Raw genomic sequence first — 71362 nt, 5'->3', positions numbered from 1 at the left:
TGGTACGTGATGCGAGCTGCTGGCAGCGTGAGCATGAATGGCGGCAGGATATTGCAGTTGTTACAAAGTGGCTCTCAGGGGTGTCTCCGGTATGCATTTGGCTATGTCTTCTGCTCATTTGATGCTTGGAAACTTAATATATCTTGCTCATGTTTTATCCTAAGCACTTTTGCTTTGTTTTACCTGTTTTCATGATCAGTATAGGTGGCTTTCCTCAAAATCCGCTGTTGCTTCTAACTCAAAATCAATTTTTGAAGAAAAATTTCTTTCACAACAGTCTCAAACTTCAGGTTTGGTTCTTTCCGCTTCATTATTGTTTACACTAATCATGCACACGATGTTTTAGGTCTGGTTTGCAATCTTCCATTAAACTGTGGGTTCTTGTTATCCCTTGTTGACTAGCATGTTACATCTGGATATATCAATTCACTTCTACTGTTACTTTGTGAACGACTTGGATCAGATTGTACTGAAGTTATTACCAGAATAGTTTTGTCAACAGTCCTGTCATAATAGTTTTAGTAAATGATATCACTTGAGTTTGTGGATAAAAACTTCCTTTTGGTTTTTAGTCAATGAATCTTCACGTTGGTAACCTTTTATCTTTTCCTTTTGATGATGATGCTATGGATGGCAGATATATTTTTTAGGGTTTTTTACTTATAAAACATATCATACAAAGTTATAGAAAAATAACCATTATGTTTTTTCTAACAGAATAATATGGTTTTCTTTCTCTGTTTTTACTTTCTAAACAAAAATAACCACTATGTTGATTACTTAGGATTGATTTCTGAGGTTAATAATCATGTGACCAGACTTGTGTTGCTAGTCCAGTTGTTAAACAGCTTATTATGACAATAATGTAGCCTTTGTTCAAATGTTTTTTTTTTTTTTTTTTTTTTTTATAAAATAAAATTTGAATTTCAGTCAATGGATTTGCTGATGCAATACCTGGTTTTCACTTCAGATAGGTGGCCCAATTTTCTCTGCGTTTGCTCCGTTTTTTCATCAGGCTCTGTACAGCTTCACTGGTCCCACTGGCCTCCTAGTCAAAATAGTACATCATCAAAGTGGTTTTCCACAAGCAAAGGGCTTTTGGGTGCTGGGCCTAGTGGGATCATGGCTGCTGATGCTATAATAACGGACAGCGGTGCCATGCATGTGGCAGGTGTTCCAATTGTTAATCCTTCTACTGTTGTTGTTTGGGAGGTCACTCCTGGCCTAGGGAATGAGTTTCATGCAACTCCGAAGACAAGTACTGGCAGCGAGGTTCCGCCTTCTGTTAAACCACCCAAATGGGCAGGTTTTGCTCCTTTGGCTGCATATTTATTTAGCTGGCAAGAGTATATATTATCTGAAGCTAAGCAAAAAGGAAAGTTGACAGATCAAGATTTTAGTGATGCTGTATCCCTTCATTGCTCTCCAGTTTCAAATTTTTCGGCATATGTGAGTCCTGAGGCTGCAGCTCAATCTGCAGCAACTACTACATGGGGCTCTGGAGTGACTGCAGTTGCCTTTGATCCAACCCGTGGTGGTTCTGTGATTGCTGTTGTTATAGTTGAGGGTACTCATCTATTTTCTTGGCTTAAAACTTAATTTCTGATTTCAATTTGTAAGCGTTTCTAACCGAGGCATGCATTTTTGTTGATAATTTCTATTTTCGGTTACATTGTGCAGTCTTGATATGTATAATCTTGTTTGCTCCTCTACATATTTTTTGCCCTCAACATGCATCGCCTGTGCTTTCATATGAAACTACAATTTTATTTGACTATTCTAATTTGATTTCTTTACTATGTCCTTTTTTAAATTTTCATATATGCTTTTCCTTGTATTGCAATGGTACTTAGATCAAATATTCATTTCATATAATATTGCACTGTTCCTGGGTCGGAATATACGTTGCCTCTGTAATTGGAATGCCATTTGGACCTAGATCTCTCTCTTTTTCCTTCCTGTTAGCTGGTTTTAAGGGAATAAATTATTATTGTTCGTCTTCCAGTGACATTTTCTGTAGTCTGATATCGATATATAAAATCTCTCTTTTATTGTCATCAATACTATCCAAATGCTTGACTACTAGCCTCAAGAGTACACTATGGACTTTTCTTTCTTGCTTATACATCTAAAATTAGATAAATTTCTCTATTTTAACTCTCTTTTCTGGTGTTCTGTTGACATCTATGTAGTTCTCACTGCATAACCAAGTTGATAATCTGCTTGTTCACTACTGCAGTCCAATAAATAACCTATAAAATGGAAATCCACACTGCCACAACAAAATCCTAAAGTGATCACTCGTTGAACAAATTTTTGACAGGAACTCAAGTAACATTCTCTTGTCAGTCTTAAACCAAAGCAAGGAAGGTACATGACAAACACAAATAGAATATGCTGGAGAGTTGAAAGATCACATACGTTGTTCCTGCTATCCTTGTGGTATGTGAGTGATGTTATCTGGGAAAAGTTTAGCCATCCAAAGTCTCCTATCTTCGGGTTTAACTCTTCGTCAGAAGTATATTACTAGCTTTGATGTCTCTATGCACGATAGGTGGCACAAGTTCTTCATGAAGGAGAGCAACCTTTAGCAATACCCACCAAATAGCAGATCTTTTTTTCCAGTCCACTTTAAATTTCTTTTTGTTGAACCTGAAAAGAAAAAAAATTATCCCTTCACCTTCCTCAGTATAAAATTCTAAATTCCAGTTTTCTGCTTGATTTACCTAATAATACACGATCAAGACTGCTATTTTCTACATATTCAGGACCAATATCCTCTTGGTTCCTTGAATACAGCACCCAAGCAACTCAACAGTTCGATGCTTGACATCTGATAGAGTATTGACCTCAGTTCTAAATTCCTGCACGCCCTGCTTTGACTCAGCAGAAATTGTCTTTACTGCAATTTGCTTTCCATTTTTTAGGACTCCCTGGCAACATGGCAACCAAGTTAATACATTAAAAGGTTTTGCAAACATGAGATGGACTAAAACAATACCCTTATCCTGTGTTATACTACCATTATGTTATAGTAGGAAAGCATGAAGCCAAGGATACCAGGTTTCATACAAATTATTTTAGGAAAAGAAAAAGGACGAAATGTCTGATCCCCAGTCTATATGGGTGACTTTATCCTTCCACAAAAGTAAATGGCATAAATTTAGCCCATCAAGAAGTGAATGCATAATAGAAAGATACTGAATAGTGTTCCATATTTCATCCTAATAGTTAAACCATCTGCAGATTTTGGTGTACCTTGTAAACAGTTCCAAAACCTCCTCTCCCTATCTTATTACTTAAATGAAAATCTTCTGTTGCCTTTCTCAATTCCTTGTAGGAAATAGTTGACATTTCCTCGTACTTTGCCCTAGACAACATCAAAAGAGAAGCAACAAAAGAATTTTTAAGAGAACAAAGCTAAAATCATACAAATGCATGAGCAAGAAAAAGGAACTGTGAAGTGAAAATACCAACAGGAGTCAGAACAAAAGCTCATCTGAAATGGCATCTAAAACAAACTAAAGCATTAATTAAGATGATCCATGAAAGTACTTTAACCAGTTTCCTTGAATATCGTCTGACATTAATTGGGCATTAGATAGCTTAAAACTTCAAGAAGTTGGCAAAGGCACCTTAATAACCGTTTCATATTAGAATAACATTTTTGGCTTCCCATTTTGAACAAATAATAAAAGAGACACAGGAAACATTTCATAATTGTTAAGGTTAGGTTGGCAGGTCAAATCTACCCCACTGTTCATGCGGTTGGACTAATGGTATATTTCCCTGAAATTTTTATTACAAATACGGTTGAAGGCAATTTCTTGCAGCAGATCTGTACATATCTTCTGAGATAAATCCTTATAGTTGTCAAAATAGAACAGATGTAACTGTAAGGAGGAGTGATTTTGAGAAGAAAAAAGAACTAGATCTATTGTTAAAAAGAAGAGTACTCCTACAAAGGTCTTTAGTCCACAGGTAAATTGTTTCTGTGTTACAACAAAGGGTTATGCATCAAGTTACATCACAATAATCTTTTGCACACGTTTCATATAGAAAATAGCACATGTGAGTGCTCATGCCTTCAATTCCAGCCAAAATGTATTACATAATGCTTATAACAGTCAAATAGAGTTAATAGAAACTGATACACCCCCTAACTTACACCAACAACAACAATTGCCTCATATAATCATATCAAAATACAATGATTCATTCCCATAAGAAATGTCCCATAAGTTCAAGAAGCACCCATGAAATGTTGATGCTATTGAAATTTTACTGCATACAAAAACATCCACACAACCAAATAGATTTAACTTAGAGTTTACTATATAAAAAGCTGATTGAACGTTCAACATAAGAAATCATTGCTTAACAAAGTCCTCCCCATCTACGCCCATGAGCGCTGCGGCACATCATCCCTTTCCCGTGCTTAGATGAGCCAGTAAGCATCCACATCACTATCTGTATATGATATTTAGTTGGTATCCTCCTTTTCACATAGATATGCCTATAAACACAAATTACAGTTCAACATCAGAAATTCTGGTTCATGCCCGGATCACCAAATCCATTTAAGCAAAGGTAAACAAAAACATCAATCATCAAATAAGGCTCATAACAAAAAATCATAGTACTACCACAACAACTGAATTATAATATGTATCAAATCCCCACCAAATTCAAACCCTAAAATTCACAAAAAAAAATCCCAATTCCCATTCAAAAGATAAATTCAGCGCATCAAAACAAAGCAAAAGGGAACCGTTTCCAGCTCTTCTCAATACCTTAAAAAACGAAGCTTACTTAAATAGAGAAACGAAAAACAAATGCCCAAGAGCTAAAAATACTTACAAAGTGAATTTGACAATGAAGGCGTCAACCTTTCTACAAGTAGATGAAGTATCCAATACGTGTTGTTTAACATGAAGCGTGAAATTTTTTTCTTTTCTTCTAGTTTTGTTCTCGTTATTGAGGTATACTTGTATTTGTTTGTTTAATAAACCAAAAAAAAAAAAAAAAAATCAATAATTGACCGCTTCATTATAATACTAGAAAAATTTAATAATCAAAGCAGTATTTTTTGACGTTTCCTTTCTTCTGTGGTTGATAACTTGATATGACATTACAAAGAAACCCTATAAAAGTGTGATTGGTCTCCAGCTTTCACCGCTCTACTCTCGTTCACACTTCCTCTGTTATTTACTCCTGAAATTAACTGTTCTTTTTGCTACCATCCCTTGTTTCCCCATTTCTATCTATACATTATTTATCACGTAAAGCAGTACAAATTATTAATATGGAGCAATTTTACTTGTCAAATCTACTAGAAAAGTAACGATATACTTTCAAACAAATCTTACCAAAATTTAGGTACAAAGCCAGAAACCCAACGAAATATTATTATGAACAATACTCATATTCACTCTTTTACTCATTTTAGTCATATTATTTTGTATAAAAAATTTTATAAAATTTATTTGTACATCTAATATATTGTCGCTATAAATTATTTGGTCCATCAAACAAAAAATACTCTACTAGAAATTGTCTGGTCCATCAAGTAAAAATAATCCACTTTGGGATCAGGTTGTGTGGATTTTGATTTGTGAAACATCATTAATGATTTAATGGTAAAAAAAAAAAAAGGTTCTATGAGCTCCTGAATTCGAGTCTCCTTAAACTAATAGATAATACTGCAACTATTATCCGATCAGTAGTTTTAAAGTCTCAAGGATTATTTGAGGTGCGTGCAAGGTATGTCCACTTAAGGACTACATCTGTGTTTGCATAAAGACGTGGCCAGGATTTTAGTAAATAAGTTAAAAACATTTAATTGATAAATTTACAATAAATTTAGTGGGTCATATAAATTTATAAAGTTAAAATTGTAAATTATAAAATAAAAACCTTCTTCTCTTTTTTAAAGTTGAAGTGGTCTTAATATGAATTTAAGTGGAGTCCAAAATTGTAAATCCTATAAAGTATATAACATTTTTTTGAATGGGTTCAATTAAACTCTTATGTTAACAGTGTGGTAATTATGCGACATTGGATGTGATAACCCCCAACATTAGCGCTTTGAGACCAAACAATAACATACACGGGATTGTTTTTGGTTTCACGTGTATTTCGCTCAACATTTGTCTACTTAGTTTGACAAACTAAAACCTTAAACTGAATCCCAAACTAGATAAGTATGACAAAATCACAATTTCGCTGTGTTTAGTCTTACGTGACTTCTACGTATCAGATGCAACAAAACCAGGTAACCAAGACATGGGATCTCATTTTTGTCATCATTTATAACCATCTATCTAATGCAATAAATATATTTACATTTATTCTTTTCATCTCTTAGATTATTTTAAATGACTTAAAAAATTTACAATTTAAGTTATAAATATCTGATCCAATATATATTTCATTAACAATTCAAATACTTTATGATTAAGTTAAGTTATAAATTTTAGTTTTTTCAACTCACTTAATTTTAGTAAAAAATTAATTATAAGTTGCTTCTTCTATAATCACTTTCGACCGACTTTATGAATAATATAAAATTTACTCGTGTGAAAATTTTAAATTGCTTTTACTTTTGAAAAATGGTAGGTGCAAATGTAAAATGACTATAATAGTTGTTTTTTTAATTATTAAAATATATTAAACAAAGGTTTCAAATATAAAAATGAAAAGCATTGTTGAATTTTTAGAGTTCATCAGACAACAACCAGTGATGATGGCCAGAATTTGTCATTGGAGGCACGTTCGACGACACCTCTAGATCCATTGGGTAGATCATTAGTCGATCTACCCAATGAGCAATCAAAGAGGTCGCCGACTACAGCTTTTCACTGCAGTAATTTGGAAAATGTCGGTCGAACCTTTTTGGATATCTATGGTCAAATGCCACAGTTGACGACAACTCTAATTGCTCATTGATTGACCGTCGGTGATCTATCCGATGGAGTTGGAGATGTCGCCAGACACGCCTCCAATGACTAAGTTCGACCAATATCATCGGTTGTTGTCCGTGCCACTCCAAAACATTCAACAATGTTTTTAATTTTTAATTTTTTAATTACATTATTAATTTAATTAAAAAATAATTATATAAAAAACAATTAGAATTTAAGTTATGTTTTGGGTGTTCTTTTGTAATTAACGATGCAAAAGTACTTTTAAAATTCTAAAAAGTTATTTTTTGATTCCTTTTATAAAACATATTATTTCAAATTAGTTATTAAACACTTGAAATTTTATTTTTAAACTACCATTAGTATTATTGTAATCAAAAAAATTTAAAAAATATATATTTTTAGGTAGTTTAAATATATTTAAGTAGAATATAAACACCTTGAAACCAATATTATTTTACAAATCTCAAATTTATGTGTACAGGCCCGTTATCTCTATTTAATTTCGCATCCAACCATAGTAAACCTTTGACAAACCTAAAATATGAAACAGTCACCGCCATTTGAACACACGTGGAAGGAAATATCATTTTGTTCACACATCAAGACTAGAATAGAAGTTCAATATTTCGGCCATTTTTATCGTTCATAAAATGATTTTTATTTTCACGAAACAAAGAATTTGGAAACCTCAAGGGTTGGTGTGATAGTAAAAGAAATTTGCTCTTTTTTTTGAGTTTCTGGATTCAAATCTTGAGATTCCCTACCACAATAACATTGTGGTTTATTAGATTTTTAAGGTCACCTATCACAATAATATTTGTTGTTTTACCTGATATGTTATAAAACTAAAACTTCAATTTCAAATCAATAATTTTATCACAAGATTATATAAAAAATTTATTATTGATTTGAAACAAATTTGAACAATATATAGTAATTTGAAAGGATTTTTCGTTACGTAGTGATAATTTTTTTTTTATTATTTTCACACGTTTATTATTATATTATACAATGATAACCAAATAACCAAAAATCTAGAAATGTGGTTTTTTTTCTTGTTCAAAATTTTCGATAAAACTCATATGAACCAGAAAGTATTGCTCCTCATGAAAATTTGGGGTCAAAGTTAAAGACCAATTTATAAATTCCAAAAACCAAATTTGATTTCAGCAAACGGTTTCTCATTAATAAATGGATCAAAATTTCTCACACGATTTCAAAAACTTTTTTATCTTCTATCTCTGTGTGGGTCCCTAATTTTGAATAAACGGTGGGATGGCACATGCAAGGTATCTTTAAAAAATCAATAATATTTAATTTTTACAATATAATATATACACTAGGAGGATGTTTGGTTTAGTATAAAAAGATAATACCTTAAAGATTACAAAGAGAGGGCATTTGGTTTCAGGAATATTAGATTACTAGAAATATTGGATTACTGGAGAGATAGATTACTTTGAGATTACGGGAATATTTAAGAAATATGTTTGGTTAGTTTGTGGGTATGTTATATTAATAGTTTGGTTATGGATAATAAATTGGTGGTTATGTTATTTAAATTACTAACTTGTCCCATTTACAAATATTAATATAATATTATTTTTATTATAATTTTTGAATAATTTCTTTTAACCCCAATATTTCAGATTTAGTTAACACACTCCTATTTATATAAAACTTTATTTATTACAAATCACCCACCTCTGCCGCCACCAGCGCAACCACCGCCAGAAGTCTCTGAAGTCTCCATCAGCAACTCATCGTGACCAAGAGCTTCGATATGGCCATTAATGGCCAGATCCTTGGCCATTATCGGCCAAATCTGGACGAGATCTGTGGCTAATGGCCATAGACCTGGCCATTTCCGGCTAGATCTGGCCTGATATGACCGTTTTCGCCATCAATATGGCCAGAAATGACCATATCGAAGCCTCCACCGAAACTCGTTCTTTTTTAGGATTCCGATGAGTTTTCGGCGGCGGTCCGTGTGGTTGGCTGCTGTGCGGCGGTGGTGGCTGGGTGGCAGTGGTGGTGGTGGTGGCTGAGTGACAGTGGTGGTTTGTAATTGTTTTAAATATAAGGACTTATTTCCAAAATTTTGTTAAACAAGGTAAAATTGAACAGGATATTAATGTAAATTTATTTTGAAATGGGGCATTATTGCCAAAATTTTCATTAATAAGGGATAAATTGTAACAAAAAAGATAACCCTAGTAATCTCATAATACTTAAGAAGTGGAGGTAATTGATTACCTCCAATATTATCATAGTAACTACTATTGGTATTGAAGATTACGTAATCTTATATTACTTGACAACCAAACGTGGTAATCAAATATAAAAATGACATTGCCCTAATAATCTAACATTCCCGCCAACCAAACGCCTCAGAATATTATATTAATATATTTGGTTGTATTAGAATAAATTAATGAGTATGTTATATGGTAAAAGATTGGTTCATAATCTATCTTACAAATTTTCTCTCACAACCTCGACTTAACTTTTGTATATATCAACTCGCAAATAGTAGGCGAAACTCAATTACGAGCTGACCAATTGTGAGCTGCCACGTCGACGTGTGAGAGAAAATTTGTGAGATTGGTTATAGTATAGTATTATTCATGCTATATGTGTTATGTTTGATTGGCTAAATAAAGAATTGTGGAAAACTTTTTTACTAATTACTCTTTTTTTTAATATTTTAAAAATGAGTAAAAACACCCCAGCAAGCCAAGAAATCTGCCAGTCGGCGCCACCACTGCCGGCCGGATCGCAGACAATTCCAAGTTCCAACAACTTTAAAAGGTTTAACTGTTTCAGTTTTGGGAATACTAAAAGAAAAGTTAAACAGTAAAATACCCAAAAACTCAGATTTTTTGAATACTACTCCCAATATATTTAACTTATTTTAACCCCTTAAATTTGATAATTTAATTAAATACCCCTAAATTTTTTTTAAAATTACAAAAACACACCCTAATATCCACATTTACCAGATTCCGGCCACCACCACCGGAAAATGGCCGGAATCTGGTAGGATAGCACACTACCAGCTGAATCTGGCTGGTAGTGCGCCGGAAAAGGCCAGATCTAAGGCCAAAGATCTGGCCATTGACGGCCAGATCTTTGGCCGTAACAGTCGGTCATGACGGCCAGCAAACGGTCGTCGTTGACCATCAACGACGACCGTTTGTTGGCCGTCTTTGAGAGCAAATATGCCAGATCTGGCGGTTGACGGCCAGATCGGCCGTAGATCTGGCCTTTACTGGCCAGATCCACCGTGGATCTAGCCAAAAGGCCATATCGGCGCATGACCGACAGATCCAGCCGGTCATGCGCCCATAAGGTGACTTCGGCCACCTCCGGTGGTGGTGCCGCTGGGGGTGTTTGAAGTGGGGTTGGGGTATTTTTGTTAACTTTTAATGTTTTATTATAGGGGGTATTTTGTAAAAAAATAAACAATATGGTATTTTATTAATTATAAATCTTACCTCGTAATACCCGCACATTCAACTTTTTTAAACTTTTTTATAAAAACTTTTCCAAAAACTCCCAAATTTTGAACCAACGGAGCCTTGAATTTTTTGAAAAGTTTTGTATGTATGTGGGTCCTTGATTTTGATAAATGGCCACTTCTATAATATAATAACACTAGTAGTTAAACATGCTTATCATTAATCAACACAAACCTTCTAAACATAATAAATTCTAAAACCCTAAAACCTTAATTAAATGTACCCAAATATTACGTATTAAATCACTTGGTCGGCATCAAAGTGTAAAAAATGTCAAACAATTGGAAATTCTACAGTTTTCAATTTATCAATGGCGGAGCTATGTCAATTTGCCATTTGCCAAACCCTTTTATTGAACCAAGCAATATAAAAAAAATTGTGGCTTAGATTTGAGTACAGTTATTAATAGTCAGTCAAAGTAACCCCCACACGTTTTGCGAAAATTCTTTAATCAAAATTCATGTAACATATTCATTCATCAGCACTGACACTGTTACTCTCACATTTATTATTAACTCTCAGGAGATTTTGGTTTATTATAAGGATATTATATTACGAAAAGAAAGATCATCTTGAATATTATACAAAATTTTAGAAAATATGTTTGGTTGGGAGATAAATGATGGGTATATATTAGATTACTAAATTCCCTCCTTTTTAAATATTAATATATAGTATTTTATTATTATTTTTTGAATTATTTCTTTAACCCTCTCATTTGAAATTTTGTTAAAACACCTAGCCTATAAACTTTAATTTATAGCAAAATCACCCCCACCCACCCCAAGCCACTGCCGACGGCCGCTGCAGTGGACGGAATGGCATGACTGGTAGTAATGGCCGTCGTGCGCGCAAAGCCTAAACTGACTGGATCCAAATCCACATTTTCACTGCCAACTATGCCATTTCATGGCCAAAGATGTGGCTACAGATATGGCAGTGAAAGCCAGATCTTAGTCTTAAAAGTCACAGCAAGATCTGGCCTTACGGCAAATCTTTGGCTTAAAAACGACCATAGAAATGCCAGATCTATCGTTTTCGACCATGGATATGTATCCATATCCATGGCCAAAGGCCTTACCGATCACGACTGGCCAGATCCTGCCGGTCGTGCACCATTACGGCTACTACGTCGGTGGCCAACGTGGTGAATCACGACCGACATGTTCTTGGTGGCTGGGGGTATTTTGTTAATTTTAAACTTTTTGTGTCTTGGTGTTTTAGCTAATTTCTCAAATGTAGGGGGTTGGGTAATTGTTATTTGAAGACTTTGAGGACAATTGTGTCCGAAATGGTTTTAATTAAGGGAAAATGGAAGAAAAATCCTATTACCTTATAATGTTTTAATAACAACCTCTAGCAAGGAATAAATATCCACTTACAACAGTAACACTATTTGCAATAAAATATACGTATATTTTATTACTTGTAAACCAAACATGAATCTTGCAAAATAAACGAATACTACCCCCGTTATATTATTTATCCCTGATCCAACGGCCTCTTAAGGGGCGTTTGTTCAAAATATTGTAATATGTTTGGTTGAAAGGAATAAAGAATTTTGGGTGAAGCCTTACTTAATTGTCCTTCTTTTTTAATACTAGGTGCCAATTTTTCTAATATTATATATTATTATAATTATTATTAATTAAGATAAAATTTAACAACATTAAGATTACAAGAAATTTTATAATATCTAAGAAAGGGGTCGTATTCAAATTACTCTTATATATCTACATTGATTACTATTTACTATTGGTATTGAAGGTTTGAATCCAAACATGATATGACAACAATATAAGATGAATTGTTGGTAATTACTAATTACCCAACCAAACACACCCTATTATTATTATTTTTTATTTTCTAGAATACAATTTTATCTTTTATAAAATTATTAAAACTTAAATTAAATATTTTTTCCTGAGATAAATGAGTTTAGCTGGAATGTTGGATATATCTATTCATCAAATCCTTTGATTCAACTGCACTTTTCATTTTATGAGATTCTTATTGTTTATACTCTTCAACCCACCATGGGAATCCATATGTGCTCATTATCATTAATATAATTTATTTACTTCATTATAGCAAAATTGTTTTTATATTTAATGGCTACTATGTACTTAAACAAATGTCACATGTTCTCCATTACATAAGGATTAACACTTCCCCCTCTTTTGATTCATTAAGAAATTTAAAGGGTTTCCTTAATTAATTCGTATAACTTATTACCTTAAGCTTCTATCATTACCGGCAAAACTATGATAAATGTACGACCAAGATCTAGTTAGAAAAAGAAGATGTGAGTAGAAGTATTTCAAAATAGAAATTGGAAAGTTCCTATTTTACCATATATTATGAAATGAGAAGTCAATAGAGGTGGAGATTAACACCCTTGGTATAAGCATATGTGTTTCTCTTATTATTATTATTTTTTGGTAAGTAGGTTTTATATTAAAAAAACAATGAGGTTACAAAGTAACGTGAACGACCCATACCCAAACAAATTAAAACGCAAGGCACACACGCTGTGTCCCAATAGCACACAAAATCAAAGAAAAAAAGACGACAAATGCCTACAAAGGAGCACCAAACTTGTAAACAGAAACACAAAGGAGGCACCTACAGATCTGAAGGACGAGAGGATTGGACTGGAGCGTGGCCACTCCATGTCAAGTATAGGTCCACCCGGTCTTTAGTGGGGATAGTAGGAACCATAGCTAACCACCCTTCATGCTACACAGAAGACTCGTCACTTGATTGGTCCCTATGACCTTTTAAGGGCTTTGTGGACCGAAAGATCACGACCTCCATAAACGTCACCACTGAGGACATCCGCAAAGAAAGATTATAAATATTAAAAATTTATAATAGAATGATTAAAAAAACTATCTGTGGAATGACATATGGCACGTCTAGTTGTAGCCCTTTGAATTTGGGCCCAACAGGTGAACTGGGTCTGACAGGATTCATTTGAGAAATTGGTTTGGAGTCAATTTCAAGCCCAGTTCTACTTAGATTTTAGACTCACCAAAAATAGTTTTGGAAAACGTTCAATTGATCACATGTATATTAACTTGCTTATAATTATAGTGGGATGTAAGGGCATCTTTTTAAAATATAGTTCAACATTTGGTACATACTAGGTGTTTGTGCAATATTCAATTTTCAAAGCTATACATTATTAGGCCTTTGCCCACTTAATAGTCTTTGACTCATTGTTTTGTTGGTGCTTTAGTCAGATGACGACTTTTTTGTTGTCTTTACTTTAATGTGTCTACACATCACAAGACCATCAAAAGATGAAATTTGTGTCACAATATTTGACTACTTCCTTTTGTTTTGATATAAACTCTCAATGCAATTGCTTATTCCCCATACACTGTATATGTGAATTCTAATGTCCTCAATATTTTTCACTTGATATGATGTTTGTGTATTGCTTACACCATACAAAGAATTGGTAAAGACAATCGTGCCTACAGTAAACATTGTGCGAAGCTAATAGCTATAAAACACTCTAAGTAGTAGCTACCCTTAAGTGGGTGTTCTTCTATTCCGACTTCCCTAAAACTTTTGCTAGCACGGTCAGAAAGCATGGATCTTCTTCCCATACGAGGATAAAGTCATAAAACGTAAGTTTAGAGGATCAAGACAGATCACAACGAAAAAGTTTTCATTATAAAGTGTGTAAATGTGTATGAATGTGACATTTTAACTAATTAAATTTGATAACATTAATAGATAATTACTCTCATAGTAACTAATATAATGTATTAACATCAAACTCTAGGGTTATATTATTAATTTTGGGTTCAAACTTTTGGATCACATATTTGTGGCTTACCATCTACATTTGAGAAAGATGAATTTGCAAAGTTGGGATACTTAGAATACAGAATATTGGGAGAGAGATCCGAAGAAAGAGAGACCTTCCCCAATACCAAAACACAAGGCAGCAGCCAGAGACAAGAACACCGGAATCTCTTAAACCTTCCTTTGTCTCTCCTACCTAAAGCCAAAAATATTCAAATCACACCCACACGAACCCCACTCACTCTCTCTACAGTGTTATCTGTCGCCTCAATTGTGACTTTTGCTCCACCACTCACACTACACACACTTCACATTCCCTCTCTCTCTCTCTCTCATCTCTTTTTTTTTTTTTTTTATTATAAATTAGGGTTTCTGTCACAATGACTTCTACTACTCTACTACGACTTCTCCCAATAATAATATACTTCTATAATAATAATAACAATACTCCTACTAAGGAGCAGACGAGGAGCTTGTGTGGGTCAGTCTGTCGAGGCCGTTCAAGGTCTGTTCCGGAAAAGGCGGAGACCATTAGTGCTGGCCGTGCTGAGGAAGAAGAGGTGGGTGTGAAACCGGAGGATCCGATGGAGGAAATTGGTGAATCCGGCTACTGTGTTTTGTATTCGGCTAAACAGCCTAGGTCTAATTTGCACATAAAATGAGCGTGCCTGAATTGTGTCGAAATTTTAGGTAGGTACTTGTCAAGTTGTTGAATTGGTTTATTATTTATGTGGGTTTGATCAATTTTGTTCTTTCAGTGCTGTTGCTGTGTGGTAAATTGAATGCTATAGCTTGTGCATCTGAAACTTGTGCCAGAATTCCGAGGTACTTGTGTTTTGCCCTTTTTCCATTTTCAATGCTTTGGAGTTAAATTTTGTGTTTCAGATAAATGTGAGTTCCTGTGTTGACCTTCCTGAACATAGGTGAATTGGTCTTATATGATGTTTTGTTTTGTAGTTCTAATGCAAACCACCATTTTGGATTCCTATACATATTGTGATACCTGAGGACGACTACCGAGTGCGCAGTGTTCATGTCATAGCAGGTAACTTGATGTTTCTTGATTTTTTAATTGTATTATCTTTTTGTATTCTAGTTTTAAGCATATTATCTATGTTGTTGGATGAACTGAGTGTTCTTGTTGTTTATCTTAGTAAGGTTGGGAAACTGTTTGCTCCTATGATGTGATAGTATTATTGTTCTATACATATATTATTATTAAGATATTGTTGTTATTAGGAAGTGGAATACTATATGTATTGAACAATGTCTAGCATGGTTTATTTTTAGGCTTTTGTTATACCATCACAAAAAATAATTAGGAAGAAGAATTATAACTATCTTTAGGTAATCGAGTAGTTAAGATTTTTAGGTATACTATTTAAGAGGTTTTAAGTTTGAATCATTCTTTAAAGGTAGTCAGGGGATGATCATTATAAAAAATAAAAACCATTTCATTTATTAGCACAATGTAAATCATTCTTTGCTATTTCATTGTCATCAAGATGAAGAGAAAATAATAGAAGCATTCATAAAATAGAACCGCCATTGCATTATGATAAGAATCCATTCTAATAACTCAATAATTTGGGCTGAGTTATGAGTCTTTCATAGGCTTAGGTAAAACTCTCCTTGGAAAACCGGTTTGCCAAGGAAGGGTGCCTAAGCCTTTATAACCTATATGCCCACCATTTTCTCTTTCAATGTGAGATCCTAACATTCTCCCACGCTTCGAGACCCAACGCCCTTGTTGGTCTTCTTTCCAAAGAGCACCCGGCCTCATCGGCCTTTACTACCCTCCCTTTAAGTCTTTTACTTCGCCTAGGAGCCTGTCAGCAACTCTCCTTCTCGACCTCTCGGGGAGCCCACTAGGTCCTACTGCGTGGGCTACACATCGGTCTCTTTACCTCTTGGGTAACTTTGCAGATCCCCTTTCCTTGGGGTAGGGGCCTGGACCCAAGGTCAGCCTGCCACACGTGCGCAGGATCATACTCTGATACCAATTAATAGGAACCTACTCCAATAATTTAACAATTTGGGTTGGATCATGGGTCTTTCATGAATTTGGATAGAACTCTCCTTGGAAAATTAACTTGCCATGGGAAGGTGTCAAAGCCTTTATAACCCACATGCCCACTCTTTCCCTTTCAATGTGAGATCCTAACACATTGCATATAATCCACATTGACAAAATAAATCACTCAATTAACAATTAACCCATGAAGGCATGAACCAACTATTATTAGAGAAATGAATAACTTACAACTTACATCAACATGGTCCGGAAATAATCTTCCATTCTACTGTACCTAAAATCTTGTTTTTTTTTTCCCTATAATTCTTTTGCTCATCAACCAAAGCTCTTCTTTTTGTTGATCATCTGAGGATCAACTGCAAGAATATATATCATTTTTCACCTAGGGGTTACCTGAGTGATGGTAATTGGAACTGAACTCATCTGACTGACAGTAGAGTCGGCTGATTTTTTACTTGAAGTTCCTCTACTACTTTCTGAATCTTGGAAAAAACCCGGGGCTGTAAGTTCCTTCTCATTGAGTCGAATATTCTTTGAAAGCATTTCAACAACCTGACTCATCAGTGGTCTTCGGCTGGCTGCCGCTTGGGTGCAGAAGAAAGCTACTTTCATGTATCTAATTACGTCTTCTGGTGGAAATTCTTCCATCTCCGAATCCACTAGCTCCAAGAGCCTTCCCTCTTCGTGAAGCTGCCATGCCTATAGAAGGAAAGACCGGTCATTATATAGAATTATTTTGCAAATTATTCTTTCACGAATACATAAGAAAAAAATGAATATTCAACTCCAAGAAATTGAACTAACAGCAAATTAAGTGTTAAAACAAATTATCACCAGTAAAATGATCCATTCTTGAAGAATGGCCCTCACCAGGAAAATTGTCAGAAAGCAAACTTATGAAAGCGAAAACAAGGAAGGGAACAGGGCAAAGAAGAAAACAGCTATGATATACTTATTCATCAATAAACTAACTGAAAAAGGAAAGGAAAATAATACAGCCACCGACGATAGTGCACCAAATGACGTGACAAAATCCTGACCGTTGATTAATTTTAACTTAATATTAATCAATGGTCAGGATTTTGCCACGTCATTCGGTGCACTACCATCGGTGGCTGTAACATTACTCAAAAGAAAAGCAACACACCCATTCCAGAAGTAATTTTGACATGTCCCCCCAGTTTGGCTTTCCGCTGCTTCTGCCGCTAATTATTTCAAGTACAAGGACTCCAAAACTATAAACATCCGCCTTCATGGTCAACTGTCCACCCAATACGTACTCTGGTGCCAAATAGCCACTACAGAATAAATCACAGCATTAGTTGATCTGCGTTTTCTTTCACTTACAACCTTAATTTTTGCAAAGAACTTTGAGTGGTGCAAAAAATACTATTCTACACAACTCTCTGCTTATTTGGGTGTCACAAAGACTCAATCAAATGTTCCTTGGAAGGGAAAAATTCAAGTCACATTGACATGTCCCACCTTAGCGAGCTAGTGAAATGAAAATCTAGTTGCAAATAATTTTACAAAATGAGATAAAATAAATAATTCAAAGTGCAACCATTCAAGATGAGTGAGGTTTGGGAGCAGGAACGGAAGTTGGCCAAAGTATAAAAAAGCAGTGGAAGTATTTCAATGCATTGCACATATACACATCTACACTGAATTTCATCAGTAATAGTCCAAGAAACAGTGAAGAAGCAAATGTTCTTTACTTTCAGATAACCCTGTGCAAAATTTTGAGATTGTCAATAAAATCTCTCTTTTATTGTCATCAATACTATCCAAATGCTTGACTACTAGCCTCAAGAGTACACTATGAAACTTTTCTTTGCTTGCGCATCTAAAATTAGATAAATTTCTCTATTTTAACTCTCTTTTCTGGTGTTCTGTTGACATCTATGTAGTTCTCACTGCATAACCAAGTTGATAATCTGCTTGTTCACTACTGCAGTCCATAAATGCCTAAAACAATTTAATATGTTATAAACCATAAGCCTAGCTATCCTGCTTGACTTAACTGTGACCTTAACCGTAGAAATAATAGCAGCATGAATAAGATGTCTAATTCAGAATAAGCATCTGTGAGGTCCAATAAATAACCTATAAAATGGAAATCCACACTGCCACCAACAAAATCCTAAAGTGATCACTCGTTGCAACAAAATTTTTGACAGGAACTCAAGTAACATTCTCTTGTCAGTCTTAAACCAAAGCAAGGAAGGTACAATGACAAACAACAAATAGGAAATAGCTGGAGAGTTGAAAGATCACATACGTTGTTCCTGCTATCCTTGTGGTAATGTGAGTGATGTTATCTGGGAAAAGTTTAGCCAATCCAAAGTCTCCTATCTTCGGGTTTAACTCTTCGTCAAGAAGTATATTACTAGCTTTGATGTCTCTATGCACAATATGTGGCACAAGTTCTTCATGAAGGAATGCAAGACCTTTAGCAATACCCACACAAATAGCAGATCTTTTTTTCCAGTCCAGCTTTAAATTTCTTTTTGTTGAACCTGAAAAGGAAAAAAAAATTATCCCTTCACCTTCCTCAGTATAAAATTCTAAATTCCAGTTTTCTGCTTGAATTTACCTAATAATACACGATCAAGACTGCTATTTTCTACATATTCATAGACCAATATCCTCTTGGTTCCTTGAATACAGCACCCAAGCAACTCAACAAGGTTCGGATGCTTGACATCTGATAGAGTATTGACCTCAGTTCTAAATTCCTGCACGCCCTGCTTTGACTCAGCAGAAAGTGTCTTTACTGCAATTTGCTTTCCATTTTTTAGGACTCCCTGGCAACATGGCAACCAAGTTAATACATATAAAAGGTTTTGCAAACATGAGATGGACTAAAACAATACCCTTATCCTGTGTTATACTACCATTATGTTATAGTAGGAAAGCATGAAGCCAAAGGATACCAGGTTTCATACAAATTATTTTAGAGAAAATGAAAAAGGACAGAAATGTCTGATCCCCAGTCTATATGGGTGACTTATATCCTTCCACAAAAATAAATGGCATAAATTTAGCCCATCAAGAAGTGAATGCATAATATGCAGAAAGATACTGAATAGTGTTCCATATTTCATCCTAATAGGTTAAGCCATCTGCAGATTTTGGTGTACCTTGTAAACAGTTCCAAAACCTCCTCTCCCTATCTTATTACTTAAATGAAAATCTTCTGTTGCCTTTCTCAATTCCTTGTAGGAAAAATAGTTGACATTTCCTCGTAATTGCCCTAGACAACATCAAAAAGAGAAGCAACAAAAGAATTTATTAAGAGAACAAAGCTAAAATCATACAAATGCATGAGCAAGAAAAAGGAACTGTGAAGTGATAAAATACGCAACAGGAGTCAGAACAAAAGCTCATCTGAAATGGCATCTAAAACAAACTAAAGCATTTAATTAAGATGATCCATCAAAGTACTTTAACCAGTTTCCTTGAATATCGTCTGACATTAATTGGGCATTAGATAGCTTAAAACTTCAAGAAGTTGGCAAAGGCACCTTAATAACCGTTTCATATTAGAATAACATTTTTGGCTTCCCATTTTGAACAAAATAATAAAAGAGACACAGGAAACATGTCATAATTGTTAAGGTTGTGTTGGCAGGTCAAATCTACCCACTGTTCATGCTGGTTGGACTAATGGTATATTTACCTGAAATTTTAATTACAAGATACGGTTGAAGGCAATTTCTTGCAGCAGATGCAGGTAAATATCTTCTTAAGATAAATCCTTATAGTTGACAAAAATAGAACAGATGTAACTGTAAGGAGGAGTGATTTTGAAGAGAAAAAAGAACTAGGATCTATTGGTAAAAAAGAAGAGTACTCCTACAAAGGGTCTTTAGTCCACAGGTAAATTGTTTCTGTGTTACAACAAAGGGTTATGCATCAAGTTACATCACAATAATCTTTTGCACACAGTTCATATAGAAAATAGCACATGTGAGTGCTCATGCCTTCAATTCCAGCCAAAATGTATTACATAATGCTTATAAACAGTCAAATAGAAGTTAATAGAAACTGATACACCCTTCTAACTTACACCAACAACAACAATTGACTCAATATAAATCATATACAAAATACAATGATTCATTCCCATAAGAAATGTCCCATAAGTTCAAGAAGCACCCATGAAATGTTGATGCTATTGAAATTTTACTGCATACAAAAACATCCACACAACCAAATAGATTTAACTTAGAGTTTACTTATATAAAAAGCTGATTGAACGTTCAACATAAGAAATCATTGCTTAACAAAGTCCTCACCATCTACGCCATGATAAGCCTGCGGCACATCATCCCCTTTCCCGTGCTTAGATGAGCCAGTAAAGCATCCACAATTCATATCTGTATATGATATTTAGTTGGTATCTCCCTTTTCACATAGATATGCCTTATAAACACAAATTACAGTTCAACATCAGAAATTCTGGTTCATGCCCGGATCACCAAATCCATTTAAGCAAAAGGGTAAACAAAAACATCAATCATCAAATAAGGCTCATAACAAAAAAATCATAGTACTAACCAACAACAACTGAATTATAATATGTATCAAATCCCCACCAAAATTCAAACCCTAAAATTCACAAAAAAAAATCCCAATTCCCATTCAAAAGATAAATTCAGCGCATCAAAACAAAGCAAAAGGGAACCGTTTCCAGCTCTTCTCAATACCTTAAAAAACGAAGCTTAACTTAAATAGAGAAACGAAAAAACAAATGCCCAAGAGCTAAAAATACTTACAAAGTGAAGTTGACAATGAAGGCGTCATCAACCTTTCTACAAGTAGATGAAGTATCCAATACGTGTTGTTTAACATGAAGGCGTGAAATTTTTTTCTTTTCTTCTAGTTTTGTTCTCGTTATTGAGGTATACTTGTATTTGTTTGTTTAATAAACCAGAAAAAAAAAAAAAAAAAATCAATAATTGACCGCTTCATTATAATACTAGGAAAAATTTAATAATCAAAGCAGTAGTTGTTGACGTTTCCTTTCTTCTGTGGTTGATAACTTGATATGACATTACAAAAGAGAACCCTATAAAAGTGGTGATTGGTCTCCAGCTTTCACCGCTCTACTCTCGTTCACACTTCCTCTGTTATTTACTCCTGAAATTAACTGTTCGGTTTTGCTACCATCCCTTGTTTCCCCATTTCTATCTATACATTATTTATCACGTAAAAGCAGTACAAATAGTATTAAATATGGAGCAATTTTAACTTGTCAAATCTACTAGAAAAGTAACGATATACTTTCAAACAAATCTTACCAAAATTTAGGTACAAAGCCAGAAACCAACGAAATAGTTATTATGAAACATACTCATATTCACTCTTTTACTCATTTTTAGTCATATTATTTTGTATAAAAAATTTTATAAAATTTATTTGTACATCTAATATTATTGTCTGCTATAAATTATTTGGTCCAATCAAACAAAAAAATACTCTACTAGAAATTGTCTGGTCCAATCAAGTAAAAATAATCCACTTTGGGATCAGGTTGTGTGGATTTGTGATTTGTGAAACATCATTAGATGATTTAATGGTAAAAAAATAAAAAAAGGTTCTATGAGCTCCTGAATTCGAGTCTCCTTAAATACTAATAGAGATAATTACTGCAACTATTATCCGATCAGTAGTTTTAAAGTCTCAAGGATTATTTGAGGTGCGTGCAAGGTATGTCCACTTAAGGACTAAGCATTCGTTGTGCATAAAGACGTGGCCAGGATTTTTAGTAAATAAGTTAAAAACATTTAAATTGATAAATTTACAATAAAATTTAGTGGGTCAATATAAATTTATATAAAGTTAAAATTGTAAATATTATAAAATAAAAAACCTTCTTCTTCTTTTTTAAAGTTGAAGTGGTCTTAATATGAATTTAAGTGGAGTCCAAAATTGTAAATACTATAAAGTATATAACATTTTTTTGAATGGGTTCAATTAAACTCTTATGTTAACAGTGTGGTTAATTATGCGACATTGGATGTGATAAACCCCCAACTATTAGGCGCTTTGAGACCAAACAATAACATACACGGGATTGTTTTTGGTTTCACACGTGTATTTCGCTCAACATGTGTCTACTTAGTTTGACAAACTAAAACCTTAAAAACTGAATCCCAAACTTATTCATTGGGCAACATAAGATATGACAAAATCACAATTTCGCTGTAAGAGTTGATGACAACAAAACCAGGTAACACAAGACATGGGATTTCATTTTGCTAATATTTAATTTTTTAAATTAAATTTTTGACATCATTTAATAACCATCTATCTAATGCAATAAATATATTTACATTTATTTCTTTCACCTCTTAGATTATTTTAAATGACTTAAAAAAATTTACAATTTAAGTTATAAAATATAATTATTGATAAAAACAATTCAAATACTTTATGATTAAGTTAAAAGTTAGAAATTTTAGTTTTTTCAACTCACTTAATTTTAGTAAAAAATTAATTATTAAGTTGCTTCTTCTATAATCACTTTCGACCCGACTTTATGAATAATATAAAAGTTTACTCGTGTGAAAATTTTAAATTGCTTTTACTTTTGAAAAATGGTAGGTGACAAATGTAAAATGACTATAATAGTTGTTTTTTTAATTATTAAAATATATTAAAACTAAAGGTTTCAAATATAAAAATGAAAAGCATTGTTGAATTTTTAGAGTGTCATCAGACAACAACCAGTGATGATGGCCAGAATTTGTCATTGGAGGCACGTTCGACGACACCTCTAGATCCATTGGGTAGATCATTAGTCGATCTACCCAATGGAGCAATCAAAGAGGTCGCCGACTACAGCTTTTCACTGCAGTAATTTGGAAAATGTCGGTCGAACCTTTTTGGATATCTATGGTCAAATGCCACAGTTGACGACAACTCTAATTGCTTCATTGATTTGACCGATCGGTGATCTATCCGATGGAGTTGGAGATGTCGCCAGACACGCCTCCAATGACTAAGTTCGACCAATATCATCGGTTGTTGTCCAGTGCCACTCCAAACAATTCAACAATGTTTTTAATTTTTAATTTTTTAATTACATTATTAATTTAATTAAAAAATAATAATTTATAAAAAACAAATTAGAATTTAAGTTATGTTTTGGGTGTTCTTTTGTAATTAACGATGTCAAAAGTAGCTTTTAAAATTCTAAAAAGTTATTTTTTGATTCCTTTTATAAAACATATTATTTCAAATTAGTTTATTAAACACTTGAAATTTTTATTTTTAAACTACCATTAGTATTTATGTAATCAATAAAAAATTTAAAAAATATATATTTTTAGGTAGTTTAAATATATTTAAGTAGAATATAAACAACTTGAAACCAATATTATTTTACAAATCTACAAATTTATGTGTACAGGCCCGTTATCTCTATTTAATTTCTCAGCCATAACAATAGTAAACCTTTGACTAACCTAAAATATGAAACAGTCACCGCCATTTGAACACACGTGGAAGGAAATATCATTTTGTTCACACATCAAGACTTAGAATAGAAGTTCAAATATTTCGGCCATTTTTATCGTTCATAAAATGTATTTTTATTTTCACGAAACAAAGAATTTGGAAACCTCAAGGGGTTGGTGTGATAGTAAAAGAAATTTGCTCTATTTTTTGAGTTTCTGGATTCAAATCTTGAGATTACCTACCACAATAACATTGTGGTTTATTAGATTTTTTAAGGTCACCTATCACAATAATATTTGTTGTTTTACCTGATATGTTATAAAACTAAAACTTCAATTTCAAATCAATAATTTTATCACAAGATTATATAAAAAAAATTATTAATTGATTTGAAACAAATTTGAACAAATATATAGTAATTTGAAAGGATTTTTCGGTTACGTAAGTGATAATTTTTTTTTTATTATTTTCACACGTTTATTATTATATTATACAAAATGATAACCAAATAACCAAAAATCTAGAAATGTTGGTTTTTTTTCTTGTTCAAAATTTTTCGATAAAACTCATATGAATCCAGAAAGTATTGCTCCTCATGAAAATTTGGGGTCAAAGTTAAAGACCAATTTATAAATTCCAAAAACCAAATTTGATTTCAGCAAACGGTTTCTCATTAAATAAATGGATCAAAAATTTCTCACACGATTTCAACAACTTTTTTATCTTCTATCTCTGTGTGGGTCCCTAATTTTGAATAAACGGTGGGATGGCACATGCAAGGTATCTTTAAAAAATCAATAATATTTAATTTTTACAATATAATATAATAACACTAGAGAGGGATGTTTGGTTTAGTATAAAAAGATAAATTACCTTAAAGATTACAAAGAGAGGGCATTTGGTTCAGGAATATTAGATTACTAGAAATATTGGATTACTGGAGAGATAGATTACTTTGGAAGATTACTGGGAATATTTAAGAAAATATGTTTGGTTAGTTTGTGGGTATGTTATATTAATATGTTTGGTTATGGATAATAAATTGGTGGGTATGTTATTTAAATTACTAAATTGTCCCATTTACAAATATTAATATAATATTATTTTTATTATTAATTTTTGAATAATTTCTTTTAACCCCAATATTTCAGATTTAGTTAAAACACTCCTATTTATATAAAACTTTAATTTATTACGAAATCACCCACATCTCCTGCCGCCACCGCAGACCACCGCCAGAAGTCTCTGAAAGTCTCCATCAGCAACTCATCGTGACCAAGAGGCTTCGATATGGCCATTAATGGCCAGATCCTTGGCCATTATCGGCCAAATCTGGACGAGATCTGGTGGCTAATGGCCATAGACCTGGCCATTTCCGGCTAGATCTGGCCTGATATGACCGTTTTCGGCCATCAATATGGCCGAAAATGACCATATCGAAGCCTCCCACCGAAACTCGTTCTTTTTTAGGGATTCCGATGAGTTTTCGGCGGCGGTCCGTGGTGGTTGGCTGCTGTCGGCGGTGGTGGCTGGGTGGCAGTGGTGGTGGTGGCTGAGTGACAGTGGTGGTTTGTAAATTGTTTTAAATATAAGGACATTATTGTCCAAAATTTTAGTTAAACAAGGGTAAAATTGAAACAGGATATTAATGTAAATTTATTTTGAAATGAGGGCATTATTGTCCAAAATTTTCATTAATAAGGGATAAAATTGTAACAAAAAAAGATAACCCTAGTAATCTCATAATACTTAAGAAAGTGGAGGTAATTAGATTACCTCCAATATTATCAATAGTAACTACTATTGGTATTTGAAGATTACTGGAATCTTATATTACTTGACAACCAAACGTGGTAATCAAATAATATAAAATGACATTGCCCTAATAATCTAACATTACCGCCAACCAAACGCCCTCAGAATATTATATTAAATATATTTGGTTGTATTAGAATAAATTAATGAGTATGTTATATGGGTAAAGATTGGTTCATAATCTAATCTTACAAATTTTCTCTCACAACCTCGACTTAACAGTTTGTAATTATTCAACTCGCAAATAAGTAGGCGAAACTCAATTACGAGCTGACCAATTGTGAGCTGCCACGTCAGACGTGTGAGAGAAAATTTGTGAGATTGGGTTATAAGTATAGTATTATTCATGCTATATTGTTATGTTTGATTGCGATAAATAAAAGAATTGTGGAAAACTTTTTTACTAATTACTCTTTTTTTTTAATATTTTAAAAATGAGTAAAAACACGCCCAGCAAGCCAAGAAATCTGCCAGTCGGCGCCACCACTGCCGGCCGGATCGCAGACAATTCCAAGTTCCAACAACTTTTAAAAAAGGTTTAACTGTTTCAGTTTTGGGAATACTAAAAGAAAAGTTAAACAGTAAAATACCCAAAAACTCAGATTTTTTTGAATACTACTCCCAATATTATTTAACTTATTTTAAACCCCTTAAATTTGATAATTTAATTAAATACCCCTAAATATTTTTTTTTAAAATTACAAAAACACCCTAATAATCCACATTTACCAGATTCCGGCCACCACCACCGGAAAATGGCCGGAATCTGGTAGGATAGCACACTACCAGCTGAATCTGGCTGGTAGTGCGCCGGAAAAGGCCAGATCTAAGGCCAAAGATCTGGCCATTGACGGCCAGATCTTTGGCCGTAACAGTCGGTCATGACGGCCAGCAAACGGTCGTCGTTGACCATCAACGACGACCGTTTGTTGGCCGTCGTTGAGAGCAAATATGGCCAGATCTGGCGGTTGACGGCCAGATCTGGCCGTAGATCTGGCCTTTACTGGCCAGATCCACCGTGGATCTAGCCGGAAAAGGCCATATCGGCGCATGACCGGCAAGATCCAGCCGGTCATGCGCCCATAAGGTGACTTCGGCCACCTCCGGTGGTGGTGGCCGACTGGGGGTGTTTGAAGGTGGGTTAGGGGTATTTTTGTTAACTTTTAATGTTTTATTATAGGGGGTATTTTGTAAAAAAATAAACATATATGGTATTTTATTAATTTATAAATCTTACCTCGTAATACCCGCCCAATTCAACTTTTTTTTAACTTTTTTTAAAAAACTTTTTCCAAAACTCCCAAATTTTGAACCAAACGGAGCCTTGAATTTTTTGAAAAGTTTTGTATGTATGTGGGTCCTTGATTTTGAATAAATGGCCACTTCTATAAATATAATAACACTAGTAGTTAAACGATGCTTATCATTAATCAACACAGAACCTTCTAAACATTAATAAATTCTAAAACCTTAATTAAATGTACGCAAATATTACGTATTAAATCACTTGGTCGGCATCAAAGTGTAAAGAAATGTCAAACAATTGGAAATTCTACAGTTTTCAATTTATTTCAATGGCGGAGGCTATTGTCAATTTGCCATTTGCCAAACCCTTTTATTGAACCAAGCAATATAAAAAAAAATCTGTGGCTTAGATTTGAGTACGAGTTAATTAATAAGTCAAGTCAAAGTAACCCCCACACGTTTTGCGAAAATTCTTTAATCAAAATTCATGTAACATATTCATTCATCAGCAGCTGACACTGTTACTCTCCACCTATTATATTATTTAACTCTCAGGAGATTTTTTGGTTTATTATAAGGGTATATTATATTAACGAAAAGAAAGATCATCTTGAATATTACTACAAATATTTAGAAAATATGTTTGGTTGGGAGGATAAATGAATGGGTATATTATATAGATTACTAAATTGCCCTCCTTTTTAAATATTAATATAATAGTATTTATTATTATTATTTTTTGAATTATTTCTTTTAACCCTCTACATTTGAAATTTTGTTAAAACACCCTAGCCATATAAAACTTTAATTTATAGCAAAATCACCCCCACCCACCCCAAGCCACTGCCGACGGCCGCTGGCAGTGGACGGAATGGTGCATGACTGGTAGTATATGGCCGGTCGTGCGCGGGCAAAGCCATAAACGACCATGGATCACAAATCCATGGCATTTTCACTGCCAAATCTATGGCCATTTCATGGCCAAAGATGTGGCTACAGATATGGCAGTGAAAAGGCCAGATCTTTAGTCTTAAAATGTCACAGCGAAAGATCTGGCCTTTTCACGGCCAAATCTTTGGCTTTAAAACGACCATAGAAATGCCAGATCTAGTCGTTTTCGACCATGGATATGTGATCCATATCCATGGCCGAAAAAGGCCTTACCGATGCACGACTGGCCAGATCCTGCCGGTCGTGCACCATTACGGCTACTACCGTCGGTGGCCAACAGTGGTGAGTCACGACCGACAATGGTCTTGGGTGGCTGGGGGTATTTTGTTAATTTTTAAACTTTTTGTGGCTATGGTGTTTTAGCTAATTTCTCAAATGTAGAGGGGCTGGGTAATTGTTATTTGATAGACATTTGAGGGCAATTGTGTCCGAAATGGTTTTTAATTAAGGGCAAAATGGGAAGAAAAATCCTATTACCTTGATAATGTTTTAATAACAACCTCTAGCAAGGTAATAAGATTATCCCTCACGTTATCAACAGTAATCACTATTTGCAATAAAAGATTACGGTTATATTTTATTACTTGTAAACCAAACACATGAATCTTGCAAAATAAACGAATACTACCCCCGTTATATTATTTATACCCGATCCAAACGGCCTCTTAAGGGGCGTTTGTTCAGAAAATATTGTAATATGTTTGGTTGAAAGGAATAATAGAATTTTGGGTGAAGCCTTTTACTTAATTGTCCTTCTTTTTTAATACTAAGGTGCCAATTTTTTCTAATATTATTATTATTATTATAATATTATATTATTAATTAAAGATAAAATTGTAACAACATTAAGATTATCAAATAATTTTATAATATCTAAGAAAGGGGTGATATTCAAATTACTCTTATATAATCTACATTGATTACTATTTACTATTGGTATTGAAGGATTTGACATCCAAACATGATAATGACAACAATATAAGATGACATTGTTGAAGTAATTGACTAATTACCCAACCAAACACACCCTTATTATTATTATTGTTTATTTTCTAGAATACAATTTTATCTTTTATAAAAATTATTAAAAACTTAAATTAAAATATATTTTTCCTGAGATAAATGAGTTTAGCTGGAATGTTGGATATAATCTATTCATCAAATCCTTTGATTCAACTGCACTTTTCATTTTATGAGAATTCTTGATTGTTTATTACTCTTCAAACCAACCATGGGAATCCATATGTGCTCATTAATCATTAATATAATTTATTTACTTCTATTATAAGCAAAATTGTTTTTATATTTAATGGCTACTATGTACTTAAACAAACTATGTCACATGTTCTCCATTACATAAGGATTAACACTTCCCCCTCTTTTTGATTCATTAAGAAATTTAAAGGGTTTCCTTAATTAATTGTATAACTTCATTACCTTAAGCTATCCTATGCCATTACCGGCAAAACTATGATACAATGTACGACCAAGATCTAGTTAGAAAAAGATGTGAGTAGAAGTTATTCAAAATAGAAATTGGAAAGTTCCATTATATTTATACCATCATATTATGAAAATGAGAAGTCAATAGAGGTGGAGATTAAGCACCCTTGGTATTAAGCATATGTGGTTCTCTTATTATTATTATTATTATTTTGGTAAGTAGGTTTTATATTAAAAAAACAATGAGGTTACAAAGTAACGTGAACGACCCATAAGCCAAAACAAATTAAAACGGCAGAGGCACACACGCTTGTGTCCCAATAACACACAAAATCAAAGAAAAAAAAAGACACAAATGCCTACAAAGGAGCACGCAAACTTGTAAACAGAAACACAAAAGGAGGCACATACAGATCTGAAGGACGAGAGGATTGTGACTGGAGCATGGGCCATTCCATGTCGAAGTGTAGGTCCACCCCGACGTCTTTAGTGGGGATAGTAGGAACCATAGCTAACGACCCTTCATGACTATCAACAGAAGACTCGTTACTTGATTGGTCCCTAGTTGACCTTTTAAGGGCTTTGTGGATGAAAGATCACGACCTCCATAAACGGGTCACCACTCAAGAGGACATCCGTCAAAGAAAGATTATAAATATATTAAAAAATTTAATAGAATGAATGATTAAAAAAACTATCTGTGGAATGACATATGGCACGTCTAGTTGTAGTCCCTTTTGAATTTGGGCCCAACAGGTGAACTGGGTCGTGACAGGATTCAAATCATTTGAGAAATTGATTTGGAGTCAATTATCAAGCCCATGTTCTATTTAGATTTTAGACTCACCAAAAAATAGTTTTGAGAAAACAGTTCAATTGATCACATGTATATTAACTTGGCTTATAATTATAGTGGGATGTAAGGGCATCTTTTTAAAATATAGTTCAACATTTGGTACAGTACTAGGTGTTTGTGCAAATATTCAATTTTCAAAGCTATACATTATTAGGCCTTTGCCCACTTAATAGTCTTTGACTCATTGTTTTGTTGGTGCTTTAGTCAGATGACGACTTTTTTGTTGTCTTTACTTTAATGTGTCTACACATCACAGAGACCATCAAAAGATGAAATTTGTGTCACAATATTTGACTACTTCGCTTTTGTTTTGATATAAACAATCTCAATGCAATTGCTTATTCCCCATACACTGTATATGTGAATTCTAATCCTCATATTTTTCACTTGATATGATGTTTGTGTATTCGCTTACACCATTACAAGAGAATTGGTAAAGACATCGTGCCTACAGTAAACATTGTGCGAAGCTAATAGCTATTAAAAGCATCTAAGTAGTAAGCTTACCCTTAAGGTGGGTGTTCTTCTATTCCAACTTCCCTAAAACTTTTGCTAGCACGGTCGAGAAAGCGATGGATCTTCTTCCCATACGAGGATAAAGTCATAAAACGTGACAGTTTAGAGGATTCAAGACAGATCACAACAAAATGAGTCGTTTATCATTATAATAAGTGTCAAGTTAAAGTGTGTATGCAATTGTGACATTTTAACTAATATAAAAGTTTAGATAACAAATTAATGAGAATAATTACTCTCATAGTAACTAATATATAATGTATTAACATACAAACTCTATGGGGTTATTTTGACTCTTTATTAATTTTTGGGTTCAAACTTTTGGATCACAAATATTTGTGGCTTACCATCTACTTTGAGAGAATTTGCAAAGTTGGGATACTTTAGTAATGTGAGGCAGAATATTGGGAGAGAGATCCGAAAGAAAGAGAGACCTTCGCCCAATATCCAAAACACAAGGCAGCAGCGCAGAGACAACGAACACCTGGAATCTCTTAAACACTTCCTTTGTCTCCTCCTAAAGCCAAAAATATTCAAATCACACCCACACGAACCCCACTCACTCTCTCTACAGTGTTATCTGTCGCCTTCAATTGTGACTTTTGCTCCACCACTCACACTACACACTTCACATTCCCTCTCTCTCTCTCTCTTCCCCCTCTCTCTACTCTTTTTTTTTTTTAATTATAAATTAGGGTTTCTGTCACAATGACTTCTACTACTACTACGACTTCTCCCAATAATAATAATACTTCTAATAATAATAATAACAATACTCCTACTAAGGAAGCAGACGAGGAGCTTGTTGTGGGTCAGTCTGTCGAGGCCGTTCAAGCGTCTGTTCCGGAAAAGGCGGAGACCATTAGTGCTGGCCGTGCTGAGGAAGAAGAGGTGGGTGTGAAACCGGAGGATCCGATGGAGGAAGATTCGGTGAATCCGGCTACTGTGTTTTGTATTCGGCTTAAACAGCCTAGGTCTAATTTGCAGCATAAAATGAGCGTGCCTGAATTGTGTCGAAATTTTAGGTAGGTTCTTGTCAAGTTGTTGAATTGGGTTTATTATTTATGTGGGTTTGATCAATTTTTGTTCTTTCAGTGCTGTTGCTTGGTGTGGTAAATTGAATGCTATAGCTTGTGCATCTGAAACTTGTGCCAGAATTCCGAGGTACTTTGTGTTTTGCCCTTTTTCCATTTTCAATCGCTTTGGAGTTAAATTTTGTGTTTCAGATAAATGTGAGTTCCTGTGTTGACCTTCCTGAACATAGGTGAATTGGTCTTATATGATGTTTTGTTTTTGTAGTTCTAATGCAAATCCACCATTTTGGATTCCTATACATATTGTGATACCTGAGCGACCTACCGAGTGCGCAGTGTTCAATGTCATAGCAGGTAACTTGATGTTTCTTGATTTTTTTAATTGTATTATCTTATTTGTATTCTAGTTTTAAGCATATTATTCTATGTTGTTGGATGAACTGAGTGTTCTTGTTGTTTATCTTAGTAAGGTTGGGAAACTGTTTGCTCCTATGATGTGATAGTATTGTTCTAATACATATATTATTATTTAAGATATTGTTGTTATTAAGGAAGTGGAATACATATATGTATTGAACAATGTCTAGCAAATGGTTTATTGTTTAGGATGTCCATTTGATGTACTAGCTCTAATTCTTGTAATTTGTAGATTTTTACTCTCTATGCTGAAGCATTGTTTTTCTCTTCGATTGAGTATCAATATCGTGTAATTGCTTTGAATACTTTTTGCAGATTCTCCTCGTGATTCTGTTCAGTTTATCGAATGGTCCCCTACTTCATGCCCTCGTGCCTTATTAATAGCTAATTTCCATGGGCGGATAACTATCTGGACTCAGCCTTCTCATGTAAGCTAGCCCTGCTGCACTAATTCCTTGAAATACTTTTATTAGATGCCTTATGATGCACAAGTTCTTAGCATGCTTCTCTTTCTTTTCTTTTCTCTTGTTTTTTCATTTTGGTGCAATGACACAGGGGTAGATATTTGTTGCCTCTTGGTCATAAGTTGTTTTTAAGCATACTAGTGGTTTGTATATGTAGGGGGCAGCCAATCTGGTACGTGATGCGAGCTGCTGGCAGCGTGAGCATGAATGGCGGCAGGATATTGCAGTTGTTACAAAGTGGCTCTCAGGGGTGTCTCCGGTATGCATTTGGCTATGTCTTCTGCTCATTTGATGCTTGGAAACTTAATATATCTTGCTCATGTTTTATCCTAAGCACTTTTGCTTTGTTTTACCTGTTTTCATGATCAGTATAGGTGGCTTTCCTCAAAATCCGCTGTTGCTTCTAACTCAAAATCAATTTTTGAAGAAAAATTTCTTTCACAACAGTCTCAAACTTCAGGTTTGGTTCTTTCCGCTTCATTATTGTTTACACTAATCATGCACACGATGTTTTAGGTCTGGTTTGCAATCTTCCATTAAACTGTGGGTTCTTGTTATCCCTTGTTGACTAGCATGTTACATCTGGATATATCAATTCACTTCTACTGTTACTTTGTGAACGACTTGGATCAGATTGTACTGAAGTTATTACCAGAATAGTTTTGTCAACAGTCCTGTCATAATAGTTTTAGTAAATGATATCACTTGAGTTTGTGGATAAAAACTTCCTTTTGGTTTTTAGTCAATGAATCTTCACGTTGGTAACCTTTTATCTTTTCCTTTTGATGATGATGCTATGGATGGCAGATATATTTTTTAGGGTTTTTTACTTATAAAACATATCATACAAAGTTATAGAAAAATAACCATTATGTTTTTTCTAACAGAATAATATGGTTTTCTTTCTCTGTTTTTACTTTCTAAACAAAAATAACCACTATGTTGATTACTTAGGATTGATTTCTGAGGTTAATAATCATGTGACCAGACTTGTGTTGCTAGTCCAGTTGTTAAACAGCTTATTATGACAATAATGTAGCCTTTGTTCAAATGTTTTTTTTTTTTTTTTTTTTTTTTATAAAATAAAATTTGAATTTCAGTCAATGGATTTGCTGATGCAATACCTGGTTTTCACTTCAGATAGGTGGCCCAATTTTCTCTGCGTTTGCTCCGTTTTTTCATCAGGCTCTGTACAGCTTCACTGGTCCCACTGGCCTCCTAGTCAAAATAGTACATCATCAAAGTGGTTTTCCACAAGCAAAGGGCTTTTGGGTGCTGGGCCTAGTGGGATCATGGCTGCTGATGCTATAATAACGGACAGCGGTGCCATGCATGTGGCAGGTGTTCCAATTGTTAATCCTTCTACTGTTGTTGTTTGGGAGGTCACTCCTGGCCTAGGGAATGAGTTTCATGCAACTCCGAAGACAAGTACTGGCAGCGAGGTTCCGCCTTCTGTTAAACCACCCAAATGGGCAGGTTTTGCTCCTTTGGCTGCATATTTATTTAGCTGGCAAGAGTATATATTATCTGAAGCTAAGCAAAAAGGAAAGTTGACAGATCAAGATTTTAGTGATGCTGTATCCCTTCATTGCTCTCCAGTTTCAAATTTTTCGGCATATGTGAGTCCTGAGGCTGCAGCTCAATCTGCAGCAACTACTACATGGGGCTCTGGAGTGACTGCAGTTGCCTTTGATCCAACCCGTGGTGGTTCTGTGATTGCTGTTGTTATAGTTGAGGGTACTCATCTATTTTCTTGGCTTAAAACTTAATTTCTGATTTCAATTTGTAAGCGTTTCTAACCGAGGCATGCATTTTTGTTGATAATTTCTATTTTCAGTTACATTGTGCAGTCTTGATATGTATAATCTTGTTTGCTCCTCTACATATTTTTTGTCCTCAACATGCATCACCTGTGCTTTCATATGAAACTACAATTTTATCTGACTATTCTAATTTGATTTCTTATATGTCCTTTCTTTAAATTTTCATAAATGCTTTTCCTTGTATTTCAATGGTACTTAGATCAAATATTCATTTCATATAATATTGCAGTGTTCCTGGGTCAGAATATACGTTGCCTCTGTAATTGGAATGCCATTTGGACCTAGATCTCTCTCTTTTTCCTTCCTGTTAGCTGGTTTTAAGGGAATAAATTATTATTGTTCGTCTTCCAGTGACATTTTCTGTAGTCTGATATCGATATTGTATTTTCAAAATCTCCCATGCATAATCTCAAATAAATTCACTCTTCACCAATATTTTGTCTCTCTCTTGTTTTTTTGATACCCAGAAATCCTTACAGATTGCAGCTAGGTGGAGAGAATAAACAAATACATTTTACTGTAATGTTTATGTTACTTTCATTATCTTTTTAGATGTAAATTTTTTTTACAACTTTTTGGATTCCATCAGTCCTACGATGATATCTTCTCTTTCTCTGTTAGAATTCTGCACTTGCTTGTGTAAACCTTTTGCTGCTGCATACGAGTGTAATCCTAGCCCAAATGTAAATTCATCTATTACTTGCCCCTCTCTGTATCCTTGTTTGGATTTTTTTTCTGATGTAATAGAGCAAATCCTTTCCTGGAAACATTTTCTATAGATATGGGAAATTCTGGGCCTGACTTCTATTTTTTTTTTTGGAGTTGAATTTCTTTATATATCTAGAGATGATTAGATTCCGTGGAAGTAATAGTGAAGTTGACTTGTGACAGGACAGTATATGTCGCCATATGATCCAGATGAGGGTCCTTCGATCACAGGGTGGAGGGTTCAACGTTGGGAATCATCACTTCAGCCGGTCGTTCTTCATCAAATATTTGGAAATCCTACTTCTAGTTTCAGTGGGCAGGCACCCATGCAAACTGTTTGGGTGTCCAAAGTAGATACAAGCATACCGCCAATTAATGATTATAAGATTTACCAATCAGCTGCAGGACTGACCTTGGATGTCAGGAAAGCAACTGATTCTGGTGTGGAGAAGGCAAAAAGAGTCAGTTTTGATCCCTTTGATTTACCAAGTGATGTCAGAACACTTGCTCGAATTGTTTATTCTGCCCATGGTGGTGAAATTGCAATTGCCCTTCTACGTGGTGGGGTCCATATTTTTTCTGGTCCAAACTTTGCACCTGTGGATAACTACCAGATTAATGTTGGATCTGCAATAGCTGCACCTGCCTTTTCTTCCACAAGCTGCTGTTCAGCTTCTGTTTGGCATGACATTAGCAAGGACCGCACCATATTGAAAATAATTCGTGTTCTTCCGCCTGCTGTCATGAGTAGTCAAGTGAAGGCCAACTCATCAACCTGGGAACGTGCAATTGCTGAGAGGTACTGTACAAAATAAAGTAGTTATTAGAAACCTGTCAGGAGTTTTATTATTATTTTTTTTTTAATGCTTCTCCCTAGATTATATTGGATGGACTAAGTAAACAAATATAACCCGTTTTAATGTTTGTATCTATGTTTTGTACCTCAATAACCCTCATTAGATGTACAAAACTAGGCAAATATATTAATATGTACTAAAAAATATGAATTTGGAAAAGTGACTGTTGATTATTTGCTAATTTAATCTGTTAATAGCAATTTTATGTGAAAGTAATATATCAACTAAGTATGTCCACTGATATTCAGTAGCAGGCATTTCATTTGTATCTTTATGTATACTTGTCATGATTTGGCATTTCTGTTGCCATGTCTAGAACTTTTGATTGGTTTTTTTAACCAACCAAACTATACTTTGTCAAATACTTAACGGGTGACTGTCATTTTAATGTCATACTTGGTGCTGTTGATTATTTATTATTGTGAGCTGTTGATTATTTATTATTGTGAGCAGGTTTTGGTGGAGCCTTTTGGTTAATGTGGATTGGTGGGATGCTGTTGGCTGTACTCAGAGTGCTGCTGAGGATGGCATTGGTAATATTGTTTAGACTTTGTGTTAATATTCATGTTGTGTGATATTGATAAAGACTAATGAAAAGTACCTTATTCTTCTAAAAGTTGCACAATGATTTATTTTCCTTCATTTATGCTGTCTCCTGGAAAAAATATTTGTAGCAACTGTTGGCACCTCTTTTTGATGATATTTCCCTTCGTTTCTTTCAGTTTCACTGAACAGTGTCATTGCTGTATTGGATGCGGATTTTCATTCTCTTCCTTCTATTCAACACAGGCAACAGTATGGTCCTGTATGTGTCTCTGGTCTCCTGCCATCTCTCTGTCCCTTGCTGATTTATTTTCTAATTCTGCTCGTCTGTTGTGTATGTTCAATAACGTCTAGACTACTTTGGTTATGTTACTGATTGATTTCAAAGCTTAAGTTGATAAGTAGGGAACCAACATAAATATTTACGTCTAACATGTCCCCTCATGCGCAAGGTACATGGGTGAACGTACCACAACCACATCAACAAATACACCTTATCATAATTTAATTGATGCATTAGGGGATTCAGATAAAGAGCACTTGACTGAAAAACTTAATCTCATTGGTGAGGCTCAACATTTGTATCTACCACCTCGGGCAGGCCTGTTTATCAACCAAACTGGCATATTATGCCATGGCCATGTAATGCATTATTTTGGGGGTTTTAGGGCAGTGGGGAGAGCTGTTTTAATGATAGTTCATGCATTATTGAATTTTTTCTTTTAGGTCTAAATTTTTGTTGACTGGTTTTACTTGTTTGGGTAAGTAAGGTTGTTTTTTTCGTAAATTGCAGAGTCTGGATAGGATAAAATGCAGGCTACTGGAAGGTACTAATGCTCAAGAAGTTAGGGCAATGGTTCTAGACATGCAGGCAAGGTTGTTGCTGGATATGCTGGGGAAAGGAATTGAGTCAGCTTTACTAAATCCTTCAGCTTTGGTGCCTGAGCCCTGGCAGGCCAAGGCTGATACACTATCTGGCATTGATCCTGAAGCAATGGCTGTTGAACCTGCCCTTGTTCCGAGTGTTCAGGTCATCTTTTTGCTCTATTTGACTTTCTATCATGTGTATTTACATTTTGGTCCTGTAGAATTTTGTGGTAGTGAATATCAGCTAATGCTTCCAGTCAGGACATTGTGACAAACCCATTTGGTTCCAGTTCTGTGACTGTTATTGGATAGCAACTGTGGGCATGTCTTTTGTGGCTGGCGTTTTCTTTCTTAACTGTTTCTCTTAAGTTATGTATCTGAGTTTAGTAAAGGCTGTAGAATGGGTGTGTAATTGGGCTATGTCCCAGCTGTTATACTGGAAACTGATACCAACCAAACAATTTATATGTCAGCCACTTTTGGCTTGTCTATAATGCTCTAGTCCATGCATTGTTGTTGGGCTGGTATAAGGTGTCCCTCCTAATCAGCTCATATCTCCTATAGTATTGTGGGTTATTTTGTTAAAAATACTGTTGAAGATGGCCTGATTTGTTCTGGGTTAAAACTTGATTGAGTTGAGTGGCTTTGATATTTTGACTTCTTTAGCTAAACTAATTGTGAAAATGTGATGCAGGCTTATGTTGATGCTGTTTTGGATCTAGCTTCACATTTTATCACACGCTTGCGACGTTATGCAAGCTTCTGTCGCACATTGGCTAGCCACGCTGTTAATGCAGGAACTGGCAGCAATCGCAGTATGGTGGCTAGTCCTACTCAAAGTTCGGCATCTCCTGCGACAAGTCAGGGTCAGTATGCAACCAATAGTACACGTTTAAAGGAAGCAGGTGAAACTTATTTTGCAATGTTGGGATTCTTCCCAAGGAAATTTATAAGTTCTGTAACCCCTCTTGATTTGAATAGACTGAATTCCAGTCAATTCTAAAACATTTGGTCCTGCTTCAGACATTTGTCTCCTGATGAAATCTCTAGAAATTAGGAACTAGTCTGATTTATTTTAATGTACTTCCTGCTTTTTTTCTTCTTCACATTGTTAGAATGAATACTTCTTCTAATGTTATAATGTCATATTATGCAGCTGGTCAAAGTGGTACAGCAAGTTCTACTGGAAGCACCCAGATGCAAGCTTGGGTACAAGGTGCTATTGCTAAGATTAGTAGCACCACAGATGGAGTGTCCAATTCAACCTCAAACCCCATAAGTGGTCCATCTCCCTTTATGCCAATAAGCATTAACACAGGGACTTTTCCTGGAACACCTGCTGTTCGGCTCATTGGGGACTGCCATTTCCTTCATAGATTATGTCAACTTCTGCTTTTCTGTTTTTTCTTTCGGCGAACTCAACAACCCCGCCTTGTGGCTGGTGCACAAAGAAATACGGATGCAAATATGCAAAAACCTCAGCCAGGAGGTCTTGGCAAAGTGGAGGAGATCAATTCTGTTTCTTCCAAACCTGCATCAGCCATGGTCAGGTTGGATGAAGGTCAACTAACTAGAACTGGTCAGACCATACCTGGTGCAAAAGGAGTTGAAGAAGGTCCTGCGAGCCGGCCAAAATTGGGTTTGGGTAATGCAGGTCAAGGATACACATTTGAGGAGGTAGAAAAAAGATTCTTTTTTGCTTTCTTATGGTCTCTAAATTAAATGTTTGTATGTTACGTTAGTAGCTTCCAATTTTGCATAAGCCTTGTTTGGTAATTTTGATAATTCTTTCCACAAAGAATCAATAAGGAGATCTGAGACCCTAGGTTTGACATAATGAAGTCCATATGTTGCTATTGTGCAGGTGAAGGTCCTTTTTCTCATACTTATGGATCTCTGTCGACGTACAGCAGCTTTAGCACACCCATTACCCGTTTCTCAGGTGGGGAGCAGCAATATCCAAGTGCGGCTGCATTATATTGATGGCAATTATACTGTATTGCCTGAAGTTGTAGAAGCCTCCCTTGGTCCACATATGCAGGTATCTAATGTATATAGTTTAAGTTTAGTCTCTCTCTCTCTCTGTCTCTCTGTCTCTCTCTCTCTCTATTGTCTCATCTAGGGTAGGGTGAGCTGCACAATGACATTTGTCTGTTAACGCAAGTAAACGTGCTTAAACAGGTGAGGCAAAATGCCTACCTTAGTTGCATTGTGTTCTAAATAACAAGGGAGGTTTTGATCTTAAATTTTTCCCCAGTTCTTAGTTAATATGTATTATTGAAATTCTGATCATTGTCTATGTTTTATGTATCAAGGATTACATTTCTTTCCCGAGTATGTTTATTTAAGCAAGGCTATGACCTTAATTTGTCCTGGTTCTTATGTGATGTTTATTTGTTGAAATTCTTGTAATTTGTTTTTCTTTTATTAACATGGATTACATTTCTCTGAGCTTCTATATTCTGTCCCCTATTGTGTTTTACACAGAACATGCCTCGGCCTAGAGGTGCAGATGCTGCTGGACTTTTACTCCGTGAGTTAGAGCTCCACCCACCAGCTGAAGAGTGGCACAGGAGGAATATGTTTGGGGGCCCATGGTCTGATCCAGATGATATGAGCCCTGTAGATGATACTCCCAGGCTAGTACATGATGTCAACTCACTTGGAAATTATGAAGTTCATTACGGTGCCCATGGATTGTGGCCAAGGAAGCGTCGAATGTCTGAAAGAGATGCAGCTTTTGGCTTGAATACTTCTGTAGGCTTGGGGGCTTATCTGGGTATTATGGGATCTAGAAGAGATGTTGTTACAGCGGTGTGGAAGACTGGTCTTGAAGGGGTTTGGTACAAGGTATGAGACGAAGTTTCCTTCACCTTTCTTCTGTTCTTTTGATTTATTGGTTATTGAATATTTAATGATGCTTTTTTTATTTAGTACGATTCCCAGGGATAAATGTTTCTAGTGTGTATGCCTTAAGGATAATGTCAGTCATGATACATAGATAAGAGTCTAATGATGCAATTTTTATAAAATCGTGGACCTTTCATTTGTTAACTTGAATGTTATTTGATCCTGAGTCTGAAGGTTTTTGGTTTGGGTGTCATTTGTATCAGATGAAGTTGAATTTTAGACTTAGTATATAGTTAGACTCCAGAGTAAATAGATGCTGTGCTGCTTTTCTTCTTTGACATATCGCACTATACTTCTAGAATTTCTGGTGATCTAAGGGTTAACCAAATGTTGAGTTGCTTTGAAGGATTTTGATGTACATGGAACATCTTTGTGCATGCTTGTGTATTTCCTAGTCTTCCTTTCTTTGATATTGTATTCCTTAAATCTGTCTCATAAGTTTGATTATGCTGTGATGCAGTGTATAAGATGTTTGCGTCAGACTTCAGCTTTTACTTCACCAGGTGCTACTAATCCACCTAATCAAAATGATCTAGAGGCTTGGTGGATCAGCCGCTGGGCATTTGGTTGTCCAATGTGTGGCGGAACATGGGTTCGGGTGGTGTAGATGACTGATCGTATAGGACTCACATCCCCTTGGGTGTTTAGCGGAAACAATTCCAAACCAGACACTATGCATATAGCTGCTGATGATTGACAATTATCTGAAGTACTGAACAGGCGTATGTAGGAGTTTACTTGTTGGATCTGCCACCACTAAAACTGGAGGATATACATAAAAGTATTGCATTGCAGATGGTAAACTCATTTCAGTTTTGATGGACTCTTTTGCTGAAATTCCAAGTACCGTGGTTAGGATGATTCAATAGAGAAGCAGACGGCTTGCTGGAACCTGTTTTCTCTCGGATCAGTTGGCAGATGCTATTGGTTTCGTGTTTATAATGTATTATATTTTGGTAAGAGAGTTTTGAAAGTAGAATTTTTTTTTCTTTTCAGTCGCCTTAGGAGGTGACAAGAAATTTTAGGCTCAAAATCCATCCCCCTTGGAAGGTTATTGTTTTGTTGTACTTTGTTTGTTCATCACTAATACTACTTATATTGTATATTATAAGAAAATAATCTTTTGTAAGGGTGGCAAATAAATAGTTGCTAATTGTGGGGACTACCTTAAGTTTTCATATGACTTCTATTGTTCAACAAATTTTTCATTTGTAGAATAAAAAATGAGGATGGAAACGAATTGGACCTCATCTATTGAAGAAAAGTATTGGGTTCTTTTAATAAGTAAACGCCTTTGGTTTGCCTTAAATGACAACTTTTCACTGGAAAAGCTTTAAAATATCACTTTTTTATCCAAAATTAATTACTACAAAGTAATTAATTACTACAAAGTTGATTATGATGACAAAATTTTTTTCGTAATCATCACTTAAATATCTAGTCTCCTTTTTATGAAAACTCTCTTATTCTACCTTTTGATTTCTCATCGATTATTGGCTACTGCAAAGTTAGGGTTTTCTATTTTTAATTGATTTTCGATTGATTTTTATAGCGAATATTCAATCGGTTACCACCATTCGATTTATTAGTCTCTACTCTATAAAACCCATCTTAACTTGGCTCTTAATAAGTGATAACTCGTCAAAAGTTGACTAAAAAAATGAATTATATTTTGTGTATTAAAAGGATATAAACTTCAGATGGAAAGATGGTATTTTGAAATTTTTAGGGTGAAAAGGGTCATTAAGGGAAATCTTAGGAGGGAAAAGGTCGCATACTCTATTTTAATTATCGAAAAATTTACAATTATTAAAAAAATATATTTTATTAGAAAAGAATATAAATTTCTAATTCAAATCTTATAGATATTGAGTAGGTTTTTTTATTTTTCTTTCATCCAATATAAATTTACGTAAATCAATTTATATACTTTTGTCTCCTGTTTTTTTATTAAAAAGAAAATTGTACATTAAATACGTGCACACTGAAACCATAGACTTAAAAACGCCGTTAGAAAGTAGAAACGGCGTTTCTGTGAACTGGAAGAGCTTGTTTATGCCGGACAAGTTTGCCAATTGGGATCCTTGAAATTCAGTTGAACTCAAATCTGAAAGTGAAAGTGAGATTGAGATTGAGTGAGAAACGATGAGCTCAACGCCAGGAACGCACTCGCTGGCCTTTAGAGTGATGAGGCTATGCAGGCCATCTTTACACGTGGAACCTCCACTTCGTTTGGACCCCGCCGATCTCTTCGTCGGCGAGGACATTTTCGACGACCCAATCGCCGCCTCCAATCTCCCTCCTCTCTTATCTAGCCACGTGGACTCCACCAACAACTCCTCCGATCTCAGCTACCGCTCCAGATTCCTCCTCCACGACCCTTCCGATTCTATTGGCCTCTCCNAAAGTGAGATTGAGATTGAGTGAGAAACGATGAGCTCAACGCCAGGAACGCACTCGCTGGCCTTTAGAGTGATGAGGCTATGCAGGCCATCTTTACACGTGGAACCTCCACTTCGTTTGGACCCCGCCGATCTCTTCGTCGGCGAGGACATTTTCGACGATCCAATCGCCGCCTTCAATCTCCCTCCTCTCTTATCTAGCCACGTGGACTCCACCAACAACTCCTCCGATCTCAGCTACCGCTCCAGATTCCTCCTCCACGACCCTTCCGATTCTATTGGCCTCTCCGGCCTCCTGGTCCTCCCCCAAGCCTTCGGGTCCCTCACTAACTGACATCTGTCTCACTTTTAATTTTCTTTTTTTTTTTCAAAAAGCTTAAATTTAATCATTCTATTTGTATTGATAGGGCGATTTATTTGGGAGAGACATTCTGCAGCTATATTAGTATTAACAACAGTTCAACATTTGAAGTTAGAGACGTTATTATTAAGGTAAATTCTTTATATAAATTCTATTATTTCACTTCAAGTCAACATGTTTTGATCAAATAAGTTCATACTTCTATTGACAAATTATGGCCATGTTCGTTAATAATAGGCAGAAATTCAAACGGACAGGCAGAGGATTCTCCTCTTGGATACATCAAAATCACCTGTTGAATCAATACGTGCAGGAGGACGATATGATTTCATTGTAGAACATGATGTCAAAGAACTTGGACCTCACACGTTGGTTCTTTTTATCTGTTTATTTTTTATTTTTTGTGACTATGGTATCAATTTTATTTTATTTTATTTTTTTTAACCTTTTAGGCTGGTGTGCACCGCATTGTATGGTGATGGGGATGGAGAGCGAAAATATCTTCCACAATTTTTCAAGTTCATTGTTGCAAATCCACTTTCTGTTCGGACGAAGGTATTAGACATTTGTGTTATGCGTAATGGAACTTTAAATTGTTTGAGTTGAAAACAAATTTGTTTTTGATCTCGGATTTAGTACTTATTTCTACTCTTTATGCAGGTCCGCATTGTTAAGGTAGGTTATCATTGACTAAATTTTCTGGTGCAAGATTTTGGAAATCATTGTAAGAGGTGATGCCTTTGAAAACTATGTTATAGATAGTTGTATCTTCTATCTCAGGAAATGACATATTTGGAGGCTTGCATTGAAAATCATACGAAATCAAACCTTTACATGGACCAAGTTGAGTTTGAGCCAGCTCAGCATTGGAGTGCAACAATGCTGAAAGCTGATGAACCTGATTCCAACAATAATTCTCAAAGTAGGTATGTAACAAGGTTATATTGGGGATATCTTGAATTGAAAGATTGTGTCTCTTGTTTTATTTTCAATGAAAGTGTTCTTCATTCTTTAAATATTCTTTATTTTGTTAATTTTCAAAATCTTATTTATCCCCATTTTCATTTCCATTTATGATTATATGTTTACAGAGAGGTATTTAAGCCACCAGTGCTGATCAGATCTGGTGGAGGAATTCACAACTATCTTTATCGGTTAAGAATGATTTCCAATGACTCTACACCTGTGAAAGTTCAAGGAAGTAATGTTCTCGGAAAATTTCAAATAACATGGCGTACAAATTTGGGCGAACCTGGTCGCCTACAGACACAGCAAATTCTTGGCACTGTAAGTTCTTTCTTTAATATTCAAAGACAAGAAAGCTTGATTCTTCAAAGTCTTGACATATCTATCAGTTTACTGAAATAGTCATCATTTATTTACTCTCTTTCTGCCTTTGTTCTATCTTTTCTGTTTTACTTGAAAAAAATTCTTGTGAAAGTGATAGATTAAGTTGATACACATAGGTCTACAACTACGAGAGCAAGTAGCACAGTTTGTTTTAGCAGAAACCTTCTCTTACATTATTTGTCATTTCAGCAGTTACACAATTTATAGGGGTTTTACAGATGCATGCATGCATGTGAATACCTTTCACTTCAACTATTTGTGTACGCGACATGCATGTGCTTTTTAGGGGGATTTTGTACTCACTATCTTGAAACTTCCTTCTACAGCCTATCACAAGCAAGGAGATTGAGTTGAATGTTGTGGAGATTCCATCTGTTGTCAGTGTAGATAAACCTTTCTCGGTAAATACAGTTTAATAGCATTTTATTTATGAATTATAGTGTACCCTCTTTTGTACATATCTATTTGTTAAAGAGTTTCAAGTTCATGTGTAGTTTCCACTTCTGATTTTCCTTCTTTAACTGTTAGTGGGTGAACAAATTTGTGTTGGTTGGAATTAGTTTGGAAGCTGAACCAGTCAGTGTTTCATGCAGTTACACTTGAAGCTTTCAAACCAGATGGATAGGGAACAAGGCCCCTTTGAGGTTTGGTTGTCACAAAGTGATTCACATGAGGAGAAAGTTGTTATGATTAATGGGCTGCAGATAACGGTAATGCATTTTATTGGTTCCCTAACTCCTTTTTCATATATCTGTAAAAATAGGGCATATATTAGATATATGTGTATAGGCTTACTGCTTTGTAATGGTACTGATAGATGGATTTGACTGTCTACAGGTCTTACCTCGGCTGGAGGCTTTTGGTTCTGCAGATTTTCACTTGGTATGAACAATAGTTCTTATCTGTTCCTTCTTGACCATTTTTATTTCAGGCACTGAATTCGGTCTAAATTTTAAACGTCTCCCCACTTAAAATCTTGTTTGAATTGTTAAGATTTTTAGCATTAAACAATTTAGAACATAAAACAAGGTTGTTGCTTAGGTGTTCAAAACTTCTACTGGAAAAGTTTAAAATGATTCAGAGCGTTAGGTTGAATCTGAACAGTATTCCCCATGTTAGATGTTTGGGTTCCTTTGCTATGGTCTATGATGATCGGGCTCCTTTGCTATGGTCTAATAAATATCTCCGCACACCTTAATCTCAGACTCTCAGTCAGAGATGCACAAAAGACAAATTGTTCTGCAGTTATTAGAGTATACCACATTGGCTTATATGCGTGACAATTGCATCCTGTCATCAATACTTCACCTATTGATTACCGAACCTCCTGGTTACCTTATTGTTATTATATTCAAGTAAATACGCTTGAGTCATGGGTTTGAGAGTTGGAATATTACTGAATTTGGTTGATTAAAAATCTCCATAATTTATTATACCTTCACTGAAGAAGAAGACCAAAAAACATAAAATAACTATAATGACAATTAACAGAATGAATGTAAAATTTACATTTTCAAGTAGATGCTTCGCATGCATTCGACTATGATCTTATGTGACATTGGCCTGATGCACCCCAATAAGTTGACTAATATAAAATGGATTTTCAACTTTCTCCAATACGCTATGGCTTTTGCCCACAACAATAGGGAAATAGGGATTATGGAAGCCTCATTGTAAAAGCACATGCGTGAAGGATATTTTTTCTTTATTTTGCTCATAATAAAGACACTGTTGCCAATTCTTTTCATAGAACTTTTTTTCTTTTTGTTTGAGATAAGAGACAACTGTAATGTGCACCCCATCCTCCTTTATATTGTGCACCATAATGAATTCCATATGGCTGCACATTTGATTTTTTTTTTTTTTTTTTTTTTTTTTTTTTTTTTTTTTTGTCTGAGCTATTTACTGGTGCTGTCTCTGTTTTTGCAGAATCTGATTGCTACTAAACTTGGAGTTCAAAGAATCACAGGTATTACCTTGTACGACAAAATAGAGAAAAAAGCCTATGACCCATTGCCTGATTTGGAGGTTGGTGATTTATGTTTTCTTTTTAATGTTATTTAACACTGCTTTCTCAGACAACTAACTAGCTGTTTAAAGTGCTATATTTTAAATTCAGTATTTTGAATCTCAGAAGAAATTATTTTGGTTATGCCTGCGTCAAGCTATACAAATTGGCATTTATTAACGATGAAATAGACTGCTGATAAGAGGATTGTGTTTGATATTTCAAGTTGGCCTGCTCAATCATGCTTGTCAGACTGCTTATCGAAGTTATCTATTTCATGTTGATGGTTGATTTCTGTTTGATAAATAATGAATTCTGTTTGCAGTTTAATTCTTTGGTGCCCAACATACTTGTTCCATTAACCATTTTGATGAGTTTCTGAAAATGTTGCAGATATTCGTGGATCTCGATTGATATACTGGATTGTTTCAATCAGTTGAGTTTGCATAAGCTGAATTAACATCATTTGTGTTTGGGGGGACTTCTGTCAACTCGGTAATGTCACAGCGGGCATCACCATAATTCATCAGAGAGTACTAGTGAATCAGATACTGAGCCCCATAAGGTCCAATTCATCTTTAGCTCGTTGAATGTTGACAGCTAATAGTCATCAGCAAGCATGACATGATGCTGTACTTTAACATGAAGTCCACTCCCACAAGACAGGTTCATTTCTTTATGATATTCCTTATGGTTTTGATTATTCAAGGATAAAATGCGAAGTTCAAATGTTGCCCCCGTTTGAGATTATCATTTATACTAGTTGTTTCCGTACATCTTAGATGTAAACAAGTTTTGTAAGTTAATTAGACAAGCTCCAGTGTATTTTTTATACTTTGAAGGAAAAATCCATGTATCGCGAGAATAATTGTTACATAAAATAATTCTACTGAATTTTTCATTATTTTGTGAACCATTTGTTATCTCTAGTTGATTCTGTGTCATCTAAAAGGATGGCAAAATAGTTGTTTGTATTCATTACGTGGTTGATTTTGTATATAATTTCAAAATGGGTAAGTTAATTCACTTCTCTCTTCATTTGATAATTAGGGAAATGTTGCTAAATCAATTGTCATATCGTGATTTTGTATATGTAGTATTATTGATTACAAATTATTAGACTCGATGTTCTTTCCCACAATGACTTTGCCACCCAATTTGTTGAGCCAAAACTCGTTTTCTTAGAAATTCGATTATTAAGTATGTACTTGGAATGTAATGTTTTAAGTGAGATTGGAATCATGTTATTGTCCAAGTTCAAATCATGTTAAAGTGAGAAATTTGTTGGTTAAAATTTATCCAACTTTCTTTACTAAATGTGAGAAACACTCAGGGGATTGAATTCTTTAAGTGAACTAGACAAGCTTCAGTTTATTTATTACTAAACCATAAATATGAAACAAACTATTTTTGGATTTAAGGTATCAGTACAAAGTTGCAGGTCCAAGTCCAGAAAGTATACAGACAGACCCGCAAAAGTTAAAACCAAAGCATAGTAATAACAAAAGCATCATAGAATGAGAGAGCCATGAGATTGGATTTTTCCGATCTCCTTGGACTCAAACTCAGATATGCGAGCCAGACAATGCCCAGTTAGCTTCACTTCCAACACGTGGCATGGTGGTGGTCATCCTTGATTGAACATCAACCTTGAAATTAGCCCCACACATCACTCCCTCACTGTCAATTCTAGGCATTGGCTTCATCTGACTCCTTGGATGCTCAAAGCTCATCAGCCCTTGCTCACTGTGGAACATGCACCCTGCAAAAAATTTAATCACTAACAGATTTAATAACTTCACCCAAAAAAATTTCCCATTATTTTGATTGTTTAACTTTACATACCAGTTGGAAATGGTGCAAATGATTTAGCACAGCTTGCTTTGATGACTTGCAAATCATCAGAAATGACAACTGACCCATCACCTGCAATGCCCCAAAAGAGTCTCACCCCTTCATTGGCATCCTGCACAACCAAAATCAACAAATCAAATATTAGCAAAAATGCAGCAAAAATTTTAGAGGTTAATTTGAAGAGGACTTGCCAGTGCAGCAAAAATGCTTCCAGCCTTGATATCGTAAACCACAAAGCCAAAGCTACCATCAAGATCCTTGAGGACCTCATGGGCAGGGTATGGGCCGCGATCACGAAGTGTCCGGTATGCTTCAATCACAAACATCGCCTCGTTGCTCCCTTTTGATAATCCATACTGTTTGTTGAGATTGCTCAAGTTGTTTAAGCTCCCCATGAATATACAATATATATTATCTATCCCACAAAACAACCTGCAATTTGCGTATCCAAAAATGTCACAAATCTTTGAAAAAAAAAAACACAAACAAATTGTGGTTGAGCAAAAGAAAGAGAGAAATTTACCTTTGTGATGTGGAGTAAGGATTTTGAAGAGGTGCGTAAGCAAGGGAAGCATCATTTCCAAAGTTGATCAGACATGTGTTTGAAGGATGAGACTGCACAAAGTCTTTGCAAATCTGTTCAGGGAGCTTCGGCTTTCTGGATGAACTCAAAGAAGCAGGACTATGGAGCTCCTGAGGTGGATTCACCACGCCTTTGTTGAATATTGCCAACATCGTTTCTTTCTTGAGAAAAGACTAAAGTAAAAAAAATGAATCAAACGAATGGAGAAGAAGATGATCAGAGTTGAAAAACAGAGCAAATGGGATGAAAAAAGTTGGGTGGAGGGTGGAATATTTTATAATGAAAAAGAATGGCCGACGTGGCAACTTTATCCTAAACTCAGTACACTTTTTGTTTTACTTAACAAGATTGTAATTAACTTAAAATTAATTTAATAGTTATCGGGAAGTTGAAAAAAAAATAGGGGCATTAGTAGGGTACGTTAGATTTGTTTTATTATTTTTTAATGGTTTTTATTTAGTAATTGCCTATTTGGATGGGGGATAAAAGTCCGAGGCTGTAATTCTTATCCACAACAAATGGTCAAGTCGTTGAGAGTTGTGACGGTGACAAGCACAACCATTCCTGTGTTTGATATGGGTGAATCCGAGTGTCCTTACGTGTCCACCTCCATCGTTACTGATTAGGGATTTAATAAAAAAAAAAAAAAAGTGATAATCTTACAAATATAAATACAAATGGATACAAAGATAACTAATACTCTTGATCTTTATGATTTCTCTCTTTCTTTTTCTTTTTTTTTGTTTTTTCTTTATTTTTTTTATTCATTTTATAGTCTTCTCTGTATAAGATAATATTTTTCTTTAAAAAGAATAATATTATACCAATAATCATTTTTCATAACTCTGATGTGATAGTTTATAATTGATCAGTTCACAATAGATCTCACGTCGCATATATTCAACTAATTAATTACGAATTGATCAACTGTGAACTGATACATCAAAGTTTGTGAAAAAAAAGATTATTGGTGTAGTATTACCCCCAATACATCATATAAAAGTTGTAAAATAATATATAGCCCTCATATATATAATTACATAAAACCCTCGAAAATGTTAAACTATAAAACCCTTAAAATACATGCAGCTACCTTATTTCATGTAAAAATACGAATAACCCCCTGGACAAATACATTCGTACCCCACTTGTAAAGCAAAATTTTAAGAAACCCACTATTCATATTAACCAAACCTGGGCTTGGGTTTGTTACATACCTATGCCTAACTCAACTTCTGAACTTTCTTTGGATTCTCTTTTAACTGCATAATTCCTCAAAGAAAGCATGTCAAAATGGTACTGGAATTTGAACATGAAAATCCCAATTGAAATCTTGTTTCAATTAGACCGAGAATGCTAAGTGATGGACATATGAAGTTGCATAATTTTGTTTTATGTATAACATTAAGTTGATATTCAACAACAAATTGATCATAAAAAATAATATATAAAAACTATTTCTCATAAACTGATATAATAATTTTAACGAGTAATTTTTTAAATTTAAAATCATCGGATCATGTTTGTAGATAGAAGCTCGTATGAAAAGTAGATGGATTATACCATTTATTACTCAGAATGTGATACAACCAAACTTCCATCCATAGAAAGAGCAATGAAAGAAAAAAGAAGGCGAATTACCCATTTTGACTATCTATTTGTCTTACAAGTGTGTCTGTAAGTTAAAATTTATAAATAAAATGTTACACAACTTGACAGACTGATTACTGTACATTGTGATAAAACAATAATGAAAATTGAAAATAAAATAGAATTTTGCCAATTTCACGCACTATAGTCTCTATTGAAATATTTGTCTTCTGGGTAATAGTAGGCTTTCACCAAATTCCCTCCAAATTTCCTCCCATTTAATGCGGTTTTTGCAGTGGCACAACCAGCTATGTCATAATACTCCAAGAAAACCTGCAAGTTTTTACCATAACATTTCATTACAATAATTCCATGTTTTAAGCAAGCAGAGCTGCAGATTATCATATTTCCACTTTATAAAGCTTCGGGATTACCAAACAAAATCATCGCTCTTAAGTTTAATAATGAAGTCCTCACGGCGCAAGTTACGTTTTTAAAGGTACAAACTAGAGAAGAAGAAGAAAGAAAGCAAGAAATATAGGACTACGTTCAACATTATCAGGTTCAACCAAAGACTTGAATGTTAGATGAGCACAAGAAAATAAATTACCTTTCCAACACCTGGAAACTGCTCTCCATTTGGATCTGGGCGAGGAATAACAACATTCACCAAGGTTCCTGTTTATTCGATCCAAGAAAAATAATATTTACTATTTCTACTAAATAATTATAATAACAATATAAACATCATTCCACTAAGAGTCCATTGGTTCTGAGAGAGAATATAGCAAACATTTTATCATTTGTAACACAATAACAGCACCAAACTTTAGGTTATAATTAGCCACAGCGTTGGAAAGCATCATTATTCATTTAGCATCCATTTCAATGACAAATTTATTTTATAGAAACTCAATAAATCAGACTTAAGATGCACTACTTATCAGTTTTAACGATAAAATAGCAATTATTACATTCGCATTACTTATCAGTTTTAACGATAAAATAGCAATTATTACATTCTCTTTGCCAATAGAATACAGATTTACAAATATAATTAGTCCTGTGGACTAATACCCATATAAGAATATTTGTGTTTTGCCTAAAAAATCTTTCTGCAGTTTCCCAAATTTAACCATGTTGACCATTAAAGAGGTCCACAATCCCCAAAGTAACAACAACTGGCAATAGTGTTTCCACATGTTTCGCTCTATGTCAAATGAAAAAACTTAAAATAAAATTTCTCAGACAGCCTTAAAATGCATTTCCCTCAAGCAATGGAATATGGAAAAATACTATAAAATTTAATATCTGATGCGTAAAGTGTAGTACTATAAGAGGTTGCTCTTCGTTACTCAAGAGAATGTCCTTTGGTAAAGCAAAGGTGAAAACTCTGAAAACTTACGATTCTAACTCTTCTGTGGGTGATTTGGAGAGAAATAAATAGCCAAATCTTTGAAGAGAACAAAGGAGAAATCAGTACTTGAGGGAAAAAATCAGTTTTTTTTTTTAATAATGCTACAGTTACCGAAGGATGCGCACCGAATGGCGTGGCACAATCCTGACCGTTTATTCATTATCAGTTAATATTAATCAATGGTCAAGATTTTGCCACGTCATTCGGTGTGTATTTTCGGTGACTCTATCATTTTCCTTTTTTTTTTTTTTCTGCTGTTATTTGGGCATCCATTACAAAAGATTTCCAAGATAACTCATTCTTCTTCATTTTTCATAACTGACTAGGGGTTTTGAGCTGACATGTGCTTGTTTTGTTTTTGGAGCTATCTAGGCTGTTCTAATCTCTCTCTCTTTCATTTTGATGTTAATATTGCACAAATTAAAGAGGGTTTATGAGTTTCTTTAAGGATCCTGGCATTTTTTCCTGGTCCACAACTGTAAAATTTAACTTTCAGTATCAATATACATTTTTGTTTCCAATAATTTTAAAAAAAAAGAAAAAAGAAAAAAAGAAGTGATTAAAAATATTGGATCCCTTAAAACCCAGTGAGTTCAGTTAATAACTTAAAGGACACTATAAATCAACCTAACAATGTTCCATATTACCTCATGAAACTACAAATAGATTAGTTGCACAAACATATCATCATTTGTTAAATTATTACATACCATATTTACTGCATTCTTCTCTCATGTCTTCCAGTACTTCCTCATACTCTTCATCATCCGCCAGAACATCAGCAGTAATTGCCTTTATCATAAAGATAACACCATTAATCAGCCAGCAGTCAATTATATTCCACCCATCAAATTCAAAGAAAGAACCACATTGTCAATCTCAATTTCACCAGCAAAACATCTGTAATTTCTTATTTGCTATGAGGATGTACTGGCATTTGGATCAAAAGAGAAAAGAAAATCATATTCTTCCCTGTGATTCAAATATATTCTTTTCCTTTTCTCCCAAATAGAGAAAGAGTATGATGGCAGAGTAATCAAAGTATGAAGATAAGAAAAAAAGAGATTGTTATATAATATATCAGAGGCAAATATACCTCAGTCAAACATAATACTTTAGCTGGACTTTCTCCAAATGCTGAAGGTGCTATCCCCCCTCCAGGAAGATTCATAACACCAGTTTGCAAGGCCATTTTCTGAAACCAATATGCACATATGTCAGAATGTAGGATAACAGCAGGGAAAAAGGAGGAATGAACATGAGGAGCTCCACAAGTTTGGTTTACCTGAATAGCAATGTGCTGCTGAGCCTGAGCTAATATATTATCTTGTTCTGACTTAGATTGCCCACTGCTGTAAAATTCCATTACGTTGGCACAAGGTTTCAGGTGTAATACATGGTAATATAATATTAAGAGATGCATTCAATTTAACATTTAATACATAGACAGATAACAAAATAAAGAAAGTGACACTAAAAAGGGAAAATAGCGGAAAATGCAACAAATCCAAATGTCTCAGAACCTGAGCTTTATAGCCAGATGCACAGTCACTTTATTTTTTCTATTTCCCTCAATCAGAAGTTCAAGAACATAGGACCAAAAACACAATCCGAATTATTGGCATGTACATTGTATGAAATTAAGATAAAAGAAGTTTCCATTTTATGGGAGTCAAACATATCTAACCATAACTGCTTCCAAATGCTGGCAAGACAATATTCAACTTCTTATGACATTTCTTCCCCAGCAAAAGTTTCATTTCCACATATACATTCCTACAGAACCTTCTTTACCCGCAAATATTTTCTTCACCAAATTGACAACCATAAAAGTGGAAGCAATGGAGGGGCAAAAGGGGAAGAAGACACCAAACAATTGAATCAAGGGATCTAAAGTCACGCTACTGGTAAAAGATACTGTCATTTCTTCCATGTCAATACCATTTTATTAAATAACACCAACCTGGCAGTTGCACGCCGAACAGTTAAAGTTTTATCACCCATTTTCAAGCCATTCAGAGCTGCGCACGCAATGTCCGTCACCGTTGGATCCTGAGGTGCTTGTACATTAGTTGACCAGTTACCAAAAATATTATGGCAAATGTCATGTAATTGTATGTATGAATACTTTCTTGTTGAAATATGCTATAATATATGGTAGTATGTATACAGAACCTGATTAAATGAAAAGGCCAGGTTATAAACAGTAGTCTAAAACATGGATTAAAAAAGACAAGCTCTTTCTACATATTCAGCAACCAAAGCATTCTTCAAAATAGAAATGCATGCTTTAGTCATAAAACACAAGAAAGGTACTTGAAGATCAAAGTTTTTAAGTGTCAACTTAATTTACCTGATAGACACAGAAACCATATCCTTTAGAGTTCCCTGTATCTCTATCCTTCACAAGGTCAAAGCCACGGAGAGTCCTGCAATAAGTCAGGAGTGCCATTAGAAATTTAGATACCATAGGCCGAGCAGTAGGACCATAAAAATCAGGAAGGAAACCACTGTCAAGGAAAAAGTATGAAAGAATGGCTGATATTTTTGAGCCCCTACCCAAAGGACTCGAGCAACTCTCTTATCTGTGCTTCAGTAAAATAGTACGGCAATCCACCCACAAAGACACGATCAGGACCCTCTGCTCCGCCAATTGCCCTGTTAATGAAATAAGAGTTAGCTAACCAACAGAAAGGAAGATTTTTCAACTTAAAAGCATATTAATTTATGAAATAGTACATCAATTTATAAAATAAACATATTAAGAATTTGATGTGAAAAAAGAAATACTAAGAATAAAGAAAATTACGGGTCCTGCAATCTGGGGGTTACAACACTTGATTGTAACCTATAGCATCATCATCCTAGTAAAATACTAATGCTACCACAATTGAAGAGATCCTTCAGACCAATCTTTGGACTAATGATGGTGCCAACTTACCCTGGTGCGAGACCAACAGCTGCCAAGTTAAGGTGAGGACTTGGTTGGCCAGGACCAAGTGCTGCAGCTAATGTAGGGTTGTAATCCGTAGGCCTTCTTACCCTTACAGCAACCCCCTGGTAAGATCAAAGCAAGCATGTCTAATAAGGCTAGCAATCCTCCACAAATCACACATCTCCTCTAATACCTTAAATCACATATGATTCAATAAAACAAGCAATTATTTAGAATGATATAAAACTATAGACAAATTAAATGAAAGGTGGCATAATTTAAGTTTGCTCATAAGAATGAAGATAAATAAAGGAAAAAAAAAAAACTTGCATGCCTCAAATATAATTCCGTCCAATGCCATTGCATTACTTGCTTCTTCAACAGTTCTCATCTCCACAAAAGCAAATTTCTTCTCATGATTAATGTAAACATTCACTACTGCATCACCTGCAAGTTCAAATACTACATTATGCACCAAGTTCAAATAGAACATATGAGATATACATTTACATACTCAATTAAAGAATGTTGGACCACCTGGACCAGCAGAATTTCCCCCAATAGCAGCCATAACCTGGCTAAAGAATGTTGCAATTGTCTGTTACAAACATACACAAGAAACTATCATTCATAATGCTTCACAGTATAAAAAGAAATCATCTGTAATCATATTGATCAGAGAATACGAGGTGACATTTTGAAATTATAAAGGGAATGATTTGCAGCCCAACTCAACTGGTAGACAATAAGGTATCTTGCTATTTAACACCATACTAGTTAAATAACATTACGCTGTAAAAATTTAGAAAAAACTAATTCCACCCACATAAGCAATTTGCCACCTGTTTCTCCTAGGGTGATGTTATATTTCCAACTTAATATCTAATTAGACCACTTCCGTATTTACACTCGAATTAAAAGTCTGTTTGAAATAGAATTCAGATATAGTCCCTCACTTCGGAAATAAAGGATATAAAAATATGATTGCTTGAAATGTTTTTGAAAAGAAATTCTGAATAGAGTCCTAAAATCTATGTAAATTTAGGAAAAAAATAAAAAATCATTTTCTGAGTTCTTTATAACCAAAATCTATATTCCTGATTGTAAGATTATGTAATGGCTGAAATCAAATAAAAAATAAAAAAGAAAGGACTTGTAGAGTCTAAAATGAATAAATCCATAACAATATAATAAAAAGAACCCAATGCCATGTCAATGTTGTTCAACTTGACAATTGCAAAAACACAAGCCTCTTCATACTTTCAGCAAGAATCAAGCAAAGTAGAAGCGAGAGCAAACCTGTTCATTAGCCAAGGGGGGAAGCCCACCAACATATACCCGGCGAGCATGCCTTGTAGCCTGTAACAAGGCAAAAAGACAACACATATTGAATCAATTTACACATCACAATTTCAAATCCTTATGAAAATATGTTGTAACCACAAAAAATAAAGAAATAAAATCATTCTTTATCTACCTGTTGAGTCATGGCTTGGATCGGCATCAAAGGAAGAGCTCCCAACTGTAACACATGAAAAAAGTATGCATAAACATACATTATATGTATATGCCCTTTCCCATCCCACAAGTCCTATATATATAATTGCAACATAAATATATAAATATCAACTGAATGAAACAATTTCTGAACAGCTACATATGAAAAACATGCACCTGAGTTCCAAAAGGTAACATATTTTGAACTGTTCCTGCAGTTGTTTGAGGAGCACCAGGCAGTTGCCCTGCATAATAACAGAATGAAAAGAGTAAGACAAGGATGACTTAATTAGCTGAGAGATAAACACACGCATGCTGCTACTACATCTAAAAGAACAACAAACTAGAAGCCTAGAATTATTTATCTCATCATAAAACTATAAAGAGAAGCCTATTGCATACCTAAAATTACCACTCAATTAATAAAGTAAGAAATGAATTCCATCACTGCAGATGCTAGGGAAATATGTGTAAGTCTACCAAATGATAACTGTTGCCGGTTGAAGGCGAACAAGATCCAGCTAATCGACGCATTGGTTCTCCGTTGAACACAAAATCTACAGTAGTCACGCCCATGGGTAGCACAGTGGGACATGTTGCCCAACATTGCCTTCTTACCCAACCGATAAACACAAACACAAACAAACAAACACACACAACAGCCAAACAACACAACAATGGTTCTCAGTTCCCATAGTAAACCAGTAGATAAGATATTAAAAATAATAAATTTCATTAAAAGCCTACAGGTAAGTACAGGAAAATGAAAGACAGAAAACATTGCAATTTCTGCAATTAAATAACTCTTTTAACGATAGAAATAGTCTGGCATAATTCACCAGTCAATAAGAAGTTATTTCTGCACATTGGAAAGAAGATGGAGACAAACCTGGAACAGCAGCAGCAGGCAGCATAGCAGCAACAGGTGGTGCCATATCAAAACCACTTCTCCGCCTGCTGTAGATAGAATATACATGCAACAAGATGATGACAAGTAAATAACACTTTAAATTCAAGATATAAACGTGATATTAACTTTAGCAATTGACAACATTGAAAAAACATCAAATGCATGCAACACAAGGGGATAAGTAACAAATCATGAGAGTAAGAAGAAAGCAATGTTATAAATGCAAAATGTTACATTAAAGATGTTCATGTAGCAATGCATCCTCTATGATAACATGAAGTGAATATAATTGGTAACTGGGAACCTGTACAACAGAACAAGGGCACTCTCACTACAACACTTGGCTAAGTGTAAAGATACTAAATGCAGGTCTGGCCCCTATACCCAAGTTACAATTTGTTTTGACTGATAGCTGCTTGGTATAGACATTGTAATAATGCAGAACACAGGAAAAGTCACAATACTATCAGAAAAACTCAAGCCCACAATCAGGTGTTTGCTCTTTCAGATTCATCTCAACACCGCTCAAAAACTCCTCACTGGAATAAACTACACTCATATATGCTATGCTATTGCATACCTTTTTGAAGGAGAACGGGACCGAGAGGGTGATCCAGATCGCTTCCTTGATGTTTCCTTTGAACGGGAGCGTGATCTATGCCTATGCCTCTTTTCTTTGTCTCGATCATAGTCACGGTATCTGAAAAAAACAGCACATTCAAGAACCAAAACAAATATAAAAACATATTTAGATTAATAAACACCTGTACACTGATTCACATATTCTAAATGGGTAATTAAAAACACATTCATAGCACTGAGCACATAAATAACCTGTCATGATCACGACCCCGTTGACGGTCATAATCATCATTCTTATCCCTTCCTCTGTCATCCCTCATGCTTCTGTCCTTATAATCCCTACGATGACGATCTCGTTCTTGGTCTCTAGTCCTGGACCTCTCATAATCTGACCCCCGAGAACTCTGCAGAAATAATCTAACAAATTAGTCAGTTCGTCCAAACTATCTTTATCACATCATTTTTCAGCATTCTACTTTCACAAATTATTCTTAATTACATTTCACGTTGCCTCAAATAGCAAAACTGACCCATTAAAATCATTTCTAGGTCATTCCAAACATCGTATTCAGTTTAAGTCCACCTCCACTTTTCAGTTTACATAGATGGATTTCTATTATGAATTGAACGTTAATCCACCAATTCTATAATAAAAGAAATTTATTACTAAAAAAATTACAATTAAGAACAGCATTTTGAGCATCAATTCAATAAAAAAAGCTGACGAAATAAAGGAAAAAGAAAACGAGACCTTGTGATGCGAGTCTTCGCCATTGGCATCATATCGACTATCTTTACCGGACATTTCAGCTTCAATTTCCAAACCCTAATTCTGATTTTGAAAAATGAGAACGATAAAATTAATCCCTGGTATAATGTAATGCGTTAAATCTGTTTACTTTGCTTTCTCAGTACCGCTGAAAATTTAATTCAACTGTGGTTTGTAGTGAGACTTCGTTTCGGGCCGCCATTGATAATCTTATCGAACTAGGTCTAGCTCAAGCCCAATTTTTATGGGCGACAAAAAGCCCAATTTTAGTGGGTAGAAAAAAGCCCATTTTTTGTGGGCCGAAAAATGCCTTGCTGAGTAATTTGTGATGCATAACTAAATAGTGTTTATGGGATTACATGTCATGATTTTTCCAGGTATTAAACTTATCCAATTTCAACTCACAACAAATTTTTTTTTTCTTTTTTTTTAATGACCAGGGGCATCCAACAGTTGAGGTCAGTTTATGCATACTCTAATTAATCTCCTAAAATTCTGAAATTATCAGTCAAGTATAAGTTTCAGTAGCTATCCTTATTAGCACTCGAGAAGGAATTTGAACTCAAGATCTCTTGATTAATACATCAAAAAATTCATATTGAATCATTAGGCTACTCAAAGATAGTTTAAGAAGAAAGAAAGTATAATAATTATTCCAACAATTACAAGAAAATTTTTCTTTCTATTCTAAAAATCTCAGTAATATTTATAGTATAATTGTCTTTACGAACTCACAAATTTTTTTATTATCCTAATACGCTTTATGTATAAAAATGCAGAGAAAAATAGAAAATCATATTTTTGTAAAATTGATACTATTAAAACCAAAATTAAATTAATAACGTGTGATTGTTCTAAATTGTTGAACTAATATATAATACACAATCATTTCTCTAATGATTTTAGCCGATTAACATTCGAGTGAGTCCATTTGTGCATTTAATATTGTACAGTGGGCTCTCTGAGCGCAACGAATTTATCTTCCAGATTTCTCCAGAAACAAGATCTTGGACTTAAGATAAATCAGAAAATTGGGGCTATAATTTGATCCTCAATTGATATCTTAATCCCAATTATTGGATGGGTTTCAACATCAACCTGGATTTATATTCTAGAATTGCAAGTACGGTCGGTGTATTCCAGTCGTGTACGGATGTGACAAAACACGACAACAAACTCGTTTGTCTCGACGTGAAAAAATAATCGCCCCGACAGTCTTTTTATCGGATGAAACCTAACGCGGAAAGGCCGCGGAGAGAGAATCTACACGTGTCCTTTGTCTGATGGTAGCACGGGTCTTGGACTGGGTACACCGCCTCTTAGGTTTTCTGTGGTTGACTAATATTAACGTCAGTGCTGACACAGCATCCTCATCACATAGCGTGGGGCCCTTGATGGGGAATTGAATCGTGTGGCTACAAATTGATCACAGTTTGCCACCACGGGCCCCCGGCAATGAAAAAGGAAGAAAATAAAAATTAAAGAAACGCAATGAATTCAGGGAGATTTAATTTCCATTAATAAATAAATAAGAGTTCACTTTTATGAGCACGCGCAAAATTTGTCAACTAGAGGGAAAAAATTGATATATTTTAATATTTATTTATTTATTTATAATTCATATCTGAGTGATTGCCATATAAAGAAAATAAAGTAAATAAGAGTTTACAAGAACATATATTAAGATTTTATTGGATTCATATAATTAAAGAGGGGTAATATTATACTTATAATTCAATCTCACAATCTTTGATAATTTCCAGTTTTTTGTTGGTGAATTTTGAATTTTATCAGCAAAAAAGTGGGAGTTGTCACCTAAAATTTGTAAGATTGAGTTATGAACTAATTTTCATTATAATAAAAGTAATTGAACTGCAATATTGAAACAGTTTTATATATAAAAAAATTAACGAAGAAAACATATCCAAATTCTGTCGCATTACTTTTTTTTTTTTAATTCATCGACATGGCTATGCATCGATATAATGAGAATTTCAACACCGCTGGCATTTGGGAACGATAGTAGAGCATCCACGTTTTCCGGTAAGGGTACGCAATCAATACAAGTGGTGACATATATAAAACCTGAAAGTAAATTAAGTTGGTTAATTTTGTGAAGGTCAGGTTGTTTTCACAAGTGGGGTGTGATTCCAACTTAATTTTTTGTAGTCAAAATTGTACCACGTAAATTGGTATCATCCTTGGAAAATCTTGGTCTAGAATGGCCAATACTCAAAATTGAATCGTTTTCGCACCAAGAATATCTCGTGCATTTGATAGTGTCTAGTGGTGAATTATATAGTATGGATTCATATATATAAATAACTGGCTTCCACATTCAAACAATAGTTGTGATGCGTGATTATTTTAAAACAAATATTATAGATAAATAATAATATAACTAAACATCATACAAGAATATATGTTAATCAACACTTTATTAAATGTTAATTTAACACTAAGGTTAGTGATATTAACTTAACCTAATTAACCAATCCTTTGATGAGAAAGTTACATACAATGTGCCATTATAAAAGAAAATATCTAAAATACTAATAAACACTACTGAATTGAGCAAACGGTCCCAAAGCGAAAACTTATAAAATTGTCCCCTTTGATCAAATTACAATTAATTTATAGATGATTGAAAAACTTTGTAAGATTGGATAACTACGGATAAACCAACTTCTAGGTGGTTGAGTGGTTCGATAAGGATTCTTAGGTGTATTATTCAAGAGATCCGAAGTCTAAGTCCCTTATCGATTGTTAATAGAGACAATTATTACAGTTCTTACTAGATTGTTAGTTTTAAAGTCTCGAAAGATTAATTAAAATATGCATAAACTGGCTTGAACATCTTAATAATTTAAAAAAAAAAATGATAGATGATATTTTGGCAAATGGTGTGGACTAGGTGTAGGTGAGGGCATGTTATTTGGTATATTCGGATGTATTCAATTAGATGCCATGACTATGGTGGGTACAAAACCACAAATAATAGTTCATGCATAACAACATAATAGTCCTTGGTACGGTTTGCACGTTTTTCCAAGACGTAATGTGGATTGATGGTGCGGTTGGTTGTCCATAAGTAACCGCTGCTGATGAAAAATGCAAATTTGATTACAACTGTGTAGGTTTATTGTTTGTATTTCAAGTATTCAAGTTTACCAATAACATACTTCATATTTTAAATTGCACCAAAAAAACTTATTTATCTCATAGAAGTCTAATAAAACTTATGAAAAACATCAACGGTTACTATTGTATTTATCCAAGAAAAATAGAGTACGTTATATATAATTAATTAGTTAGTTGGATATTCAACAATAAGTAAATCATTAATTTGAAATATAATTTTAAAATATTTGATTTATTAGATTTTGAAGTGAATTTTATTTAATATATTTTAATTATAAAGCAAATGTGTATACTGTTTTATCTTTTTTCTCAAGTACTATTCGAAGGTGTAGATGGAGGTTCTTTACTCTTCTCCTCACGAATCTTCAATTCATCTTCATTTGTAGCAACCAAATCCTCCCGTGTATTTAGATAAGAAATAATAACCATGGTAGAATCCATGATATCAAACAACGCATCAATGACATCTTTGAATTTTTGTCTTGCAATATTTAGATTCTCTAAGTTGGTGCTACCATTATGTAGAATCTCTTTCAACTCCAACTATCGTCAGCCATTGCCAAATCAACAGGGAAAAAAAGCAATGAAATTCTATAAATTTATGAAAGCGCTACAAATATAGATTTTCTTATAGTTGTATAGAAATAAACATAACAAGACAGGTTAAATAAAGATACCGATTGAATTTATTAGTTTTTTTTTTTGGCTTTTATATTACACAAAATATCTAATACCGTTTCCTTTGACCTTTTTTGATTCTGAGTTCTTATCTTTTAGTTTCTCTCTTGCAGTATTTAAATTGTCGACGTCGGTGTTAATATTGGCTACAATCTCTTTCAACTCTAATGTCCTGTCAGCCATTGGGAAATCAATCGAGGAAAAAAAAAAAAAAACAATGAAAGTCTACAAATTTATAAAAGCAATACAAATACATACTTCCTTATCCTTATATAGAAATAAACATTAAAGGATGACCTAAATAAGAATTAAAAACGAACAGTTGAAAAATCAACTGATAACTCCTAATAAATAAACACACTGATTAAAGAACGTAAAAAAACTCACCGAACAACGTGAAAGGAAAGGGTAATGGATATTTTGTTAAATATAAAAGTGAAAAAAAAAAAAAAGTATATATTCCGATCGGTGTGTTTATTTATTAGACATTGCCTGATTGTTTTCACATTACTAAGTTTTATGTTTCTATGCAGTATACTAAACAATATGTATATGACATTTATGCAATACGGTTAATCATATATAATTTCTTATTAAATATGAATTAGAAATCAATATTACAAAATCTAAATCATAAAGAAACAATTGTAATAACCGGAGTGATTCAACAATTGTTTCATACACCAGTCACAAGACCGTAACAATTTGCTGAACAATGTTTTATTATGGTGAAGTATTATTCTCTTCCATACACCAGTGATAGGAATGTAATGTGTTTGTTGAGCAATGTAATGTTTATAAACATCAAGAAGTCTAACCATTTAGATTTGTTAGATTTTATTAGGTTTTTATTTTCATTTAAGTTATGGTCCGACAATTTGCTTATTTCAATTAAACATTGTTCAACATATTTTTTGAAATAGGCAATAATAATTTAAATGGTGGATTTTTTAAAGATAATAACAATATGAAATGTCATTTTCATGCGATATTATATTAATTAAGTACTTAATGTATTAGATTAGTAAGACTCATTTTTAATTTCCATTTAAGTTATGGTTTGGCAAATGGCTTATTACAATTAAAATGGTTCAACATATTTTTTGAATATGTAATAGTAATGGTGATTGGTGGATTTCTCATCACGGTTTAGCATATTACAAATGGTCAGCACATTACAATGGTTCGGCCTTATTGAACAATACAAGTTACAATGGAAGGAGCATCCCTAACCATTTAAAGTTGTTGTCGTGTCCCAGTGATATTTCCATTTTCTTTGTTGCATGTTTCCAGACATTGGTTTGAAAATATTTTTGCAATTTATTGTTATATTGCTAATAACTTTGAATATTCAATATATTTTGTGTTTTCAAATTTGAATTGCAAAATCTTTCTATTAAGTTTGAATGATAAAATAAATAGGCAATCTCATCTTTTTCTTATATTATATTTATATGTATGTGTTGGTAAATTGCATTCCAAAGATGGTTGGTTGTTTACTTTAATTTATGGCTCGGCAAAATTTAAAATTATCCATAGGAAAGATAAAAACAATAAAAATTGTCTTGATCAATTATAGCCAATCTAATGAGTTATAACTTTTATTAGCAAACACCAATCTATATATCTTCTTATTTGAATTAACAAAGTTTTAATTAGACTTTTGGGATACTCAATATAATCACTATTTAATATCATATTGTTATTAATATGTGTCATTAATACTAAAAAATATCAAACACCAATTACATAAATACATTTATAGATATTTAATGTGAATGTGAAACATTTGTATTTATATGAATGTGAAGGGATTAAACACATCCACCAAACATCAATCTATATAACTTCTTATTTGAATTAACAAAGTTTTAATTAGACCTTAGAGATGCTCAATAAAGTATAATCACTATTTAATATCATATTGTTATTAATATGTGTCATTAATACTAAAAAATATCAAACACCAATTATATAATATAATAATATATCACATAAACATATATAGATATTTAATGTGAATGTGAAGGGATTAAACATATCCACCAAACATCAATCTAGCTATATATCTTTTTATTTGAATTAACAAAGTTTAATTAGACTTTTGAGATGCCCAATAAAGTATAGTCACTATTTAATATCATATTGTTATTAGGATGTGTCATTAATACTAAAAAAATATAAAGCACTAATTACATTAAGCCACATTTAACCAAAAATCTTACACATCCACATATCCCACATTATCACCAATTACATATAACCACATGTCGAACAATCATCCAACATGTCAAAATCTAGCAATTTTAGAGCTTTAAGACTCCTACATGTCAGTCAAACAGGTCATGCTTCAGAATTAGTGAGTTCATATTAGCGTGAGACATCTTTTGTCGATGGTTGTATATAAAATAGCAATTGAATTATGCAATATAAAATAAGTTAATAACAATTCAAGAATGTAAACAAAAATCACCAATAGGTATGTAAATAACAATTGAAGTTAGTTAAATGATTCGGTAGCAAGCATCTAAATGGTTCAGTAGCACAAGACCATTAATAATTCAAGTAACAAATGGTTCAGTAGCACAAACCATTAATAATTAAAGTAACAAATGGTTCAGTAGCAAGCATTTCAATAGTTCGACAGCACAAGACCATTACCTCAATGATTATTAACTTAGTTTAATGATTATATAAAAACCATTTAAGAACCAAACAGAGCGAGGAATATCACTTAGTTAAGCATCAATTGATTTTGATGAAAAAGATGCAGAGAATAATTAAATGAAGCTGACAGTAGAAGATTGAATCTTATAAAGTAAGCACAGAAATAATAAATAAAGATGAAATCTTTTAAAGTAAACATAGAAAAAATGAATAACAATTGAAGTTAGATAAATGGTTAGACAACAACCATTTTTACCTCAATTACTATGCTTATTCTCAGTACCTTAATGATTATTAACTTATTAAAACGGTTATATAAGAACCATTTAATAACCAAATAGAGTTGGGAATAACACTTACATAAAACAGAGCGAGGAATAACACTTAGATAAACATCAATTGATTTTGATGGAAAAGAATAATTAAATGAAGCTAATAGTAAAAGATGGAATCTTATAATGTAAACACAGAAATAATAAATAAAGATGGAATCTTATAAAGTAAACACAAAATTAATAAATAACAATTGAAGTTAGATAAATGGTTCAGTAGCAACCATTTTTACCTCAATTACTATGCTTATTCTCATTATCTCAATGATTATTAACTTATTTAAATGGTTATATGACAACCATTTTGAATAGAGTAACGCAAGCTTTACAGAGTAAAAGGTTTTGGTAAAGATGTATATTCTCTTATTAAGTAAAGTAACAACTGCTGTATATATACAAGGAACTGTAGCTAACTAAAAACGTGACTAATCTAACAAACTAACTGCTTTACAGCTAAGCATCTAACTAATGAAACCAACTTTACAATAAAATAATTTATTCTGTACACATTTAATAACCAAACAGTGTGGGGATAACACTTACATAAACATCAATTGATTTTGGTGAAACGGATGGAGAGAATCAATAATGAAGCTTACAGTAAAATTTGGAATCTTACAAAGTAAACACAAAAATAAAAACCTCTTTTTCATGATATATGTAGAATGCAACACTATCAACAAAAAGGGAAAGAACAAATACCATTAAAACTAAATATGAAAATTAATACAGTGTGAAAAAAAACCTTGCCCAATAAAATGTTCAAATCCTCGTTGTTGCAACCATGTTTTTTCGGCTTCCATGTTGTACTTCACTAGAAGTTCTTTGATCTACTCGGTTTCTGATAGAAATATCCTCGGCTTGATTCCATTCCAATACATGAATCTTTTCCTTGAAAACAACAACAACAACAAAAAAATTAATTGATTTTGATATTAAGATTGTGAAGAGATATGCTTACCGTATTGTTAAGACTATGTAACATAATATGGCAAGAGGCTACCGACGATGTCATGGTGGAATGGTATCATATCACACACACACAAACATATATATAATGTGAATGTGAAGGGTTTAAACACATCCACTAAACATCAATATATTTATTTGAATTAACAAAGTTTTAATAAGGCCTTTGGTATAATCATTATTTAATATCATATTGTTATTAATATGTGTCATTAATATTAAAAAATATCAAACACCAATTACATTAAGCCACGTATAACAAAAAATCCTATACATCTACATATCCCACATCATCACCAATTACATGTCCACATGTTGAACAATCATACAACATGTCAAAATCCAGCAATTTTAGAGCTTTAAAACTCTTACATGTTAGTCAAACAGACCATGCTTCAAGACATATATATATATATATATATATAGAGAGAGAGAGAGAGAGAGAGAGAGAGAGAGAGAGAGAGAGAGAGAGAATTGAAAAATTAAATTAATGCATGAACTAATTATTTTTTTCGTAATTATGAAGATTAATTCCAGCTTTAATTTTGAAGTGTATTTATTTATTTTTATTCAATTACCAATATCGTTTTAATTGAAAACTAATAATAAACCACTACTGGGTGACTTGATGATAAAAGAGCAAAAGAGGATCTAAGTTTACATGGTCTCTCGAGTTAGAGTCCCTGCAACCCCTAATACGAGTGGCCATTGGAGCTTTTACCCGATCGATAGTTTCAGGGTTCTGGGAACCCTAACAGGGGTGGATTACTTGAATAACTTAACCATTAATGTTAGAGTAGGTGCCCTAGAGCAATTTCATTCTGTAAATGTTGACTCTAGTAATAATGTTTATAATTAATAAAAAAACATTTTCTACATTATGTAATTCATATTTAATATATGTTATAATGTATGTCTTTGGAATGGTAAAATCGTGATGAGAGTATCGAGTGCTTCAAATCTCAATGGTGAAGACCTTATAATCATATATGGTGGCTATTCTAGAAACGTTCGTAACCCCAGTATTATTCTGACTAAGACACAGATATCATAGTGTTAAACGGCCCTGTTGAAAGATAATGACATATCTCACTTGTTAGGGTTGTTTGTCGACAACCTGGTGCAACACATGGGTGCTTGTCATAGGCGAGTTCACTAGACATACCCACCAGAGGATTCCACATAGATGGTAACCTCAATGTCTGTAGAATAAATCCTTTAACGAATGGTGGTGCATGTGATCCTTAGACTTGAGATCACCGAAGCGCCTTATGCATCAATTGGTGTAGTTTAACACTAGCCCAACGTAGTTTTATTCAGAGCCATCAGAATGGTAGTGATTGGATACATCAAAAATGTATCAAGACTGTGGTGAATTAACAGATGATTCATCACTCCTAGGTATGGGAGAAATAATCTCGCTAAGTAATTCGGTAAATGGCTATGACATTAAATCTGTGGCCACAGTGGGATTGGGTTGTAGCTCAATCCAATCTATTTCGGTCGTTGGTCCAACAACCGAATATCGAGATATCAAGGATATTCGAGCTTGACACTACTTTTATGCCTCAATCTTGATAAGATAATGGATGATAAAAGGATTGGGTTACACGGTAACTATATCGTTGATAGGCAAGCTATTTCATTGAATCTGAATCTATCGGGTGGTCATGATGCCTTGCTAGAGGTCAATCTTGGTTTATGTTTAGTGAGACGATTGATTTGTGTCAATCGCGAGACTACTCACTGCGAATATGATAAGGAGCTTTCGGGTTACACACATAGAAGACAAATTAAGGATGGATAAGTGAGAGGGGCATTTTCATTATTTATGATGAAAGTGTATTTTCGTCTTTTAATATGAAATGACATTTTGGTAATCTTAAGTGCAACTAAATTTGTTAAGATTTTTGCCTATATTTAATTTCATATGGAAATTAAATTAGTGAGATTGTATATTTAAATATTTTGTTTATATATATATACTGTATATATTTGTTTATTTAAACATAATATATATTATTTAATATTAATATTTATTAATATTAATTTAGATAATATGGAATTCAAATTCAAATTTGAATTAAAATGTCTTGTTTGGTAATGAAATAAAGCTAATCTAAATATGGAATAAGTAGATTGCTATTCCATATTAGATTAAGATTTTAGTGTGCACTATTTAAGTGCAACTAAAATTAAAATGTGATAACTTTTTTACAAAAAACAAAAACCCTAGCCTCCCTTCTCTCTCACGTTTTCTCTCTTAGGTGGAGAAGAGAATTTTTCGAAAAGAAAAATTTTGAATCCTTGATCCTTGTGTGTCTTGCTAGCACTTAAGACCGTAAAGTGATCACCCATTTTGTCTTCGTGTGGATACCGTTAGTGCACTCCTACCTTGGAGTGGTAGCAATTTCAATCTCATCGAAAGAGCCTCAAACACTGGTATGGTTTTTACAACTCTTCAATTTGATTGATATTTAATAATGTGAATTGGGCATAAAGGTCATGGGTTAGGGTTTGCAGATCTTTATTTTTTTTTAATTACCGATGCGTTAATAGATCCATAAACCTACAATTAATCCCTGACCTGAATTATTATTATTATTATCCAATACAATTGATATCTTAGCCCCTGTTTGTTTATTATTATCCAACACAATTAATATCTTAGCCCTGTTTGTTTCACTCTTTCAAATCATTTTTCTGTTATCCTATTGTAAAACCCCTCCCTAGCCGGGTATTTCCTAAGTATCCCTTGGCTATTGAGAACCTAGAAAATGCACGCTTAGGAAGGAAGTTTATTTTAAAATCCTATTTAAAGAATAAACTTGTAATTTAAAAACATATATATGTATATTTATATTTATTAATTTAATTTCTAAACTAAAATAAGTTCATTGTATATATATAGTTTCCTTTCTTTGTGTAAATTATGAAATCCATAGTAATACTTACTAGAACATACACACTTTTACAAAATTTACTAGCAATTTGATTTCCTTTATTAATACAACATATTTACTCCATTATAGAATATGGACATATTTACTACATTATGAAATAGAAACATAATTACTACACTACATATTAGCAAAACCATTCAATAGTCATCATTAAAACATCCCTTCATGGTCATAGCGTCCCTCGGAATCCTCTCCCAGCTTCATGCCTTAATCCTTACCTGCAAAACATTTTAAAACATTTCAGGGGGTGAGCGCTAATCGCTCAGTAAGGAATATGGCCATTTATAAACTATTAAGGTTCATTATACAAGTATATTACTTAGGACCTTACCTACCTACAAAACATGACCTTCATTCTTTGACATAGCAAGTTCATAAAACATATCATACACTTTGGACTTTTCTCATAAACATAAGTCATAACATAACCATACATACTATAACGTAGAACATATATGACTTATGAAATATTCATGTACATGGCATGCTTATTTCTTTTGTCTTTATACTTGATGGTTTCATTAGTCTTTGTTATCCGATCGGATTCATTTGAACCATTACCTTGTTCTTGGTCGTCACCTCAAAGGACTCATGGTTTCCATAAGAATTCCATTCCTCTGATCTTGGTTTATACCTCAAGAGACTCATGGAATTCATTCTTTAACATTTCATAAATTTTTCATAAGACAACTAAATAAGCTATATGCATTACCATTATGAATGCAAACATATGGACTAACATCTCCCATGCTCAATCATACTATATTCTCCTACTAAACTTCTTAACTTAATTCATTCAATTTCTCATACAATACAAAGAATTTCAGTAGTAAGATTATTCAGGGGTTTATTAGAATTAGAAACAAATGGGAATTTCCATTAAGAAGGTGGATGCCATACAGTTCGTTACTTTCAAGCATTTTTCCATTATCTTCTAATTCGAATTTATTTTTGGCTAAAACATAAACGTTTTAGGTCTGTTTCTAAAATTTTTAACACTTCAAGAATCAACTCAATCGGACTTCTATAACTTCAGTTATGACTGATTCAGTGAAGCATGTACAGTATAAGTCTCAAAAAGCCAAATCCGAATTCTATTCATTTTAACCATGTCACCTTCATTTGCACATTCATATCATTTGCCATATCATTCTAAGTATAAAAGGCCATAAAAACCTCCCTTTTTACAGAACCAAAAAGTGCCAAAACATCGTCCAACTACAAATCTCTTAATTGGCATAATCATCCTCCACATGCACACATACACCAATCAACACACCCATTTAAACAATCCATAACCAAAACATAGCATCACACTCATATTAACATAAATAAATGTAAGTTTCATAAACCCTAGGTGTTATCAATTGTAGTCATAAGGGAGATTTTTTCCTTACCTTAGTATACAAAGCAAGGACACTCCTCCTTAGCTCCAAATGTTCACCCTTTTTACCTTACACATATAACCACTTATGAATTTCTCTTTTAACTAAAAGATCAGAAAAACTAGGGTTTTGAAACTCACCTTAAACCTTGAAATTGTAGTTCTTTAAGTGTGGATGGTGATCTCCTTTGAAAAACAACTTGAAACCCTAAGAAAATTTGAGAATAAAATACTTGGATTAGTGGCTTTTATGGTGGATTTGAGAGATGAAGAAGAAGATGATATATTTGAGGTGTACAAGGCCGACTACTCTCTCTTAAAACCTTGTAAATATTTATTCCATTGTTGCTCTAATGTGATTGGTCAATCAAAGTTAGATATAAAGGTCATTTGGCATAAATTTTTCATATAAGGGCATTTTGGTTATTTCCACCATAACATAATGATTATCACTCATTTAATGCCATTTGACTTCTTTAAAACACTTAACAATTAAGCAATCTCATTAGATAAATGACTAATTTACCCTTGGAGCACTTTTATGGATACTTATTTCATATGGATTTATATAAAAAGACCATTATACCCTTGGTTACCGTTTACGCCATTTAACCATATCAATCAACTTTATGACCATTCTACCCTCATTTCTCTTCAATGACATCACCCCTTACACTTTATAATGCCACATCTCGAAATACATGTAAATTGACCATTTTACCCTTCCATTCAAAAAAAAAAAAATTACTTGAA

The 71362-nt window shown here is 33.9% G+C and overlaps 6 protein-coding genes across 19 annotated transcripts in view; 3 read left to right on the top strand and 3 right to left on the bottom strand.

The window, feature by feature from the left end:
• The window catches only part of LOC116108707 (mediator of RNA polymerase II transcription subunit 16-like), a 2985-nt gene extending 1386 nt beyond the window's left edge, over positions 1–1599 (top strand). Inside the window, exons 5-7 of the mRNA XM_031394935.1 lie at positions 1–89; positions 200–290; positions 971–1599. The exon at positions 1–89 is cut by the window's left edge and continues 13 nt beyond it. Coding sequence (XP_031250795.1) covers positions 1–89; positions 200–290; positions 971–1599 — 809 coding nt within the window. The remainder of the gene's footprint in view (positions 90–199; positions 291–970) is intronic.
• A 14879-nt stretch (positions 1600–16478) lies between these two features.
• LOC116108743 (cold-responsive protein kinase 1-like) lies at positions 16479–21249 on the bottom strand. 4 transcript variants are annotated; one of them, XM_031394980.1, is made up of 7 exons: positions 21083–21249; positions 20603–20683; positions 19445–19557; positions 18898–19108; positions 18583–18820; positions 17449–17599; positions 16479–17000 (listed from the first exon to the last, which is right to left on the bottom strand). In XM_031394980.1, exons 1-7 carry the CDS (start codon positions 21156–21158, stop codon positions 16680–16682), a joined length of 1191 nt encoding a protein of 396 aa, XP_031250840.1. In that variant the 5' UTR covers positions 21159–21249; the 3' UTR covers positions 16479–16679. The 4 variants fall into 4 exon arrangements, with proteins under 4 accessions (XP_031250840.1, XP_031250841.1, XP_031250842.1 ...); XM_031394981.1 differs by having other exon boundaries at positions 20603–20729; positions 21083–21246; XM_031394982.1 differs by lacking the exon at positions 21083–21249 and adding an exon at positions 21014–21078 and having other exon boundaries at positions 20603–20729.
• Positions 21250–31260: 10011 nt separating this feature from the next.
• On the top strand, positions 31261–40931 carry LOC116108722 (mediator of RNA polymerase II transcription subunit 16). Of its 2 annotated transcripts, none has more exons than XM_031394944.1 (16): positions 31261–31619; positions 31690–31758; positions 31894–31982; positions 32361–32473; positions 32667–32768; positions 32879–32969; positions 33650–34246; positions 35224–35839; positions 36351–36430; positions 36620–36702; positions 37234–37470; positions 38002–38212; positions 38464–38984; positions 39172–39348; positions 39795–40157; positions 40678–40931. In XM_031394944.1, exons 1-16 carry the CDS (start codon positions 31303–31305, stop codon positions 40822–40824), a joined length of 3813 nt encoding a protein of 1270 aa, XP_031250804.1. In that variant the 5' UTR covers positions 31261–31302; the 3' UTR covers positions 40825–40931. The 2 variants fall into 2 exon arrangements, with proteins under 2 accessions (XP_031250804.1, XP_031250805.1); XM_031394945.1 differs by having other exon boundaries at positions 31263–31619; positions 38002–38173.
• A 1264-nt stretch (positions 40932–42195) lies between these two features.
• LOC116108740 (trafficking protein particle complex subunit 13) lies at positions 42196–47254 on the top strand. Of its 3 annotated transcripts, none has more exons than XM_031394976.1 (13): positions 42196–42341; positions 42630–42937; positions 43027–43111; positions 43218–43348; positions 43433–43535; positions 43641–43655; positions 43761–43906; positions 44072–44267; positions 44657–44731; positions 44924–45040; positions 45168–45212; positions 46260–46299; positions 46732–47254. In XM_031394976.1, exons 2-13 carry the CDS (start codon positions 42651–42653, stop codon positions 46776–46778), a joined length of 1287 nt encoding a protein of 428 aa, XP_031250836.1. In that variant the 5' UTR covers positions 42196–42341; positions 42630–42650; the 3' UTR covers positions 46779–47254. The 3 variants fall into 3 exon arrangements, with proteins under 3 accessions (XP_031250836.1, XP_031250834.1, XP_031250835.1); XM_031394974.1 differs by having other exon boundaries at positions 42198–42341; positions 46260–46358; XM_031394975.1 differs by having other exon boundaries at positions 42199–42332; positions 42622–42937; positions 46260–46358.
• A 622-nt stretch (positions 47255–47876) lies between these two features.
• On the bottom strand, positions 47877–49025 carry LOC116108736 (stem-specific protein TSJT1-like). The gene is made up of 4 exons (XM_031394970.1): positions 48716–49025; positions 48384–48624; positions 48184–48304; positions 47877–48100 (listed from the first exon to the last, which is right to left on the bottom strand). The coding sequence occupies exons 1-4, from the start codon at positions 48925–48927 to the stop codon at positions 47904–47906; spliced, it is 771 nt and encodes a 256-aa protein (XP_031250830.1). The 5' UTR covers positions 48928–49025; the 3' UTR covers positions 47877–47903.
• Positions 49026–50416: 1391 nt separating this feature from the next.
• Positions 50417–58629, bottom strand: LOC116108726 (splicing factor U2af large subunit B-like). Of its 8 annotated transcripts, none has more exons than XM_031394952.1 (19): positions 58458–58598; positions 57959–58110; positions 57705–57824; positions 57104–57171; positions 56695–56827; positions 56392–56459; positions 56195–56239; positions 56017–56076; positions 55255–55315; positions 55052–55164; positions 54724–54839; positions 54342–54440; positions 54136–54211; positions 53746–53834; positions 53068–53134; positions 52879–52977; positions 52493–52574; positions 50976–51043; positions 50417–50698 (listed from the first exon to the last, which is right to left on the bottom strand). In XM_031394952.1, the coding sequence occupies exons 2-19, from the start codon at positions 58017–58019 to the stop codon at positions 50561–50563; spliced, it is 1563 nt and encodes a 520-aa protein (XP_031250812.1). In that variant the 5' UTR covers positions 58020–58110; positions 58458–58598; the 3' UTR covers positions 50417–50560. The 8 variants fall into 8 exon arrangements, with proteins under 8 accessions (XP_031250812.1, XP_031250813.1, XP_031250814.1 ...); XM_031394953.1 differs by having other exon boundaries at positions 56695–56824; XM_031394954.1 differs by having other exon boundaries at positions 57104–57168.
• Positions 58630–71362: the final 12733 nt, after the last annotated feature.

Source organism: Pistacia vera, unplaced genomic scaffold, assembly GCF_008641045.1.
Source record: "Pistacia vera cultivar Batoury unplaced genomic scaffold, PisVer_v2 Contig568, whole genome shotgun sequence".
Lineage (NCBI taxonomy): Eukaryota > Viridiplantae > Streptophyta > Magnoliopsida > Sapindales > Anacardiaceae > Pistacia > Pistacia vera.
The sequence above is the reverse complement of the archived record's forward strand: the minus strand, read 5'-3'. Positions and strand labels throughout refer to the sequence as shown.

Bases quoted from the DNA above. Each gene is read 5' to 3' on its own strand.
- LOC116108743 (XM_031394980.1), bottom strand. From the start codon at position 21,158: ATGTTAAACAACACGTATTGGATACTTCATCTACTTGTAGAAAGGTTG. The intron at 18,821-18,897 runs GTAAATTCAAGC...TTTCCTTTTCAG, and splicing joins TCTTGATCGTGTATTATTAG to GTTCAACAAAAAGAAATTTA. The intron at 17,001-17,448 runs GTGTGTTGCTTT...TTCCTTCTATAG, and splicing joins CAAAATTACTTCTGGAATGG to GCATGGCAGCTTCACGAAGA.
- LOC116108726 (XM_031394949.1), bottom strand. From the start codon at position 58,511: ATGTCCGGTAAAGATAGTCGATATGATGCCAATGGCGAAGACTCGCAT. The intron at 56,077-56,194 runs GTAGATAAAGAA...GCCTTGTTACAG, and splicing joins TCCAAGCCATGACTCAACAG to GCTACAAGGCATGCTCGCCG. The intron at 53,835-54,135 runs GTAAATTAAGTT...CAAGCACCTCAG, and splicing joins ATGGTTTCTGTGTCTATCAG to GATCCAACGGTGACGGACAT.
- LOC116108740 (XM_031394974.1), top strand. From the start codon at position 42,651: ATGAGCTCAACGCCAGGAACGCACTCGCTGGCCTTTAGAGTGATGAGG. The intron at 43,349-43,432 runs GTTGGTTCTTTT...TTAACCTTTTAG, and splicing joins AAAGAACTTGGACCTCACAC to GCTGGTGTGCACCGCATTGT. The intron at 44,732-44,923 runs GTAAATACAGTT...TGTTTCATGCAG, and splicing joins GTGTAGATAAACCTTTCTCG to TTACACTTGAAGCTTTCAAA.
- LOC116108736 (XM_031394970.1), bottom strand. From the start codon at position 48,927: ATGTTGGCAATATTCAACAAAGGCGTGGTGAATCCACCTCAGGAGCTC. The intron at 48,625-48,715 runs GTAAATTTCTCT...CGCAAATTGCAG, and splicing joins CCTTACTCCACATCACAAAG to GTTGTTTTGTGGGATAGATA. The intron at 48,305-48,383 runs GCAAGTCCTCTT...TTGGTTGTGCAG, and splicing joins GAAGCATTTTTGCTGCACTG to GATGCCAATGAAGGGGTGAG.
- LOC116108722 (XM_031394944.1), top strand. From the start codon at position 31,303: ATGACTTCTACTACTACTACGACTTCTCCCAATAATAATAATACTTCT. The intron at 38,985-39,171 runs GTAGAAAAAAGA...GCTATTGTGCAG, and splicing joins AAGGATACACATTTGAGGAG to GTGAAGGTCCTTTTTCTCAT. The intron at 39,349-39,794 runs GTATCTAATGTA...TGTTTTACACAG, and splicing joins CCCTTGGTCCACATATGCAG to AACATGCCTCGGCCTAGAGG.